Source organism: Melanerpes formicivorus, unplaced genomic scaffold (genome assembly GCF_026170545.1).
Source record: "Melanerpes formicivorus ecotype bairdi unplaced genomic scaffold, bMelFor1.0.p_v2 SCAF_63, whole genome shotgun sequence".
Classification (NCBI taxonomy): Eukaryota; Metazoa; Chordata; class Aves; order Piciformes; family Picidae; genus Melanerpes; species Melanerpes formicivorus.
Genome location: NW_027142415.1, coordinates 2,612,826 through 2,683,674, shown reverse-complemented (window position 1 = coordinate 2,683,674; position 70,849 = coordinate 2,612,826). Strand labels below are relative to the sequence as shown.

The 70,849-nt window shown below is 44.6% G+C and overlaps 2 protein-coding genes and 1 long non-coding RNA gene across 5 annotated transcripts; 1 reads left to right on the top strand and 2 right to left on the bottom strand.

Moving 5' to 3' along the window:
* The first annotated feature begins 19,749 nt into the window (after positions 1-19,749).
* SERINC1 (serine incorporator 1) lies at positions 19,750-34,804 on the top strand. Its single transcript, XM_068162320.1, has 10 exons — positions 19,750-19,898; positions 25,036-25,197; positions 27,489-27,682; positions 28,265-28,344; positions 28,535-28,672; positions 29,584-29,753; positions 29,874-29,964; positions 31,506-31,647; positions 32,325-32,552; positions 33,286-34,804. Exons 1-10 carry the CDS (start codon positions 19,860-19,862, stop codon positions 33,422-33,424), a joined length of 1,383 nt encoding a protein of 460 aa, XP_068018421.1. The 5' UTR covers positions 19,750-19,859; the 3' UTR covers positions 33,425-34,804.
* Positions 34,805-35,751: 947 nt separating this feature from the next.
* On the bottom strand, positions 35,752-51,988 carry HSF2 (heat shock transcription factor 2). Of its 2 annotated transcripts, XM_068162318.1 has the most exons (13): positions 51,803-51,988; positions 48,393-48,501; positions 48,072-48,199; positions 46,698-46,822; positions 46,221-46,296; positions 44,757-44,818; positions 44,574-44,658; positions 43,576-43,742; positions 39,960-40,229; positions 39,131-39,236; positions 37,710-37,763; positions 37,058-37,142; positions 35,752-36,709 (listed from the first exon to the last, which is right to left on the bottom strand). In XM_068162318.1, exons 1-13 carry the CDS (start codon positions 51,938-51,940, stop codon positions 36,420-36,422), a joined length of 1,695 nt encoding a protein of 564 aa, XP_068018419.1. In that variant the 5' UTR covers positions 51,941-51,988; the 3' UTR covers positions 35,752-36,419. The 2 variants fall into 2 exon arrangements, with proteins under 2 accessions (XP_068018419.1, XP_068018420.1); XM_068162319.1 differs by lacking the exon at positions 37,710-37,763.
* Positions 51,989-54,161: 2,173 nt separating this feature from the next.
* Positions 54,162-62,450, bottom strand: LOC137453254 (uncharacterized). 2 transcript variants are annotated; one of them, XR_010990308.1, is made up of 4 exons: positions 62,248-62,450; positions 56,952-57,083; positions 55,940-56,126; positions 54,162-54,875 (listed from the first exon to the last, which is right to left on the bottom strand). It is a non-coding gene; the product is annotated as an uncharacterized lncRNA (long non-coding RNA). The 2 variants fall into 2 exon arrangements; XR_010990309.1 differs by lacking the exon at positions 56,952-57,083.
* Positions 62,451-70,849: the final 8,399 nt, after the last annotated feature.

The following is a 70,849-nucleotide window of genomic DNA, read 5'->3' as shown; positions in this document are numbered from 1 at the left end:
ACATTCATGCCAAACCTTTCTTCAATTCTTTCTATTATAGCCTACATATTGTTGGATTTTTCATAATATGAAGTGAAATCCTGAAGAAGCTTCTAATTAAATCTATTGCTGCTATCACAGGCAGCAGCTCAGTGAGGAATATATATTGTAGATGAGTACTTTTGAACTCCAGTTGAGAAATGTGTAAAGCTGATTATGTTGCATTGGGATGCCTGGAAGCCAGGGAATGAATTCAGTAGCCCAGATCCTTGCTAGTCCTGTGCTCATCTGCCATGTTTCACCTGACATCTAGAATTTTTGAGATAAGCAAGATATAAATAAAGTAAAGATGAAACAAAATGCAGACTTTTAGGGTTATTTTGCTCTCTCTGCAGTGCCCCTGCCACAGTGGGCACTGGAAATGCCAGCCAGGAGAGGAAGGGGACCACACCTGGGGGGCACTGAATTGCTGTAGGACCTTTTCTGTTGGCCATCTCACTGGATGGGCCACCTAGCAAACCTCCTGCCAATTACCAATGACCCTCCCCTGTACTGGGAAAAGACCTGTGCTGAATTTGGTTTTCATAAGATGTGGGCAGCCACTGGCATTGTGTCAGAGGTTCAGGCTGCTTTTTAAGCTGGAGGGGCAGAACCTTGCCTGAGTAAAGGCTTCTGAACTTTCTCCTTTCTTCTAGAGAGCTGGCTTTAGAAAGCTGGCTTTTTGCCCTCCTTAAAAGCATCATCTCAAGAGATCCAGAATAAATGAATATTCCTTGTAAAAAAAAAAAAAAAACCCACAAAAGGGCTCTTAAAGGTCTATAAATAAGATGACAGAGCTAAGAAGAAGAAAAGGCATTATCTGAAGGGAAAAGCTGTTTTTCCAACAGTAGAAGTTGAGTGCAAACGAGGCAGATCATCAACCCAAACAAATCAGGCCTAAAACTATAAGCAAGGATTTTTAAGAACACCTTGCTAAGGGCAATTGTAAAAGTTCCTGATAAAACCTTAAGCTTTGCAGAGCTGAGAGAGGACCAAGGAGTAGAAGGATCACAAAAAACAGGCCACAGAAGAGGTAGGAACTCCTTATTGCAGTGCTCACTACTAAAAAGCTTGCTTTTTCTTTACAGAAATCAGATCTGAAGAATTGCCTCACACTGAAAGGTTGGAGGGAAAAAATAAATAGGTCAGATAAGTAAAATGGATAATAAAATCAGCTGGCCTAAGTCCTGTTCTCCCTGAGGTTGAGAAGTCAGATATTGAACAGCTGTTCCACTAACTGAAGTGTAAACTCATTATTCACCTAGTTTTTTGAAGTCAGCCAAAGAGAAGATACCAAATCTTGAAAAGGGCTCCAGAGAGTATTTTTATTTGAGGAAATCCACTTTAAAATGTTCTAAGGAATAGTATTAGTTGGCACATGGTTGTAGTTTAACCCCAGATGAGAGCTAAGATCCAAGCAGCCACTCATTCACTCCTCCTCCTGCCCTGGTGGGATGGGGAGGAGAAATGAATAAAAGTAAAGCTCATGGGCTGAGGTAAGACCAGTTTTGTAACTGAAAAGAAGTAAAACATAACTACCACGCCAATGATAATAACAATTAAAAGGAAGGTAACAAAATGATAGAGAAATAAACCCCAAGGAAGACAAACGATTCAATCGCTCACCACATACTGACAGATTCCCTGCCCAGTGATCAACCCCTCCCAGCCCACTCTCCCCAGTTTATATACTGGGCATGAGATCCTATGGGATGGAAGATCCCTTTGACTAGTTCAGGTCAGCTGTCCTGGCCATGCTCCCTCCCAGCTCCCTGTGCACCTGCTTGCTGGCAGAGCATGGGAAAACAAAAAAATTCCTGAATGTAGGACAAGTGCTACTTAGCAACAACTAAAACATCAGGGTGTTATCAACATTACTCTCGCACCAAAGCCAAACCACAGCACTGTACCAGCTCCTAGGAAGCAAATTAACTCTATCCCGGCTGCAACCAGGACACACATGAATAACTCTGAACTAATCGGTGAACCTCCCTTTGTGCAAGGAAACCATGCCTCCTCCCTATCTGGTGAAGGCTTCATCAAGCTCCTTCATATGTAAATGATCCAGTCTATGTAGGACTTTTAAATGCCATTGATGCTTCTGTCCAGGTCTTTCAGGCAAGATCTGTGAAGACCTTTATAAAAAAAATCTTAACTCTCTTGAGATGAAAAGGATTAATAACTACATAAAGGCCCATAATGGGATAGTAAAGAAAATGGTCCAGATGTAACTTCTGCCTCACAACACAAGAGGCACTGAATGAAATCCTCAAGCAGTGGGTTTGAAACACACAAAAGGAAGTGCTTGTTCCACGTGGCACACTATTAAAAGACACTTTGCCCACACAAGCAGAGAATGAGGCAGAGACAAAAATCATAAACAAGTAAAAAGGTGCAAGTGATGGAAGAAATATCCATCAGGTGCAACTAAACATAAACATCAACATCCAGATTTCTATTTCTTTATATGAGTGAGGCCTCTAATAAATGACCAAAAGCAACAAGGCTCATAACAGGCTACAGAATTGCATTGGTTAGGGCGCACCTTGAGTACTGTGTCCAGTTCTGGGCCCCTCAGTTTAAGAAGGACGTTGAGACACTTGAACATGTCTAGGGAAGGGCAACAAGGCTGGTGAGAGGCCTTGAACATAAGCCCTATGAGGAGAGGCTGAGGGAGCTGGGATTGTTTAGCCTGGAGAAGAGAAGGCTCAGGGGAGACCTCATTGCCCTCTACAACTACCTGAAAGGTGGTTGTAGCCGGGAGGGGGTTGGTCTCTTCTCCCAGGCAACCAGCACCAGAACAAGGGGACACAGTCTCAAGCTGCACCAGGGGAGGTTTAGACTCGAGGTGAGGAGAAAGTTCTTCACTGAGTGAGTCATTCATCATTGGAGTCACCATCCCTGGAGGCATTCAAGAGGAGATTGGACGTGGCACTTGGTGCCATGGTCTAGTCATGGGGGTCTGTGTTTATAGGTTGGACTCGATGATCCTCGAGGTCTCTTCCAACCTTAGTTATACTGTGAGACTGTGATACTGTGATAGAAACAGAGAGGCAAGTGCCTCATCTGTGTTTTGGCTCCTTGCAGCTTTAATGCCTGCAGATGTGCCTACTCGGGGGAAAGCTCAGACTCTGGAGACATTCAGAAATTGTCTTGGGGAGAAAGACAGCTGGAAAAAGTGTTTCAGCAGGAACATTCCCTTTTTTCTTTACTCATTTACCAGTGTTTTCATTAAAATGCTGCCAGCACGGAGCCCTACCTAGTTTGCATAGCACAATTACTCTTAAGTGACAGCATTAGGTTTGGCAGGTTTATCACAGTTGCACTGGATAACAGGGGGAGGTTAGTCAGTGTGGTGGTTTTAGGCTGTGCCTTTACATTTTTTTTTCACAGATCTTGAACAGAAAGTAGTAAAATGTAAATAATTCACTACTGGGTGTTTAAAAGGAAAATAATGTTAGTTCTAAAGATGGGAAAGATAAGGGACTTAAGCTAGTGATGTAAACAATTTCTCTCCTCGCTTCCTTGGGCTGGGAGACTTGCTTCTCCTTCACCTTGACTGCACTGCTTTTGTTGTGACTGGTATTAACTTGTCTGCTTCTCTCTCTCTTGCCCCTTTTGTACAGGGAGGTAAGGGTGAGGCAAAGAGGGAGAAGCCAGTAGTCTCCCCTGCTCTTTGGTCGGGGGGGGGGGGTCCTTGTGTTGTTTATTCATTGTAAATACCTGTAAATATTGTGTATTTTGTATATAGTCATTGCAGTGCATTGTAGTTTTGCTTGCAAATACAGCTTTCATTTGCTTCCAGCTGAGCTGGTCTGGCAGATTTGATGTTGTGGGGGAAATTTCAACCCACTATAGTCAGCTACCTTATTGACTTGTAACTTTTAGTGACTGTAATGCTTATTGTGTTTGATAGCAGACACACCTGAGAGATGTCTCCATCTACACAGGCGTTGTCATATAGGATGGCAAGGATGAGATGCATAGCTGAGCTTCCAGCAGATCTAATTTCAGTTTACTCTCATTCTCAAAGTGTACACATCCTTGTTATTCATATTCAGGTTAAAATGATGACTTTGTGGTGTTTTTCCTGTTACCACTGTACTCTCATGTTGATCAAAACCAGGAGGGGGGACTCCAGCATACTGGCCTCCAGCAACCAGTCCCTGAATTAATATGAAGAATCAACTCTACAGAAGTTGAAAGCAAGTTTGAAGCCAAAATCAAGCTTCTACAGCATGGGATGACATGATTGCATCCAAATAGAGGCAAACTTCCACATGCAAGTGCCCTGTCATCTGAGATACAGTATCAGGCTTCAAGTCTTGCAGCAGCCTAGAGCAGAACTGACAGCTCTGTATGGGCTTGAATTACAGCACTCTCAGGAGAAGGGAGCAGATTACATTGCCTGGATTCAGAAATGTCTGCCCAGAGGATCTGCAACTGAATTGTGTGTTTGTATCAGAATGACAAAGCCAGGGTCTGAACAGAGATGCTGCTTTTTCAGCCCAGAGTTGGCCCTGACAGGTTGCATGTGAGATGTGCCCTGCAGGTACACAGCTCTTGCCTCCTGCCCTTCCTCATCCCCAGGCTCCCACAGACATTCATAAAAGGATTAGAGCATTTAAATAGCCTGGTTACAAAACTGTATTGAAACATGGATACTGATGCAAATTGTACAGCCTGTTGGCACTGTATGAATCATGCCAGGCCTAGAATGAGTGTACATTAATTCCAAGTGTGCTGTATTTCCATTTCCACACTAGTTCTCTTTTGATATTCATATTGAGAGTTGCCTTCATTTAGATGATTTTCTTTCTTTTTGCAGTTTTCCTTTGCATCTATTACTGCTCTTGCCAAGTCCCTGTATACATAGCTAATTTCCAGAGCTTCCCTCATCCTGCTCTGTATTTGAGCTCCATTTCTTCCAAAGGAATATAAACAATGGCAATCAGAAACTGAGATAAAGCAAGAGGCATCTCTTGAGCTAGCTGTTACAGACAAGTCTGTAATAGAAGCAGAACCAAAAGAATCAGGGAAGGGTCCATTCCCACTGTAAAGTTCAGTTTTGCATCCCAGATACACATCCAATTGACTTGTGTCCTGTCATTTTGGTCATCCTCACTTCTTTCACATGAAAAGCATGCACTACCCTTTGAAGCCTGTTCCTGCTTTCCAAGGGACAGCTAGCTGTTCCTGTGTCACCTCCATGAAGACCAAAGGCACACTTGCAGCCTCACCATGCCATCAACAGCAACTTTCTCTCCACAGAACTGAGAGGAAGGAAAACCACCTTGAGTCCTGTGTCCAGTTCTGGGCCTCTCAGTTTAACAAGGGCATCGAAACACTTGAACGTGTCCAGAGAAGGGCAACAAGGCTGGGGAGAGGCCTTGAGCACAAGCCCTATGAGGAGAGGCTGAGGGAGCTGGGATTGTTTAGCCTGGAGAAGAGGAGGCTCAGGGGTGACCTCATTGCCCTCTACAACTACCTGAAAGGTTGTTGTGGCCGGGAAGGGGTTGGTCTCTTCTCCCAGGCAACCAGCACCAGAACAAGGGGACACAGTCTCAAGCTGTGCCAGGGGAGGTTTAGACTCGAGGTGAGGAGGAAGTTCTTCACCGAGCGAGTCATTCGGCATTGGAATGTGCTGCCCAGGGAGGTGGTGGAGTCATCGTCCCTGGAGGTGTTCAAGGGGAGATTGGACGTGGCACTTGGTGCCATGGTCTAGTTATGGGGTCTGTGTTTATAGGTTGGACTCGATAATCCTCGAGGTCCTTTCCAACCTAAGTTACACTGTAACTCACACTGGTGATACTACCATGGAGGAGACTACTCACTGTGATGCCTGCTGTGATGAATGGCCACATTCAGATGACACATTTGGGAGTGGCTATATGTCACCTGTCATTAGGAGTTGATACTGATCAAAGCATTTGTATCTTTGGTGGATCTGGTACCTGTGGGGATTAACAGGCAAAACACCTGCAAGCCTGCACACTGCAGTGGCTGTTACAGTGTCTCTGCACATTTATTTGATCCTTGCTACCAAAAATTACAAAAGCACTTGTACCAAACACAGTTGTTCATACATCCCTGGCATAGGCTGCTGGGTGAGAAGTTCATTAAAAGTCACATTCCATTAACAAATGACTGTCATTGACAGATGTGTATATCCTGAGGTACAGTTTAATACATGTCAGACACGGCCAAAATGACAGGATAAATGATGATTAATGCTTAGCTGACTCTTTCACAAAGCATCACACTAAGTAAAGGCATACCTCTGAAACAAACACTCCAACCCTCACAACTGAAGCTAGCTGAGGTGAAAATGCAAAATAAGGGAGAAAAGATAAGGTCCAAAAAATAGTACAGAATTGGAATGTGTCCACAGTCATTCCCCAGGTTATCTTTCCATGTTTCACCCAGCTGGGGAGGAACTATCTCCTCTTCAGATCAATAAAAAGACATACTTCCTTGTTTAGAAGTGCTAAAGCACAGCAGCAGAACTCACAGTCAATGCTCAGAAAGACAGCAAAGGCAAGACAGAGTCTCAAATATGACTTGCTAGACTTCTGAAGAGAAGCATCACTGTGCAGGCTCAGAAAACCCTCTGTGGCAGTGCTCACAAGCTTCTCCAGAGCTTTGGGGAATGTCTTCCAGCCCTAAAACATGTAACTGTCATGTTGTAACTGAAATACTGAAGTACAGGCAGCTAGACTGAGTTTTCAGTATGTGAGTGCACTAGCAGCAACATTGAGTTAAAGAGGTCTTCTGCTCCCTACATCTGCTTCACAGATGGTCAGCTTTAGCTTCATGAAATGGTGCATCAGCTCCTCAGGTGTTTTGCACAACTGGCTGTGGGGTCATGCTGTGTAAATTCCCAGGGATTTGGAGCCCTGCTCTTCTCAGAATGCCAGTCCCAGCTACACAAATGCCACCTGAAGGTTTCATAGTTTCATAGTTTCATTCAGGGTTGGAAGGGACCACACGGATCATCTAGTTCCAACCCCCCTGCCATGGGCAGGGACACCCCACACTAGATCAGGCTGGACAGAGCCTCATCCAGCCTGCTCTCAAACACCTCCAGGGACGGGGCCTCGACCACCTTCCTGGACAACCCATTCCAGGGTTTCACCACTCTCATGGTGAAGAACCTCCTCCTCACATCTAGCCTGAATCTCCCCAGCTTAGCTTTGTTACAAAGGTTACCCAGCTTAGCTTTGTTACAAAGGTTACCTTGTTAAAAAGTGAGGCTCTTCCTCATACTTGCTAACTGGGGAGCACTGCATAAAGGAGCTGGAGCTTACAAAAGGCTATGAACCAGGGGCTGCAACAGCTAGAAGAGCAAACAAGCCCTGAGACACATTAATAAGGAATGAAGCACAAATCAGTACAGAGACAAAAGACAAATGAAAATCACAAGGTGAGCAGGGAACTAAAATAATTACAGGCATTCAAGCACCTGACTACCTATTAACTTGGCTCTAGCTGTCATTTTAGTTTGGCATCTGAGTAATCTGGACAAAAAAACTTCCAAATATAGATGCCACTCAATGCAAGTAATTTTGAATTAAAACACACACACACACACATCAGAGAACAGAATGAACTTGACCCTGAGTTAACAATTCAGGTGTGGAGATCTTGACGTCACGGATGATGCAAGCAGTAATGAACTCACACTACGTCTCTCTGAGGGGTACTCGGCTGGCTCAAGAGAAATCTCCAGGGAGAGAGCACATGGATACTGAAAAGGAGGAAAAAAAAACCCAGTTCTGATGAAAGGACATTTTGTCTTAAAAAGAAAAACAACAACAACAGCCACAACAACAAAAAAAGCCAGGAGAAGATGTTTCATGAAAGAGCCTCTCCGAATGAATCAGCTCTTTGGAGGGTGACGAGTTGGCTTTACTAAACAGACTGTTTCTATGTGTTCACCACTCAGTGGAATCAGTGAATTCTTTCCTTGTAGGAAGTTTCTCAAAAGTGCCTCTCTAACATTACTGGAGAATTAATCTTTCTAATTCAGCTGTCAGGCAGTCTGTCTGATCACCTATAGTCTTATTCTTGCTCCCTCATTAAATAGTCTCTGCTTTAAAAAGACTTTGTCCCCTGAAAAAAAAGAAAGACTCCTCACCTAGTCACCAGATGAATCTACAATTTAAGCAGCCTTGAAGATCAAAGTTCTTAACTTTGTGTTTATTAGCCTCAACCAGAATGATATATTTAGAATATTTAGAATATTTAGAATAAACCAGGTTGGAAGAGACCTTCAAGATCACTATGTCCAACCCATCAACCAATCCAACACCACCTAAACAACTAACCCATGGCACCAAGCACCCCACCAGATCTCCTCCTGAACACCTCCAATGACGGCGACTCCACCACCTCCCCAGGCAGCCCATTCCAGTTGGCAATCACTCTCTCTGTATAGAACAACTTCCTAACATCCAACCTAAACCTCCCCTGGTGCAGCCTGAGACTGTGTCCTCTTGTTCTGGTGCTGGCTGCCTGGGAGAAGAGACCAACCTCTGCCTGTCTACAACCTCCCTTCAGGTAGTTGGAGAGAGTGATAAGGGTCACCCCTGAGCCTCCTCTTCTCCAGGCTAAGCAATCCCAGCTCCCTCAGTCTCTCCTTATAGGGCTGTGTTCCAAACCCCTCACCAACTTCATTGCCCTTCTCTGGACTCGGTCCAGCAAGTCAACCTCCTTCCTGAACTGAGGGACCCAGAACTGGACACAGTTCTGGACATATTTAATTGAGAATACCAGGAAAGCAAAAGCTTTGTTCCTCAGAAAGCTTGAGGAGAGAACATAACCAGGGCATCGATGATGGATTCGAAGACACAGGCTTACCCTCCTAAATAACCTTGCAGAAGGCTCTCTGGGCTTCTGCAAAATGGGAATATTAATAATTCAAAAAATCATTATGAGAATGATCACTGTGGATTTGGAACTCCAAAACATTATACCAGGTAATGAGACAGTGGAAGAAGGAATTAAGGATGTTCATATCTGAGAGGTGATCAATTCTGAGGCAGGCAGTTCGAGCAAGCATCTAGCCAACAGAGAGACCATCAGTGCATAGTTAGTTGGGAAGAGAGCTGACCTTTTAGGAAGCAGAACTGAAAGCTTTCTCTCCCAATGGTAATTAAAATGTGGGTGTCCAACCAAAGCTACCAAAACAGGTGCACCAAGAATCACATCTGTGTATGCATGTAGCTCATGAATGTAGTCAGATGATACCAATTAGAAAACCTCTATTCATACAGAAGCAATGAATGGATGTATCTCCAACTTATGCCTACATTATTGGTGTGACACAGCAGCACCTCTGCTTGCAGACTTTCCAGGATTGTGAAAACAGCTGTAGTGATTCATACAAAAGTTCCATGCCTACAAAAAATGGTGCATGGTATCTTTCCATAATTCAAATTCATTGTGAAGTTCCTGCCACAACAATTTAGCAACAGTAAAAAAACCCTTGGGGTTTACCCAAAATTTGCAGATCATCACTACATAGAGTTTTTTTCCCCACTCTCACAGTCCCTGAAGGGTTTCTTTCAGGGACTGAAGGGTTTCCTTCAACTGTCCTCTACAAAACATGGAATCATGGAATCATGGAATCAATAAGGTTGGAAAAGACCTCAGAGACCATCGAGTCCAACCGGTCACCCAACACCTCATGACTAACTAAACCATGGCTCCAAGTGCCACGTCCAATCCCTTTTTGAACATGATTCCCTCTTCAGAGTTCCAGACAAACCAAAGGACAGTTCACAATATGCAGAGCTGGCTGGTCTTCCAACTTCATAACCAAATGATTCGGAGGTTGTCACTGGAGTGCTTGTTTGCTGTGACATTTAGAATCGATGCAATGTTTGCTCACTTGAATGTGTTTTTAATAGAGCTGCTCCTCTAAGTCTAAAACCCAAAGACACAATTGTCCTTGCCCTATGGAAAGTGACAAATATTGACTTACATTGCTCCTGTGCAATGATGCTCTGGCATCCTTACCACAAAGTGACTGCTCCAATGTTATTTGTTACTCCAGTGGAGGAATGATGCAACTCAGATTTAGCACTGAAACCCCAACCTGTCAGGTCAGTGAGGAAAAGTTGGCAGAAAGAGGTTTTTGGTTTTCAGTGTCTTGGTTTTTTTTTTTTTCCCCCTCTTTTGTGGCATCAAAACAGTTTCACCTTAGAGGTGTTTAAGCCCAGGCTGAATGAGGCTCTGGCCAGCCTGATCTAGTGTGGGGTGTCCCTGCCCATGGCAGGGGGGTTGGAACTAGATGATCCTTGTGGCCCCTTCCAACTCTGACAGATACTATGAAATCAGTTGCTCATCACAACAAATAAGCCATAGGTGAAGATTAATTTTGGCTCTAAGCATTCTTTCAAGTTCTGAGTTTGTTGGTTTTTTTTGTGGTTGTTTTCTGTTTGTTTGTGCCTTTTTTGTTGTTTTGGGGTTTTTGTTGTAGTTGTTGAGAGTTTTTTTTGTGTGTGTGTGTTTTTGGGGTTGCTTTTTGGTGAGTTTTTTAGTGTTATTTTTTTTTCTGAAATAGGGACCTAAAATTAGGCTTGATTTGTAGGTGGCCTGAATGGTCCAGAGAGTGTCAGGAAGCTCAGCTGAATTACATGGGACTGTAGAGGGCATAATTGCATATTAATTTAGGCATTCATCCCTGAAAACATTAATTCTTCTTCTATTTAAAAATTGCTTCTGTATGAAGCCAAAAGATTCTGAAAATAAACATTGATTTCCTTCTCTGAATACAGTGCTTAGTGTATCTGTGGTGGTTTTCACTATTACTTGCACACAGGCAGTTTGTTGTGCTCAAAGCCCAGCAGTGAACTGCTCTAGCTCCCCAGGAGATGGTACAGACCTGCTTGGTACTCAGAGAAAGAACAGCTTTGTTTAAGGGAGAGGATTCCTTGCTTCTCCAGCTGAACTAGCATGTATATGGTCACACTGGGAAAGAAGCTGTAGTACATTTACAGAAGTTGACTTGGAATAGTGTTGCTCTCTCTGTGTGAGTTTATACAGATGCAGAGTTGCATGTTGTAGTCTGACCTTTCCTTGTGTTCAGTGCTGGTGGCCATGTGAGCTACTAAAACACATATGTACAAACTCCACATGTGCTTTCCCTGCACAAATCTCAAAGGTCTTTTCTAACCTGGTTAATTCCATTCCATCCCACCCCATCCCATTCCATTCCATCCCATCCCATCCCATCCCATCCCATCCCATCCCATCCCATCCCATCCCATCCCATTCCATTCCATTCCATCCCATTCTTATTCTATTCTAATGCAGCTCTTGGGTCGAAGGCCAGCTCATGTTCCTGTTGGTCTCCCAGGCCTTTACAGAGGAGGTCTCATTGCAGCTTCTCAAGCTGCAAGAACTAAGTTCCTTGCTCCAAAATCTTCTAAAAGCCAAGGGGAAGGACAGAACTATGTCCAGTTCTGGGCCCCTCAGTTTAAGAAGGACATCGAGACACTTGAAGGTGTCCAGAGAAGGGCAACAAGGCTGGGGAGAGGCCTTGAGCACAGCCTGTGAGGAGAGGCTGAGGGAGATGGGATTGTTTAGCCTGGAGAAAAGGAGGCTCAAGGGTGACCTTATTGCTCTCTACAACTACCTGAAATGTGGTTGTAGCCGGGGGGGGGTTAGTCTCTTCTCTCTAGCAACCAGCACCAGAACAAGAGGACACAGTCTCAAGCTGTGCCAGGGGAAGTTTAGGCTGGAGGTGAGGAGAAAGTTCTTCCCAGAGAGTTGTTAGCCATTGGAATGTGCTGCCCAGGGAGGTGGTGGAGTCACCATCCCTGGAGGTGTTCAAGAGGGGATTGGATGTGGCACTTGGTGCCATGGTTTAGTCATGAGGTCTGTGGTGACAGGTTGGACTCGGTGATCTTTGAGGTCTCTTCCAACCTTAGTGATACTGTGGATTCTGCTACACTAGCCTACAGTTATTCAAACAGCTGACAACAAGGGCTGAAACTTTCCTAGTTTGATATCTTCCAGAAAAACAGCTGCTGATGTGGAAACTTGGTCTGTGTTAGAATAAAATTGTTATGTAAGGAAGACACCTTTTATCACAAAAAAAAAGGGGGGGGGGGGGGGGGGGGGAAGAAAAAGAGGAAAAATCTGGATTGTTACATTATGCACTGGGTGATAACTCTTACCTATGAATAGCGTGAATCTGCATTAGATCAGGCTAAAAGTCTTGCTGCCCAGCATTATGCCCCTGACAGCACCCAGCAGTAGATGCCAGAGGACAGAGGTAAGTGAGGGACAAGCAGGTGGTGACAGCTCTGCCATCCTGGTTCCAGCAATTACCGTTTTAAAGATTTCCTGAATAGAGGCTGCAACTGGAGAATTATGCTTAATAGCCCTTGATGGATCTTGCTAGTAGCTATTAATCAAAAAAAAAGGAAGCCTCTTTTGTCATTTCATGACTGATTAGCTGCTTTGAAAGCTCTTAGTAAGGACCTCGCGTAAGGCTTTTTAGAAATCCAGGTACACTGCGGAAGCCAAATCACCTTCATTCAGACCCTGGCTAATTTTCTGCAAGAATGCTACTAGGGTTGTGAAGCTTGAGTTCCCGGGAGGCAGAGCTGCGCGGGTGCCCCAAAGCCTTGGCAAAAACTGGCATCACCTTTGCTGCCCCCTGTCTTCTGGGACAGCTGCCAGCGCCAGTTACACAACAGCTAGCAGCTCAGCAATTGCACGCTTCAATTTGTTTAGAAGAGCCAGCGAACAGCATCTGTTCCCACCAATGGCACTCATTTCTGTGAAATTAGCCACAGTGCCTGACATCGGTTCTGATAGCAAAATGATCCCTAGCTGTTGCTTTCTTCTTGCTGCAACAGGTTAAGTGTTTTCAGGGAGCAAATACAAAATCTCACAGCTTTATCTCCTCAGGATTGTGTTTTATGAAGGTCAGAATGTCAGCACTGCCACTCCTGACTGGTAAACTTTGTTTTGCCAAAACTTGTAACTGGGGGAGATTTGTCCTCACTGTCTTTGACAATGAAAGGATGGTTACTAATCATACAGAGCAGTAACAGCTGGTGTCTGTCAGTGTGGCTCTAAGAACACTCCTTCAGCTAGGAAATAAGTAAACAAAAAACTAATTAAAATATCTTCTGAAAAGTATATTAACTCTCTCTAGGAGTTTTCACAGAATCACTAAGGCTGGAAAAGATCTTTAAGATCACTGAGTCCAACTGTAACCCAACTACCATGACCACTAAACCATGTCCTGAAGAGCCACATCTACGGCTTCTTGCACAGCCCCAGGGATGGTGAGCCCATCACCTCCCTGGGCAGCTTGTTCCAACACATGACCACTCTCTCAGTAAAGGAGTTTTTCCTTATGTCCAATCTAAGCCATTTCCTCATGTCCAATCTAAGCCTTTCCTGGCACAACTTAAGTTCCTATGCAAACTGATCTAGGTGAACCTGCTGGGGCTGGACTAGATGATCTCCAGAGGTCCTTTCCAGCTGCCACCATTCTGCAACCCAGATCTTCTCAAAATCTCACTGCCTGGTGAAAAATAAGGGGGGAGAAAAAAGCTATTCCTTGATGAATTCCACAGGTGTCTTTAGACTTATCCCCAAGATGAAGGTGAGAGGCCTCGAGCACAAGCCCTACGAGGAGAGGCTGCAGGAGCTGGGATTGTTCAGCCTGGAGAAGAGGAGGCTCAGGGGAGACCTTACTGCTGTCTACAACTGCCTAAAGTGTGGTTGTAGCCAGGAGGGGGTTGATCTGAAGGCTCAGGGGTGACCTCATTGCCCTCTACAACTACCTGAAGGGTGGTTGTAGCCAGGAAGGGGTTGGCCTCTTCTCCCAGGCAACCAGCACCAGAACAAGGGGACACAGTCTCAAGCTGTGCCAGGGGAGATTTAGACTCGAGGTGAGGAGGAAGTTCTTCCCAGAGCGAGTCATTCGGCATTGGAACGGGTTGCCCAGGGAGGTGGTGGAGTCATCGACCCTGGAGGCGTTCAAGGGGAGATTGGACGTGGCACTTGGTGCCATGGTCTAGTCATGGGGTCTGTGTTTATAGGTTGGACTCGATGATCCTCGAGGTCCTTTCCAATCTAAGTGATACTGTGATACTGTGATCTCTTCTCCCAGGCAACCAGCACCAGAACAAGAGGACACAGTCTCAAGCTGTGCCAGAGGAAGTTTAGGCTGGAGGTGAGGAGAAAGCTCTTCACTGAGAGAGCTGTTAGCCATTGGAATGTGCTGCCCAGGGAGGTGGTGGAGTCACCATCCCTGGAGGTGTTCAAGAGGGGACTGGACATGGCACTTGGTGCCATGGCTTAGTAGTCATGAGGTCTTGGGTGACAGGTTGGACTTGATGATCTTTGAGGCCTTTTCCAACCTTATTGATTGTATGATTCTATGATTCTATGCATAATACAAACACAAAGCTCCTCACGACTAGACCACTAGAGAAGATGAGGATAGACAGCGAGCTGTCAGTACTGGATTTTAAAGCCATCCATCACACACTGGTACAGTGCTAGGAGCAGTCTCCAAAATGGCAATTATTTAGAAACACTGAACCATGCTATGCTGTACAAATTGAAGGGGGTTGATTTTATTACAAATACTTCTGTCTTTTCCTGTTAAGCACACGGAGCATTATGTGGCGATGTGGAACTGTCTCGTTAATTTACCCTCGGAGAACGTTTTTTTTCCCCCCACACAAACAATCATAGCAACAGAGGTAGGAATTAGTTTTTCTCTCTGGCTTGCAATGACTGTGATGAGGCTTAATAGGAACGTTAATAATGCTCATGACCCAATCTGCATTTAATCTTCTCTTGCCATGAGTGGAGCGACAACAATTTGCACGAGCCAATGAGTTTTTGGTTTTCACTTCGTGACAGGGGCTGCACAAAACAGTTGCAGATTATTCACTCTTTTCTAAAGATTAACATCATGCACCTTTACACACACACAAAAAAACACAAACCCAAGAAAAGAGGCATGCTGTCAATCAGTTTCTAGTCAGCAATGTATTTTGGGGAGGCTGAAAAGACATAATGTTGTAAACACACTTAATGCTTTGCTGTTTTGAATACACTGCATTCTTTGGTTTTGATCGACAGAATAGAATAGAGAACCAACTTGTAAGAGAGAGATAAGCATTTATTCTATAGTCTTATTTATAGTCTTATTTATTCTATAGTCTATTTATTCTATAGTCTTATCTGTTTATTTGAATCAGCATTAGATTTCCATCTAGGTCAGTCCTTAAATATGGCCTCTGAATTTAATTTCATTTCTGGGAGCTCTGAGACTCTGCACAGCCCAGTGGAAACAAGAACTTTAATCTTTTGGGCTCCACTTCACTCACAGTAGAGACAACCTTGGCTATCATAATCTGATATCACAGGTATTATTTCAATATTACTTTTCATTTAGAGGATTAAGAGGGGGAAGAAAGGGGGAGGGGGAAAGGGGGACACTTCTATTTCAATTAAATGTGGCTTAAAGCTAGTGCAATGTAGAGTTGTGCTGCATATACAGATTTATTCCAGAAAATACATCCCTGTAGGCTATTTTTCTCTTAACACTGTTGAGATATAAAACCCACATCTTCAAATTGCCCATCTCCATCTAAACATGCCAGGGATCCATTTCCATTCTTTAAGCTGCACTGCCCTCTGGGGGAGATGATCTTCAGATCTATATCCAGCAAACAAAATGCATCCTGGCTTTTCTCCTTTGAGTTTTGAAGGCTGAACATTTTGCTCCCTCCAAATTTTGTGCCAATGCTTTGTATGGTTTTGACATTGTCATACAGAGATGAGAGAGGTTTAGGTTCAGACTGGGGAAGAGAAGACTCCAGGGTGACTTAAAGCTACATTTCACTATCTGAAGGGGACCTACAGGAAAGCTGAGGAAGGACTGTTTAGAAGGGCTTGTGGTGATAGAAAGAGGAGCAATGGTTTGAAACTGGCATAGGGTAGATTTAGGTTGGACATAAGGCAGCTCTTTACAATGAGGGTGGAACCCAGGGTTGTGGTTGAGACTCCATCCCTGGAGACATTCAAGATCAGATTTCATGTGGCCCTAGGCAGCCTGATCTAGTTGGACCTGACTACAGGTGGGTTGGACAAGATGACCTTTGAGTGTTCCTTCCACCACAATGCATTCTGTGAAACTTAATCTGTGAATTACAGCAACCTTTTATTTGTTCTTTATTCCTTATGCATGTTCTCTCTTTGTGTGTGTGCTTGGAAATCATGTGTGGGAAGGCCTGGAGGTGCTTCTTTTTGGAGGTTTGTGAATGTTAGTCTTTCCATGGTGAAAGGTGTGATGCTGCTGTACTGTAGCGCTGAATGCTTCATGAAGCAATGCCCTAGGTCCCTGAGAGACATGCTCTTGGTTCTACAAAACTGGAGGTGGACAGAAAACATCAGACTCAATGTTTTTCACAACATGTTTTAACTTCTCCTTACACAGTGCACATTCCTAATGCATACATGGGCACTGCCTAACTATATGGAGAACTGCTGGGCTTATGGTCCATGTGCTACATGCAAGGTCACCCTATGTGTACTGGGTGTTTCCTGCAAGCTGTATGGTTTGTGTGCACCATGTAGTACAGCATTTGCATTGTGTTTCCAGCCTCCTACCTGCTTATTCTTTCACAGAACAAATGCAATTAAAGGCAACTCAATTACTGAGGGCAGGAATTTATGGCAAGAAGTGCAGCCTCACTCAGTGTGAGGCAGGCAGGCAACTTGTCCAACCTCCCATCCACACTGATGTTCAGGATTCTCCCTCTCATGCTGTTGACTTGAACCACTAACAGAAAACTATGGGTTTGGAAAAGCCTTGCCTGAAGAATAAGTCTATTCAGTGTATCTTGTTCTGTCTAGTTTGCCCCTACTTTCAGTGGTCTGAGGACACAAACTCAAGAGACAAAATAGTCTCCAGGACTTCTCTGCTGCAGGTTAAAGTGTGTGTAGCAGTGCTCGTGATCCCCCACAATGCAGCTCTGGGCTCACTGCAGACCTGGTGTTCACTGAAGAGGCTGACAGAAGTTGCTTTGCAGAGCATGGAAACAGAGAGGTGGTCTCTAGTCTGGAAAAACCCTTTTCCAATATGCATCTGACAAAAATGTAGTTTTCAGCAAGAGGCTTCCTAAGATGATGGAGAAAAAAAACCCAAACCTAAAATTACTTCAGCTATTTGGGTCCTGTTATTTTCTAAAACAGATTCAAAGAAATAGTCAAATAATGGCCAAGTATGGCTTTCATACTGACACAAACTCAAGAGGCTCACAAGGAAGCAGGAGATCATGCTGGGGAAGCTGAGACAGGTGTCTGAGTATGAAGGAGTCCACCCTCCCTTTAAAGTGAGCAAAACAGAAGCACCACAGTGAAAATGAAGAGACTCAAACCTAGCAACGCTGCAAGAGGCTTTTCCAGTTGCAAACAGATTGACAGCAACTAGTTAAAAGAAACTCCAGTATTAAGGAAAGTATTTACCATCATGATGGAAGGTTAGCAAAGTCAAAAGTGTTTCCTCAGTCAGAATAGACCTCCAGATTCCCCAAGTAATGCAATTGAGATTTCCCAATATGATTTAAAGCTGTCACACATGCTGTATGGCTAGAAAGTGAACTCATTCTCCAGAGGATAAATTCCTGTAGTAGTTTCTCTCTCACCATTTCTTAGATGAGTAATGAAGAAGCAGGAGGGCTTGGTTCAGTGAAGCACACATAATACTTCAGGGTATTTTCACAGCAGATGATCCAAATAAGAAAGCAAAGAGAATGAAAGAATCAGAGAACAATGATATGGTTTAATATTTGGGAAGAAAAGAGCTCAGGTTGGTCTGGACAGCAATAGTCTGCCTTGTCTTTCAGAGGTTTTTGTAAGGGACAAGTGCATTGAGGCAGAAAAAATCAATAAGTAATGAAAAGTCATCTTTGGAAAAGATGTGCTGTGCACTGATGCTGAGCTTGCAGGACCTATTGTGGTGATGCAATACAGAAAATGAACACAGCACACTTTACTGGCTCAAATTAGTGCACAAGGAAAAGTGATCATTAAGGATTACTGTCATGAATCCACTGGCCAACTAAAAGGGGCTCAAACATTATTCCCTACCTCCTGCCTTCCCATTGCCCTTCTAAGGAGACATGGGACACAGGTATCAAATCCTCCTTCACTGTCAGCCCTGGCCTTGTGCTCCTGTGACAGGGAGCAGAAGAGAGCAGCACAGTCTGCCTTCCTCTCCCCATGGCTTTTCTCCTCCTTGCTGCAGCTGCAAATCCACTTTCATTACCCTGCCTAACTTGGAGGAAGGTCCTGTTATGTGACAGTAGGGGAAGATGGCCCAGGCTGAGGTTCAGACTCCATGTCCATGCTCACATCAGAGCTCAGCTGCACTTTGGCTGCTGTCTCTGTGCAGGACCAGGATATGCTTATTGAGAACAGACCAAGGAGTCTGCTGGCCACTGGTAAGCAGATTGTTTAGCCAAGGAGCAGATGCATCCTAACATCAATTCCATCTCCTACTCTCAAGTACTTCCACTTTAGTATCTTTTACTTTTTTAGAGGCTTTCCAAAGCTTTCTTCACCTTTGGTGTTTAGGAAGAGACTGGATGGGATGCTTGGTGCCATGGCTTAGTTGATTAGATAGTGTTGGATGACAGGTTGGACTCAATGATCTCAAAGGTCTTTTCCAACCTGGTTAATTCTATTCTAAAGGTGTTTTTGGTAACAACAGGCATGCAGCATTTCACTTCAGCATTCAGTTTATTACATCTGTGAACTCCCCTTTCAAACCAACAGCTATAACCAGTTTGTTAATTATTCTCATTCTCACTGGACAACAATCAGATCCTTAAACCTTCTGCCTGCAAGAGATCTTTCTTAATCTTTTCATGTCTGATTTTGAAAATAGGATTGCCTTTAAAACAAACTGTAAGTGACAGATTTAGCATAGATAGAGATGTGGTGCTGAGGGACACGCTTTAGCACCAGGCTTAGTAGATAATGGTTGGACTTGATGAATCACAGATTGCATCAGGTTGGATGGGACTGTCAAAAGTCATCTTGCCCAGCCTCCCTGCAGTAAGCAGAGACCTCCAGCTGGATCAGGCTGCCCAGGGCCACATCAATCCACATCAAGGGGTTTAATTAGTCATGAGGTGTTGGGTGACAGGTTGGACTTGATCTTTGAGGTCTTTTCCAACCTCGTTGATTCTAAGCCTGATCTTGAAAGTCTCTACAGATGGGGCATCAACTTCCCCTGTTCCAGTATTTTATCACTCTCACTGTGAAGGGCTTCCTCCTTATGTCTAACCTATCTTAAAGGTCTTTTCCAACCCAAATTATTCTACAGTTCTATGACTTATACCCAGTAATTGCTGAGTTTGCAGTCGGCATTCGTGTTCTTAACGAGGCACGGGTATGCTTCTTTGGAAAGTGAGGCCGTTCATAAGCTAAGAATGCACCGTTTGTGTGATTGACGGAACCGTGACAAAGGAGACTACAGACCGTGCTGTCCTGCTGCGGCATCCGAGAGTCCTTCGAAGAGTTTGCATAGTTAGATGACGATGTCGCGTCCCGCCTTTACACCGATCACAGTCAGTGACCAGAGAGAAGCACCTCACCCCCGCCTGCCCCACAGGGCTCCTACGACACCGCCCGCCTCCCCGCCCCGCTCTGTCCCCCGGAAGTGACGTCCGCTGCCGTCAGAGCAGCCGGAAGCGCAGTGTGCAGCGGTAAACAACTCGCGGAGGGTGCGCGGCGGCCGCGCTTCCATCTTTGAGGAATCGAAGCCTGAGCCCGAGCCGCCGCGGACCATGGGCGGCGTCCTGGGCCTCTGCTCCTTGGCGAGCTGGGTAAGATGGGGGCGGGCGCCGCGGTGTTTCTCTGCTCCTTCTTGCCCAGCGCAGGCCTACAGCCGGCAGTCGGTGGTGGTTTCCGCCCCCCCCCACGCCACCCCGGGCCTCGCCCGTCGCCTTTCCGGACCTTTGTCTCCCGGAGCGGGGGTATCTGTGGCGATGCCTTTCTGCCTTCTCAATTGCGAGGAGGCTGCGGGCCCCCTCCCCGCTCCCATTCAGGCATTCTCCGCCCCGAGCGGCCGCCGCCCCCGCTCCCTGGCAGGGCTTTCTTCCCGCCGGGCTGGAAGAGGCGGGTCCTGGGGCGCGCCCCCGCGGTGCTTCTCCCCGGCTCGGACTGCGGGGATCTCTAAGGGATCCTCTAAAGCCGTCTCGCTGGGATGATGGAGAGCCTCGTATTTATTCGGATAGGCAGGCCTGTAGCACTGCTGGTCGTTGCTTAATCGGCGTTACCGTGTGGGAAGTGTTGCTGTGTCCGCTGAAATTTCTCCTCCCCAAAGCTATTTAAATCATATCAAATTGTTTGAAGTTCGACGTTTCTTTCGGGGAAAAAAAAGAAAGCTCACGTGTTTCCCGGATCTTGATGGTTGCGTTTAATTTCTCTTGCTTAAGGCTTTGTCTTGAGCAGCTCCACCCTTTGTAACATCTTTGTCTTATGGAGCCATCATTTTCTTCCTGCACGGTGTTCTGTGGCGATGTGTCATCACCGTGCTGAGCATTGTCAGGTGATTTATTTTTTTTCTTAATGGGAAACTGCGTTTTGAAATGGTTTTAAAGCCTTGGGCATTATGAAGAAAAGCAGAGAAATTGTAGCGATCCTTTTTTTGTGGCAGTCCTCTTCTCAGCTGAGGCATTGCTGTTGTAGCCTGAAGTGGTTATCTTTTCCAAGTCTGGTCGCTATGCAAATAGACACAATCACATGGACTGTGAATCTCTAAACATTTGCCTTAAAAAATGGCAGTGGGCCTGTGAAAACTTGAATTTTCAGTTCCAAAAGTAGTGTACTTTACTTGGATTAAATGAAATGATGGATATTTAAGGACTTTGTGCACTCAGTTCAGCATAACAAAAGCTCATATTGACTCAAACTCCTGTTTTTTTGTGCTATCAAAATATGCAGTGTAGAGCAATACTTAATTAGGAGCTAAGCATCATCTCTCCATACAGATTCTAGGAAATGATGCTGGAATTGGTAAATTTGTATGAACTAAGCTTCCAGACTGATACACCTGCAAATAAGTGACTAAAACACCAGTGCTATCCTGTTCATGCAGTACCTCAAGTGTTTGTTTTGCTTTAATTAACATTTTAAACACTACTTAATGGCTAAGCCAGTTAGGCTTCAATTACTAGCAGAATCTAGTCAACATTTTGTAATTATTGTTGAATGCCAAGGAGCAGTGTGCCTAGGTTTTATTTCAGATACTTGAGTTTATATATACTGCAGTTTCAAGCCTTTCTGGCAACTGGCTGGTGTTTTGTGGTGCACAAAGAATCACTGTGGGGCTTGAGCCTTTGTTTCTGCCCAGGAAAAGTCAGTGAATGGTCTTTTAGGTAAGCTGATTAATGTGAGCATGCAGTCTTGATGAAGTGAGGTTTAGTGTGGGTGCCTAACCCCCATCCCTTCCTTTAAGGGGCTCAAACAAAGCAGCATAGGTTGTATCCTCATTTTCTGTTTGCTTGTTCAGTGATGGCTTTCAAGTGTTGATTTTTCTTTCCACATTTAAAACCACAGCACTTAAAAGCCTACTGTAAGTTGTTGCAGCAGAAGTCTGTGCTGGTGTCTAAGGATATGTCAGTATAAACACCATTTGGGCTCTGAAAGAAGCAAGCTGTGGGGGTGAGGTAGCAGGGGAACCAGATATGGTGGAATTTTTGCTAGTGCAGGCAGTGCCAGGGCAACTGCTCTTCCTTTGTCTGGGGAGACACTGCTGCCGGCGTTGTTTCAGCTGTGTAGCTATTCTTGTGCCCTGCAGACCTCTGCACCTTGCCTCCTACCTGTATTTCTTCTGGACTTTTGGTGTGGTGTTACTGCTGCCTGTAGCTCAGCCCAGCTGTGTGCTGATTAAGGAGTGTTTCAGTTTGGCATTTTTAAGAGCAAAAATGATGGGGAAGGGGAAGGCTTTAGGAGCACTCAGAAGTCATCTTGAAAGTCTTCTGGGCCTGATGACCTAGGTTGAACAGGCAATGCTATTTTCACTCTGCTGGGCCTTGCCTCTATTGCATTGTTCCCTGAAGTAGCTCAGCTGCTGTTTTGCTCACTTCAGTACTCTCTGGAAAGGCAAAGACTGTGATTGAATGAGTTCCTTTAAACATAGGAGCAGGAGTGATGTATCTCAAACCTGACTAGGCCCAGCGGGGCTGGGGGGAGTGTTTCTGTGGCTGCTTAATTCAGTATGTAGAAATTTGGTCATTACCACAGTAAGAAGATTCTGTTGACCAGTAAAAACTGGTTCTGTGTGCATCAGGGGCAGTACCACTTGACTTTCAGTGGATTTGTGGGACTTTCTCCTCTCTTCTGCAATATTAATCTTGTTATGTGTTCCCCCTGCAATTTCCACTGCTCTAGAGAGTGAAGTGACTGATTTAGCAGGCCTGAATTAACTTGCTGCCTAGCTGGCTGTTCCCAGAATAGGAGTGTGGGCCTTGTTTTCTTATTTTGCCTCGGTGAACATCATGGAGCTGCTTATTTTTCTCAAAACCATGCAGGGATGTGAGTCAGGTGCTAAGTCCAGAAGTATTGGATGGAAGTAGGTTTGTGCAGTGATGACATAGTGACTTGTCCAAGCTTCCCTAAGAAAGCAAGCCCAAAACTAACTGCAAGGTAGCCCTGCATCTCTGACTGAGCTGGGCTTTACCTGGGGAGTTGGCATTATGCTTTGATCTGTGCAGTAGTATCTTGCTGTTTGTGGTGTAGTATATTTTTGTAGGAGGTGTGCTCTGAGTGTAGAAAAAGTGGCACAGAGCATCCTTGTCTCTTTTGCTGATAAGCTCAGTTCCATGGGCCAAATATTCATTGCTCTCTGGTTTTGGAATGTGTTACTTGCTAGAAGTGGTTTTGCCAATAGTAAAACAATCTTAGTTTATTGGAATGGTAAATATTTTATTTTGTCTTGCTGAAAGAAAGAGGGACTTGGGCTGTAACGTGATTCCTTGTAGAAGTGACCGACTTCTATGAATAATACATCAATAGGTTTGCTTGTTCAGGGATGTGCATGAGCACAGCTCATAAAGATGAGCAGTTTGGAGGTTAAAATGTTTTCAGAGTCATAGAACAGCCTCCTAGGATCATCTGGTCCAACCTTTAGTTGGGAAGGGAACTTAGGTGACATGTTTAGGGACCTTGGTCATTCCTGTCTTAAAAACCTCTGGTGTAGGGAGACTGTGCCATGTCCTTGGGGAGGTTGTTGCAGTCACTGTTCTCACTGTCAACTTTTTTTTTCCCCCTTATATCAAGATGAAACCTCTCCTGGAATCAATACCTCTTTGTGCTATAGTGATGCTGAGTGCAGGAAGAGGTAAAAAAGGGCAATGTAGTAGCTTACATACTGAAATAGTTAGAATCTACCTAGTTTCCCTTTTTTTAGCTAGACAAATACAATAGTGAAGCTTGCTAGTTTAGAAATGATTCTGTAGCATAGTGAAGGGAAAATTCCTGGCTCCTTCATTCTGGGAAAGAAACACAAGTACAAAAAGAATACAAGGAGGTTGTTTAAAAGACCAAGTTTGTGGGTTGAGTGTGTGGGTCTGGTTGAACTTGTAAGAAAAGATAATCTGAGCCTTTTCCTGAGGGCTTCTCAGGAGGCTGAGTGCTGTGGGGTTCCGTCTGCTCTTCCCTGTGAGCCCGGGGGTTTGCCCAGTAGCAGCAGAGTGCTGTCATTTTTGTTTGTCATATGACTGAACTTTGAAGAGCTCTTTCTGACACATGCCAGGCATACTGGGTGATAGACATGCACTAGTCATGTGGCTGTGGAACTAGTCATCATCTTGTGTGACTGTGTCTGTGATGTGGTGGTGAACACCTCACTGGTGGAGGTGTCCCTGTGTGTGCGCTGGAGGAGAGGCTGTCTTCTACTGCCTGATAGGGGGTTGGCAGGGCCGGAGTGATCTGTTCTGGACCACCCAGGGCTCAGTGTCACTCACTTCACCTCAGCTCCAAGACTTGATAGCTGCTTTGTGGGATTTCCCATGTCTTCTAGGCAAAATCATTTATTTGTAAATTAAAACCCCAAACCAAACAAACCCAAAACATCTTTACTGTACCTTTTCTCTTTTGGCTCATGTTTACTTGTGGAACTTTGTGCTTATTTCACTTCCCCAACTGGCACTTAGCAAGTGGCAAAAAACTGCAGAGGGATGAAATGTATTCCCTCTCCCCTAATGAAACAGCAATACCTGCTCCCTTTCCTTCTTCCCAGAATTGTCTGTTGAAGGATTAAACTCAGGTACATTTTGTCCTATTTTTTCCCCCAAGTGTTTCAGCAGCAGCCCTCTCCACTCTCAGCACTTAGTAGTGATGATAATAAAGTTTGTACTGTGTGTTTGCTTTGTTCTCATGGTTTGTAACTTGTATGCTGCATGACTTAATTTTGCCAGCTCACAGGATTCTGGGATATGAGTAGCTGCTAAATTTCAGTCCAAGTTTTAGGCTGTTCTGGCTACTGTTTGTGCTCCAGTAATGCTTATGGCCCCAGAGAGGACTGTGGCCCAGTTCTGCCAGGTGAAAGTGCACCAGCAGCTGTGCTCAGATTGCTTTTCTGCCCTGTGTTTAATCTCTGCAGCTGTGGAAGGGAGGATGTAGTTGTTGAGTACAAGCAATCTTTGCATCTCATTTAGCTGAAATGAATAAAATTCAAGAGAACGAGTGAGCCCAAATCCAGTCTTTATTTCCTCTGAATGAACAAATGGTTCCTTTTGAAACACAATTTCACTGTGCAGTGGTGCACTGGGAAGCGCTGCCAAGGTTGTTAGGGGCTCTGTAACGTGTAGCAGCGACTTAGTCTGCACTAGTGATGAGATGCATGGGATGAGTCACATTCTTCATAGCGTCTGGTGATCTACACAGCCTGATTAAATATTGCAATCTAGCAGTGCAAGACTCTTTAAAGATGTTGTTTGTGTTCTGTCTCTCTGTCAGATCCCATGCTTATGTGGAAGTGCTCCATGCCTGCTCTGCCGATGCTGCCCCAGTGGCAACAACTCCACCATAACTCGCCTGGTCTATGCCTTCTTTTTGCTCGTCGGCGTCAGCGTTGCCTGCGTGATGTTAATACCAGGCATGGAGGAGCAGCTGAAGAAGGTCAGGTTACTTCTCTGCTAACGTGTTTGGTAGAACAAATGTCACAGATGATTATAAATGACATCCTGAAAGCATGTGTTTTACTTGAAAGTATAAATTGTGCTGCTACCTCTGCTTCACAGTCACCATTAATGTGATTGTAGATCAAATGAAGAACTCATTTGACAGTCACTGCATACACTAAGAGATTCCATAGAATGGTGTGGGTTGGAAGTGACTTTAAAGATCACCTAGTTCCAACCCCTTTGCATAGGCAGGGACACCTTCTGCTAGACCAGATTTCCTGAGGCCTCACCAACCTAGCCTTGAACACCTCCAGGAAGAGGGCATCCATGACCTCCCTGGGAAACATGTTTCAGTGTCCTACCACTCTTACTGTAAAAAATGGATCATGGAAGATGAAAAGCACTGTTTAGAAACACAGTTGCATCTCTTCTTTAATAGCCCAGAGCAGAAGAATGTGGAGTTTCAAACTACATATTACTGAGATGCTTGTATTTGTGGTACTTGATTGATTTTGACTGCTGTTAAAAAAATATAACCACAACTGAAGATGTCTTCTGGTTTCATTTTGCTGTACTAGTTCAAATTCTATTTTAAAGCCTGCAAATGCATGACAAAAATACTTTTCACTGATGGTGGTAACTTGTTTTTTTCACCAAGGAAGTTAAGACTTGTCTACAGGGTTTTACAGTTTATTAGTTACACGAAGATGCAACACTGCATGCAAAATTACAGCATGATAATTTGAGTTATGGGTGAGCTTATAGCTTCACTGTATCCTGTGCTTTTGTTCTGTTAGTATTTGTTCTGCTGTCTTTATTTTCTAGCAGACAGCAGCTTCCCTTAGGCATGCTTTTGATTTTCTCCCCTCTCCAAATGATTGAATGTTTATTTCCATGTGGTACAGTAACCAGGTTAGAGCTTTGGCAAGAGCCATGTTAATTACCTAGGAAAGAAAATGACAACCTTCTGGAGCATGCTCTGACTGCAAAAAGATGTTACAGTATGGCAGTATCACAGTATCACTAAGGTTGGAAGAGACCTTGAGGATCATTGAGTCCAACCTGTCACCACAGACCTCATGACTAGACCATGGCACCAAGTGCCACGTCCAGTCCCCTCTTGAACACCTCCGGGGATGGTGACTCCACCACCTCCCTGGGCAGCACATTCCAATGACGAATGACTCTCTCCATGAAGAACTTTCTCCTCACCTCCAGCCTAAACTTCCCCTGGCACAGCTTGAGACTGTGTCCCCTTGTTCTGGTGCTGCTTGCCTGGGAGAAGAGACCAACCCCTTCCTGGCTACAACCACCTTTCAGGTAGTTGTAGAGGGCAATGAGGTCACCCCTGAGCCTCCTCTTCTCCAGGCTAAACAACCCCAGCTCCCTCAGCCTCTCCTCATAGGGCTTGTGCTCAAGGCCTCTCCCCAGCCTTGTTGCCCTTCTCTGGACACGTTCAAGTGTTTCAATGTCCTTCTTAAACTGAGGGGCCCAGAACTGGACACAGGACTCAAGGTGTGGCCTAACCAAAGCAGAGTACAGGGCACAATGACCTCCCTGCTCCTGCTGGCCACACTATTCCTAATTCAGGCCAGGATGCCATTGGCCCTCTTGGCCACCTGGGCACACTGTTGGCTCATATTCAGGTGGCTGTCCATCAGCACCCCCAGGTCCCTCTCTGGGAGCTCTCAGCCACTCTGACCTGAGCCTGTAGCTCTGCATGGGGTTGCCGTGGCCAAAGTGCAGCACCCAGCACTTGGACTTGTGTTGCTCCTGTTTTGGTAGTGACAGGAAAATGTCCTCAGAATACTTGTAATTGGTGGTGGTGTTGCTTTTGGGGAGGAGGCTGATTCTGTTTTAAAGAGATGTAAGCAGGCTGCCTTTGTCATCAACCTGACAGTAACTTCCCACTCAGGGTTACCAAATCCCAGATCTATTTGTCTCCTAATTCAGATCAACAAGTGAAAACTGTATGTCTTTGAGAAGTTCTGAGGGTGCTAATAAATAAAAAAACCTCAACCCACTGTTAATATAATTTATTTCTGGCTTTGTTGGCATTTGCCTATGTGTGACTTTTCTTTCCCTTGAGTGTGTTGTCTGTTCTGGTTGGCTGCTAGCTAACAATACAGCTGTTCAGCATCAGATCCAGCAATGTCACCATGTATTCATCAATTGTGTCTCAATAAATTGCTAATACTCACATTTGTTTAGTTATTGATTTTTCTCCCTGTATTGACTCCCAGGAGGCCTTTTCCAGATGACTGAAGTATCTTGTATTTATCACAGATTCCTGGGTTTTGTGATGGAGGGATGGGAACCACTATCCCTGGTGTGCACGGCCACGTGAATTGCGATGTGCTGGTTGGTTACAAAGCTGTGTACCGGGTGTGCTTTGGCATGGCCATGTTCTTCCTTCTCTTCTCCCTGTTGATGATCAAGGTGAAGAGCAGCAATGACCCCAGAGCAGCGGTGCACAATGGGTAAGATCCAGAACTCACAACTGAGATGGGTGCTGCATGCATGTGGGACACATCTGCTGGGGAAACAGGGCCCATGGCTGAGCACCCTGCTCACATTTACTGCTCCACAAAGAGTTTCATAGTAGAGTGTTGTTGCATTCAGTTACTGTCTTAGGGCAGATTAATTTTTGTGAGAGGAAGAGACAGATGGCTGTCACTTTTCAGAGCCTGAACTGTGACTTTGAGTAACTTATCCAGAGGCTTCCCAAGATGAGAGATTCTGCTTTTGCCCAAAGATAACAAAAGTCAGAGGTGAATAATGGTACTAAGTTGCATTCCACTGAGATTTTTTTTCAACAAATAGGAAGATTTAAAAGCCTCATCTGTCCCCTTGGAATTACATTCCTCTTGACTTTGATGTTTGTAAGGGTTTGCTCTTTTCTCAACAGTGTCAGCATCATTTTCTGGAGAACAAAAATGTTAAGCAGATACAATAAGATTTTTATGCTACTTCAATAGAGGAAAGTCTCTGTGAGTTAGAGCAGACTTCAGCAGTTGCCTGACTGGTGTTTTGTTTGTTTATCTGTTTTTTTCCCTCTTCAGATTCTGGTTCTTTAAATTTGCAACAGCACTTGCAATTAGTGTTGGAGCTTTCTTCATACCAGAGGGACCATTTACAACTGGTACGGGAATATTGCCTTCTGTTGTGTCATGGTACAATCATAGCTGGTTTTAAAACAAAACTAAGTGCATGCTGATACCTGAGTTTTAATTGTAGCTGTGTAACTGTAGCACTTCTCAGTGTTTAGGGACATTAAGGTGGTGGTAAATGATCTATGATTCTGAGCTGGGTTTGTTTCATTTCTCTCGTAGTGTGGTTTTATGTGGGCATGGCTGGAGCGTTCTGCTTTATTCTTATTCAGCTGGTCTTGCTTATTGACTTTGCCCACTCCTGGAATGAATCTTGGGTTGAAAAAATGGAAGAAGGAAACTCAAGGTGCTGGTATGCAGGTAAAGGACTACAGTCAAGTTTTAAATTTCATTGTGTGGGGTATTTACTAAGTTACTCGCTGAGCAGCTGCATTTTGCCAGCGTGTAGGAGGCCTGCTTTGTGCACAAGTATGCTCTCAGGTGGTAGAGTTCAGCTCTCTGACATGCAACAGACAGCAAGTCAAAGGTAAATAAGAGGGGGCACAGGGAGAGGGGCAGCAGCCTCTGAGTAACAAGATCTAATCCCTGAGAGCAGAGCATCAGTTTATAATCTCACAGAAGAGTCAATTTTAGCTTTTGGGGTTTTTTCAGCCATGAGTTTTGTTACACTTTTGCACTGGTCACACTAACCTGTTGCTGCCTCATATTGGGCATAAGCATATAAAATAACTCTGCAGGTTGGTCATGGTTCAAAGGAACATGCTGAGTGAAAGGCCAAGGTGTTGAATGAGGCTGCAAGTTGTTTCCCTGGAGAAGCCATGTGTGACTTTTAATAATGTTTTGGATGTGGTAATTCAGGGGTTTGAAAGACAACTCAGCCTGTCTTTAATGGCCACTTCATGCTGTCATATTTTTAATCAGATGCACTTTGGAAATAAGATTTTGGGTTTCCCTCTATTGGAAAAGTAGTTCTTCAGTTTCTTTGTTAGGCTTGTAGCCAAAGTGTGTGTAGTACAACTGCTGTCCTTCATACTTGCTGCTCTTGGCTGCTGTTAGAGCACTGGAGAATCAAGTATGGCTTCAGGCTTCCCACCTAGTGTGTTCTTTCTCTTGAGAAAGAGCAACTTCCTACTGAGAAGCACTTCAGTGCCCAGAACTGCTGTCTAATCATCATGTTATCCCATATGCAAAACTTGATAAGCATGCCCTATTTAAATATCAATACTCTCCATTTTTAACCACTTGAACTCTGTTTTTGTCTCTTTTCACAGCTCTGCTGTCAGCTACAGCTGTCAATTACCTGCTGTCTCTAGTGGCTATTGTCTTGTTTTATGTTTATTACACTCACCCAGAAGGTTGTTCTGAGAACAAGACATTCATCAGTGTCAACATGCTGCTGTGTATTGGAGCCTCTGTAATGTCCATCCTGCCCAAGATTCAGGTGGGAATTCTCTTACCTTTCAGGATTTTTTTGGTGTTACTTGTCCCAGAATCCTATAAGGTAATTGTGCCTTAGACTTCTAATTGCCTAACCCTGCTGTTTCCTGTCTGCTTTGTCTAGGAATCCCAGCCAAGATCTGGCTTGCTGCAGTCTTCTGTGATCACCATTTACACTATGTATTTGACTTGGTCAGCTATGACCAACGAACCAGGTCAGTGTTGGGCTTTTCGGGTAACAGCTCAGTAAATTGTCTTCAGCTTCTTGTGAGGCAGTGTGAGAATGGGGAACTGTCCCCCACAACTTAGAGTCAGGCCTTGTTGGTTTATGTTCTCCCTCCTCACCCCAGCTTTCAATGGTAATAAGTGAAGAAGCAGTTCTTTCAAGGATATGTTTGATTTGCTCTTAATTTATCATCTGGAAGATTTTCTGCCTGTTATTGGCAGGATAGCAATATTCTAAAGCTCAGGTTTTGCAGATGACCTCAGCTCTTCCAAGGTGTCTGGAAAGCTCCTCTCCCTACCAACTGTTAGGTTTTTTTACCTGGTGTCAGAGATGCTACTGTTCAGGTATTTTTAACTGAGGATAACGTTTTTAGTGCTTCTTGTGTCTGGAAACAGCTGAGCACCTCCAGAAAAACAAAAACAACTTGTAAATATAAATCAATTAAAAAATTCTGGTGGCTAAAGAAGCAGCCAGATAGTGATTTTTGAAGGTTGTAATTGCCTCTCTGGCCCTTTTATCTTAGTTATGGCCAATCTGTGCCTCTGTAACAGCATACAGTATCACTAAGGTTGGAAGAGACCTCGAGGATCATCGAGTCCAACCTATCAACACAGACCTCCTGACTAGGCCATGGCACCAAGTGCCACATCCAATCTCCCCTTGAACACCTCCAGGGACAGTGACTCACACATGAGAGTCATATCCACTTCTTGCTGGAATTATGGGGAAATGAATTGTCTGCTGCCTTCAGCTGTGGATAAGGTCTCAGGGGAGACCTTATTGCTGTCTACAACTACCTGAAGGGAGGTTGTAGCCAGGTGGGGGTTGGTCTCTTCTCCCAGGCAAGCAGCACCAGAACAAGAGGACACAGTCTCAAGCTGTGCCAGGGGAGGTTTAGGCTGGATGTTAGGAAGAAGTTCTTCATAGAAAGAGAGGTTGGCCATTGGAGTGGGCTGCCCAGGGAGGTGGTGGAGTCCCCATCACTGGAGGTGTTTAGGAAGAGACTGGATGGGGTGCTTGGTGCCATGGTTTAGTTGATTAGATGGTGTTGGGTGATAGGTTGGACTCGATGATGTTGAAGGTCTCTTCCAACCTGGTTTATTCTGTTCTATTTCTGTTATCTGTGGATGCTGTGGTTTGGGAACTGCTGATAATAGGAAATGGATTTCTGAGGTGCCTCTGTGTGTCAAACTTGTTTACTAGTGGTAAAATTTCTAAGGCTTCCTATGCAGAGCACTTTAATTTTGTTGAGATGGAACAGTAAAGCAGTTGATGCATTTCTCATATAAGTTTAGAATCCTTTTATGTGCTCAAGGAGATGTTTTTTTGTGCCACATGCTGCAATTTGCCTGCTTTAGAGAGAGAAACCCAGCAGGCTAAAATTAGATTCAGAGCTATTTTTACTTCAAGACTGTCACAGTCACAAAAGTTCCTTTCTGTCTCCATGCTTTCAGTGGGGAAATGAAATGTACTGTTTAGTATTTGTTCTGTTCTTGTTTGATGACATATCTGATGGTATTTCCCCCACAGACAGGCGCTGTAACCCGAGTTTGCTGAGCATCATTGGTTACAACAGCACCACCATCCCAACCCAAGGCCAGGTGGTGCAGTGGTGGGATGCACAAGGAATTGTAGGACTGGTTTTGTTTTTGCTGTGTGTTCTCTACTCAAGGTAAGGTTCCTCTCTCTGGCAGTTTAGGCTGGGTGCCTCCTCTTGCTGCCTCACAAGATATACCTCCTTTGTCCCAAGGGTTCAGCCCAGTGGGTGGACACAGGAAATAGCCTATTTTATACCCATAATGTCCTGCTCCCTATAAATCCATCTGCAAAGCCTCTCACTTCCTCTTTCTTCCCTTGCTGCTGCTGTTGGAGATGCTCTCTGTCTGGTAATGGAAGGGGAGTTATCTCAAGGCCTCTTAGGCCTGGCTAGGCCTAATGGCAGGAGGAGAAAAGGGAGGGGCAGTCTCAGACCTGGCCAGCCTGAGACTAGCCTAGCAGTGGGGGTGGGGGGAAGAAAGAGCCCTGGGGGTTTTGGCTATACCCTCAGAATGGGAGAAAGGGAAATGATGGGAGGCTTCTGGGTATGCTGTAAGGGACTCTGTATGCTTTGGGTTTGTCACTGTGCTTGTAGCTTCTGTAAAACACTTTACTGCTTTTCCATTTAAATTTCCCATCACTTCTGCAATCCATTTGTGTGAGTCTCATTTTTCTGTCCCAGTGGGAGGCAAGGGAGGATCTGCCTGGCCTCAAACTGGGACACTCTCAAAGCATTCCTGTTGGCTTGCATTGTCAGTTGGTAAGTGGTGTTTATTTGGGTAACTGCACCCTGCCCTCTCCTGTCCCCTGCAGCATCCGGACATCCAACAACAGCCAAGTGAACAAGCTGATGCTGACCAGCGATGAATCCACGCTGATCGAGGACGGAATGCCCAGGAGCGATGGCTCCCTTGATGATGATGATGTTCACCGAGCCATAGATAACGAGAGGGATGGAGTTACTTACAGCTACTCCTTCTTCCATTTCATGCTTTTCCTGGCATCTCTCTATATCATGATGACGCTCACCAACTGGTACAGGTATTTACGTTGATAATACATTGTGCTAGTGAATGCTCAAGACACTGGCTTCTGCTGGAGGAGGAGGCAGAAGCTGTGTGCTGTGAGGAGTCTAGGTCTTGAATGGGACTATTTAAGGGAAGTATTCCATTTGATCTCAGTTAAATGAGTGGTATTTGAAAATTGGAGTGGCTGACCTTGTTCACAAAGTGCCTGTCATGTCTTCCAGGATAGTTCTCCTGATTCCCTGGGCTACTCAAATATGTCCTGCAGAAGTAAGCAGGATAGTCTCCAATTCTGTAACCACTAAAAATCAGTAAACACCAGCCCCCTGATACAGAGAACTGGAAAAATGAGAAACAGGACATTTTATATCAGCAGGTTGAGGGACACATGATCCTTCCCATCTACTCAGCACTGGTGCCAGCACCTGGAGTGCATTCTCTGTAGCTATAAATGCTGTCCGCTTCCTGCCCTTCCACAAGCTTGCTTACAAGTTTCTTCTAACAATTTCTGCTTCTTGACAGCTTTTCTTACTAAATATTTTTAGGGCTGCTGGGGATTTGCACCTTCCTGTGACACCAACTCGTGGGACAGATTGTTGTGAGAAAGGGTAGAGATTTCCTTTGAGGTGTGGAGCTGTGAAGTGAAAATGATTGACTGTGGAAAGAGTGTTGAGTGGCTTAGTGCCCAAGTATGTCATCTGGAAAGGAAAATTGCTAATCATATTTTTTATCTTCTCCCTTTCCCACAGTCCGGATTCTTCTTACGAGACAATGACCAGCAAGTGGCCATCTGTCTGGGTGAAGATCTCTTCCAGCTGGATCGGCATCGTGCTCTACGTCTGGACGCTGGTTGCTCCGCTGGTTCTCACAAACCGTGACTTTGACTGAGTTGTGCTGGCTTCCCTCTGCCCGGCAGACAAGCAGTATTCCAGACAGTAGAGCCAGTTGTAAATACCTGTGTGTGCTGTCCATGTAATGTGCCCTGCATGATGACCCTGAACCATGTCTTCTGTCATTTCACTAGATGACTTTCTAGCTGAGCTCAGTGACAATTGTTACAATGATGGTTTCCATAGCATTACTCATAGAGCGAGTGCTTCAGCAGCATTAGATGCAAGATGAAGACCTTTTGAAAGTAGGTTTTGTTCCCCTTCAGATGCATTAGTGTCAGGGAAAATCATGCAAGTGTTAGATCAGGCCCTGCCAGGAAAGGAGGGGCTGCCTTTGATCATCCCTGTTGCCTTGATTACAAAGTCAGTCTTGAGTGAGCATTGTCACATTCAAAACTGCATGTTGGAGTTGACACTGTGCAGCATCTTGGCACTAACAGCCCCACCTTTCCTTGTGCTGAGGGTGTTGAAGGGGGAAACCTGCACCTAAAGCTGCAGAGGAGCTGATGTCCTGTGCTGCTGCTGGGGCCCACTGCAGACAGGACAGACCCCCTGGGGAAAAGGAGCCTGGTATCAGATGCTCAGAAGCATGTTTTTAAGACACCCATTTATAATGTGCATCTCTATTATTACTCTTAATTTTTAAAGTAGTTTCAGTGGGGTAGCTGTGCTGTAACTTATTGCTGTTGCCTGTGCCACTTTATCTCTTGGCTAAGCTACAATCACAGTTGGCAGGGAGCCAAGGGGGAGAGCTGTGCAAGCCCTTGAGAGGAATTTTTGGAGTTAAAAAAAAAGTGGAGGAAAAGGAGCAGGAAAATTGCAGTAACTAAAGGAGGTGTGCTTTAACTGAGGCTTCCACACAAGTGTTTTGTAGTCTATTTGGGGCTCTTCACTTTGAAATCTTGGATTCAGTATTTTATTTCTTGTCCATGGCCAGAGATGGACTTGAGCCTGGGAAATCTCAGCCTAGGTGTGAGGCTAAGACATTTGTCTGATGAAAATACTGTAGACTTCCTGTGCAGTGATGAAACTTCAAATGCTTTAGTGCTTGCTGCTTCGCAGTTGAAGTCTGTGAGCTGCAGTATTGATCTGTTATTTGCTACAATGTGAGAGTAGAGCAGCCTGACTAGGAGTGACCCTGGAGCCCTCAGCAGATGTCATGCAGATCTGTTACTGTAGTGTCTATGCTGTTAATTCCTGTTGCTAATGATTCTCCAAGTTCTTATTTTAATTCTGCACCTAAACACAGACATTTACTACAGAAGCCTGACACATCAATCAAACCTGAGATGGTCATGTAATGATTAGTAAAGGCTTGTCAGAATTTGGAATATGTTGTTCCCTTATTAATAAATAAAGTTGGATGATGTCCAATGAATTTTGATGTCTCTTCCTACCTCCAGCTGTGGATAGCAGAGGGTTTTGTGTTCTCAGCTGCTGTTCTTAAGATACCCGGGAAGGCAGTGTCCTGGTGCTGTGGGGGATCACCTAAGGCCCCGTTGGACATCTTCTGACAATTCCTATCTCTGCCCTTTGCACCCATCTGAGAACACACAACACGCTTCAGACTGCAGCACCTGCTCCTGTCTTCTATGAGTCAGGGTAGAAGAGCTGAACAGCAGCTGTAAGGCAGCAGAAGTTCCTGAGTGCAATGAACAGGCAGCTGGCTCTGGATTCAGCTCCTTGGACAAGGGGCTAGATTAGTCCTTTAAAAAAAAAGTAACTTTGAATGCACTGCCAAGAGTTTTTCCTTACATGTAGAAAGTTACTACCAGCCACTTTAGTCCTTTCACTGCAATATCTTAGGGGAGCTTTTCCCACTTCCTATCGACACCTGCAAGGGCAGAGAGAACCTTTTTAGGTAGTTTAACTTGCTGTTTTGTATTTGATCAGGAGCTTGGGTTGAGAGGATTTAGTTAAAGGTGTGGCAATTGCACTTTCACACAGTGTGGCAATAACCTCTGGCATTCAGCTGTGCAATACTACAGCTAAGCCATTTAACAGGGAGCTTAAGTGAAAGCACCAGGGAAACACCTTTTGAGGAGGGGTAGAGTGCTCTCCCCCTGGAAGGAAAGCTACAGGTCTCTACTGTGGGTTTCAGTAAAAAAAACAACAAAGGAGAACACAACCATTTGTGAAACCACAGTGCTGCATTAGCCACTTGTTTTGGAGGCTCATAAAATAAACCTTGAGGGTTAGACAAGGCAATTCCTGCCCAATAAACATGCGTGCACACCTCATTGCACAGCTGCTGCAGCATGAAAACCACAGGCTGCTAATATCCACACCTACCTGGCCCAGGGAATGAAGGACAACTCTGGCAAGTATCACACTTAACATTTATTTTGGCAGAGTAGGTGGTCCAAAGTACTCATGCAGCTGAGGAGCCTGGTGGCTGTCAAGAACTTTTTCCCCGGTTTGTGCTATGTGTGAGCACTTCCACTGAAGTGAAAGTAAGGCAGAACCAAGATTTAGCAAGGTACAGGCACTTTGTTCCCAGTTGAAGCCGGGAAAAAAAAAGCCTACATCAGGTCCTGGTCCCCCCACCCCAAAAAAAAAAAACCAAGGAAGAACCAAAAAGCTTCATGATTGTTAAACAAAATGTAAAAAATAGGAACAAACCCAAACCACCCCAAGATACAGAAAGTCAGTGCTCCCTAGCCATACACTAGTAGTTTACATCATCATATGTAAGATCAGAACTAGAAGAAACCATCAATCAAACCCCTGTTGTAAGCCACAAGGGTTAGGTTACCTGGATATTTGGTGATATGTGTAAGAGCAAGGGTCTGAGAGCAGTGCAGCCTGGTGTTGCCAGCTTGGCTGTCTGACCAGGAGGTGAAACAACTGCTTGCAGGAAGTAATATAGGAAAGGTTCTTGAGATTCCACATCATCTGGTTACATAAAACAGTGATTTACAAAAACTCAGATACCAAACAATATCCTAAATAAATAGTTCATCTTCATGACTATGTACAGAGTCCCCATGGCATTAGTTATCCAGGAAGGACATGTCTGTGTCCATGGGTGCCGGGGCAAGTTCACACAGGTAGAACAGTGTGGCTTCGCTCGCTTCAGCCTCCGTCAGTGGCTCCAGCCGCACCAGTTTGCTCTGGGTGGGCTCAGGGTCCAGGCTGCTCTCCAGGAGCTCATCCATTTCTGGGGCTTTGCCAGCAGAGGAAGGGGTTCCACCTGCAGAGCTCCCGCTCTCCCCGTCAGAGCCTGGGTTCCCATCAAAGAAGGCGAGGAGTGGAAAGGCTGTGTACTGGATCAGCTGCTTATCTGCAGGGAAAGCAATCCCCAAACCTTATCAGCTCACACACTTTTCTAGGTGCAGAAGGGAAACACAAAGGCCAATACACAGAATTTAAACAAAAGCCATGCTAGGTGGGTGCTTGAAAAGCATGATTCAAGAACTGTTACATTCCTGCATCACAGAATGCGTGCAGATTGTCCTGCAAACACATCAATTTCTGGTGGAATGCCAAACCCCTACAAAGCAAGTAGAATAAGTGTTTTTGTTTTGGCTCTCTGCTCATCAGCATGGCTCCAAACCAGACAAGGAGCAAACTGAGGTGATTCTTCAAAACAAAGCTTGTTAAACTGTTTCAATGAAACACCGAAACTAACCTGATTTGGGCTTGGAAAGTTGCGTTTCCTGTGAGGCCTCTGGACCAGCGTTATTCTTTGTAGTTTCTATTCCCTTTGTCTCCATCTGGAAACAAAAGCAGAATCTTAAAGCCTTTTCCAGCGCCACTAGAACACAGCTGACCAATTACTGGCAAAGCATAAACGTTTAGTTTGCAAAGGCATGCAGTGGTGTCAGTTACACTAACAGACCTTGGCTGAGGACATGTGAAATGGAAACGGAGGCTTGCTCAAGCAGGAGAGACCAGCAATGCTCATAAATGAACAAGACATATTCGAAGAGCTACAGGTTTGCTCTGCTTGCTTATCCTTGTGTTTCTTTTCCCACAAGACCATCCTGATGAAGTATGTGCAAGGTCTGCAAACAGTAAAATCTTGGAGGATACAGAAGTGAAGTGGCTGGCACAATCACAGCCACAAGGTAACAGGAGTTCTAAAGGACATCATCAGTTAGTGTGCTTGTCCCTTTTCTGCTTAAAGCCCAACAGAAGGGATGAATTCAGCCACAGCCTTCCTACTCTCGTGGAAGCCTTCAAAGCCAGAGCATGAAAACAGTGCTGTCATAGCAGTAGAGTGAAGGATTAACACAGAGTTTAGATCTGTCACTACTGTGCACACTGAGCAATGGACTTACTTTGGTATTAGCAATATGATCTGTGGGATTCACCTGCACGGAGCTTGTAAATAGCTGAACAAGACAAAACACATCAAGGTTTAGAGATCTGGATGCTGCTGTTAAGAACACAAGAACATCCTATCTGCACAGGTGAGAATAGTCCCTGTACTTGATGGTTTTATTCTATCAGGACCAGTTTATTTACAGGTGTGAAAAAAATCAGGTTTGGAGAAGGTTCATGAATCTCACTAACAAGGGAAACAACTCTTTTATGTCCCATGATTCAAGTTTCCAAGTGACACTGAACTGGAAAGAGCCACCAATTAGGGGGAGAGCAGAGCTGCTGTGAAGAGAGGTCTCAGCACAACAGGAGAGGCCAACAGGCACTCACTCCATTAGCTTAACAGCCAGAGGCACTTAGGACACAATGACCTCGTGCACTGGCCCAGGACAGGGAGCAGCTCCTTGGGAGAGGTTAACACCACCCTACTACCATGAGCCAGCAGTGGGCCTGCTCCAGGGAGGTTTGCTCAGCTCCAGGCATGGCACAGCCAGGAAGTCACTGCAAGCACTCCTTTCACTCTGCACAGTGCCTGAGGCCACTCAGTGTCCAGTTTTAGGCCTCCCAGGACAAGAGTTTTGAAAGTGGAGTGAGTCTGGAGGGCAACAGATGTTTGGGGGCTTATGACATACAGGAGACTCAGGGACCTTGTGTGACCCTGTCTGGAAGGTGAGGGCAAGCACTCTTCCACTGCTTTTAAAGAGCAGTCATAGAGAAGACAAACACCACAGAGGTGGATAAAACACAAGAGGCAAGAGCTACAAGCTGCAGCATGGAAACCTGTGACCAGTGAGAGGAAATTCTTTACAAAGGGTGAAGCACTGGAACAGGCACCTGAGAGGCTGTGGAATATCCCACCTTTGGAGACTTCAGAGTTTGACTTAACATCCTGAGCAACATGAGCTAACCCTCACAGCATCCCTGCATGGGTCCCTTCCAGACCTGTCCAGACCATTTTACTTGACATACATCTGAAAGGAAATTGAGATCATATATATCCTCCTAAGAACTAACCTGAGATGGCAGAGAAACTTGTCAAGTAAGTACCAAGAGCATTTTTAACCCCATTTCACTGAGAAGACCACAGATAATGTGCTGGGCTCTTTTCAAAGCATAAGTATTAAACTAATTGGTGTCTGAGTCTATGAGTTCATTAAGACAGCTACTCTTCAGCAAAACATTTAAGCATTCACTTAAAGCAGTGGTGTGGCACTGAGAATTACACCAGTGCCCAGAAACACACAGTCACAAGGATTTATAAATACTTTCTCTTTTAAAGAGAAGAAAGGCAAGACAAAAATATCCAAGGTGTTTAAAGCAACCAAAGTAACCAGGACTGCCTGCAGTGTTACCAAAATACTTAAACAGGGAAAATTACATCGACCAGGAGATCTGGATCTATGCTGAACTGCCGTCCTGATAACATAGCTTGGAAGTCCTCTAAGCTGCAGTCAATGCTGTCAAGATAATCCAGAAGTTCAACCCTAGAAGACAAATAATACTTTAGTGCCATGTATCTTAAAAGAGGAAAGGAGAAATCCACAGTTCAGCTTTACACAGCTTTATTACATGCATCTAAAAAGAGATCTTCACCAGAACCAGAATGAAGTCCTTCATTAGAAGCCACCTCTGGAAAAACAACAACAGACAACTGTGGGCTGCTTTACTGGGGTTCTCTAAAGATGCCAAGTGCTCCAAAACAGTTACTACATCCATGTAATGCTATGGCATGAGACTAACTGCCACAGATTGGCTGCCCAAATGGGTTTTCCCTTTCTTTGCCAACCATTCTTCTTCCAGTTCTTTAGCCAACCCCATAGAGCACTGGCTACCATCCATGAGTCGGTGTAGAGATAAAGCTTTGGCCATCTCTCATGTTCAGCCACGTCACACTAACAGAGGTGTGATTCTTGCACCCAGGTAGCACTAATGAGCCCCATCAACCTACAAGAGGTAGCAGATAAATCCTGACAGTTGGGACAGTGAAATTCAGCACATCACACTGCCAGATAATGGACTCATCTCACTTCATCAGGCAAGTCAGAGGTCTCCTCTTAAAATACTTAAAATGGAAGGATCTTCAGAAGCTGACTAGAATAAGAGTGACCTATCAATTTACAGTTCTCAGCAGAAACTGCTGTTCAGCTCTTTCTACTTCAGTCAATCAGTTCTAATACTTAAAAGCCCCCAAAGGCCAGGCTACTCACTTTCCAAGGAGATTTATATTCTGTGAAATGACTCCATTCTCATTGAGTATGGAATCCATCATCGACACTGGATCTTCTGCAGTTAAAGTTGACTGGTTATTCAGCTGCACAGCACTTGACATGAGTGGGCTTGTGCTGTCACTGGCAGGGCTGAGGGGATCATGAGCTGGCACAGCAATGGATTCAGTGCTTCTATCCCCCTGGATTACAGGGGCATCCTCTTCTTCATTATCATCTTCCACAATTACAATATCAGGAGAACGACTACAGCTGTAATGAGACAAACAAAGCACTTCATGCACTCACTGAAATAGGCACTAGTCCACAGGTTTAGTTACTTCTGATATTAGTCAAGCTCAAAGAGTAAGGAAATATACAGACTGCCTTAAAGCAGTAGGAAAGTGGATCTATTTCCATTGATACAGTGCTGCAGTGCTCCATTCATTTGTCATTGGAATGTGCTGCCCAGGGAGGTGGTGGAGTCACCATCCCTGGAGGTGTTCAAGAGGAGACTGGATGTTGCACTTGGTGCCATGGTCTAGTCATGAGGTCTGTGCTGACAGGTTGGACTCGATCTTTGAGGTCTCTTCCAACCTTTGTGATACTGTGTGATAAATGAAAGCAGCTCAGCTGGCAGACACTTGTGCTAGTAGCTAACAGCTACAAAAAGAAGCTATAGAAACACTGCTCTTCCTTGCACTACAACTGTAAGCTCACCCATGAATGGAAAGTATATATCAAGTGAGCCAGAGTGTATGAGGCCATAAAACTAAATCACCAATATATATTTAGTATATTGCCAGTCGAACAGAATTGGCTCTGGAGCATCTGCAACATAAAAGATCTCAGTGGATAGGGCTGTAGTTAATTTACTTTGTTATGCTTAGCAGGAAGGCAGCCCAAAAACCAGTGAGTCTCAGATAATTTAGAATCATAGAATTGTTTTTGTTGGAAAAGAACTCAAAGATCATCCAGTCCAACCATTCTCGAACTCTACCAAGGCTGGAGCTAAACCACATCCCTCAGCACCACATCTCTGCCTCTCTGAAACACCTCCAGGGATGGGGATTCAGCCACCAACCTGGGGAGCCTAATCCAGTCTTTAAGAACCCTTTCAGCGATGCTGCTTCTAATATCCAACCTAAACCTCCCCTGGTGAAACTTGAGGCCATTTCCTCTAGTCCTATCACTTGTTACTAGTGAGAAGACTCTGACATTCACCTGGCTTCAACTTTCTTTCAAGTAGTTGTAGAGAGCAAGGTCTGCCCTCAGCCTCTTTTTCTCCAGACTAAACAACCTCTCTCCCTCAGCCACTCCTCGTAGGACCTGTTCTCCAGAGTTTGCTTTCATTCATATTCTGATTTCCTTAACCCTTAAATAGCTTTGGTGTTGCTTCACTCTCACAGCCTTATATTTGAGATGCTTTTTTAACAGAGAATACATTCCTAGACATCAGCTGAACCAAAGCAATGGTACTGGCTGATGTGTAAGTAGAAATATGTATTTGTTCCAGGCACAATACAGTGCCTACCAATACACTGCATTGCAGAAGAGCTGCATCTCAGTCCCCAGACCAAGTTTGAATTGCTCACAGCTGAAAGATGAACTACTTCTATAGTACAGGAACATACCACACTTGGGACTAAAAAAAACCCCTGAAACTAAGTGGTTAATGAAGTTCTAAGACCACACCAACACATGCAGATTATCCTCTCTGAACACCTGTAAAAAGAAGGCAAGTCCTTGTCTGCATTTGTGGCATTTGCTCCAACATAGGCCAAAACTTTTCAAGTTGCTGAAAGGAGAAACTCAGAGCCCCAGTCTGGACTGAGGAGTATGTGAGTGTACACCTGGGCAGAGAGACAGGAAAGGCAAGGCCCTGCACTTGACAGACAAGGCTCTCAGCCAGTGAAAGGTTTCTAGGCCACTGACTATGTATGATCACAGATCTGACTAAGGTATAATCAGGGCCCTCTTGGAGAGCAAGTAGAACCAGTCCTCTTCCCAGCAGCAGGACCTTGAGGACTCTCCCCTAGAAAAGCAACTCCTCAAGGCTGAGCGCCCTTGATTTATTAGGTGAGTGATTGTACATTGTGGGTCACCACCCCTAAAGCTTTTTCAGTTGGCTGCATGGGGTTAGCTCCTTTGACAAACACACAAACTGGTAGCTTAGTCTGTGGGATTTCCCTGGTTGCAATTGCTAGAGGGGAAAAGTGGGAAGGCAGAAGGGGTGGTCATAGTTTGGGGTCCAGGCACCCACTTCCCCTGGTTCCTGCCACTGGCCCATTGACAAGGAATCTTAAATACTTATTCCTGTGGGTGTGAGGTGATTAGTTTAGAATTCTTAATTGATACCAGAGCCCAAATTAGTCTTCTAAAGACAGCAAGCTGATGAGTTAGGAATCACTGTTTACAATCTGCACTGGATTTGCTGTTATTGAAGGAGAAAGATGTATGTGGAGTCTTTCACCTGGTGATAAGCTAATGCTGTAACCATGTTCCAAAGGTGTCAGTGCTACTTCAGGATTAGATCAAGAAAATAATGAAAGTAGCAAGGGACTCTGAAGCTGCACTAGGAACTTGTTGGTTGGGGCAAGTTTTGATGGGTCTGGGTTTTCTCTGCCCAAATGACCAGTTAGCATCCTCCAGTCTTTACTAATAGTTATAGCCACGATTGCTTTGGTTTGTGTTGTCATAAGCTGTATTAAGAGTGCAACAGCAATCAGATATCCCAATGTAAGCAGAATAATTAAGGAATTATGATCTACAGTGAGCATCAAAACTCACCAAGGCTGCTAAGGTAGGTGGCTCTACCACCACTCCAAGGAGATTGGTCATGTGGCTATGAGCATGGAGCGGTCTGTGTGGCTGCTGCACCTGCCTCAATGATGGAAACTTCCCATCCACTGAAAGGAAAATGTTAAAACTAGAAGCAGTCTGAGGGGAAAGTCACCCAGCTGACTGAGGGACAGGAAAGGCAAGGCCCTTTGGTTGGCAGACAAGGCTCTCAGCCAAGGAACATTTCTAGACCATTGACCATGTGTGACCACAGACCAGCTGGAGCCCTGCTGGAGGGCAAATGAAACCACTCCTCCTGGGAGCAGAGATGTGCAGCTGGGGACTCTCCCCTTGCATCAGGACACAGCCCAAAGTAGCTCCTTGAAACTGAGAGCCCTTGCCTTTATGGGAGAGTGACTAAGTGTGCATTTTGGGTCATCATCCCTAAAACTTAAGGTGGTTGTATGGTGTTAGTTCTATTGGACAGACATCCCAATCTGATCACGCTCCATGACACTACTTACATCCAAAACTAAGATGGCACCAGTCACACTCTCTTTAAACAGAGTATATTTAACAAGAGTGCCATAACACTGATTGTTTCTCACTAGTTCTATCCTCAACATCAAAACTCCACAGACAATTGACTATTGGGAACAAATCCAGAAGTCTATAAATCAGAATTCACATATAAAGCATGAATTCACAGATGAAGTTTTTGTCTGTGAAGGAGCATTGAATTGTTCTGACAAGAACCAAACATCTAAAACACCTGCGCTGCTGTATTTTATACAGCACTGAAAGCCAGTTATCTCTATATATTCTAGTGACTTCTTACTTGGAAGAATCTGAAGTATCTTCACTTGCTTCTGGTGTGACAGGAAGACTTTCTTCATCGCCCATGGGGTTTTCTTCATTACCCACGTCCTCAGTGACATCATAAATAATGATGTCATCTGAAATCTGTTCCCTTTGCTTTAAGCCCTCATTTCTGTTGAGAGGTACCTGAGAATCATTGTAAAGAGTCAGGGGACAGCATGACAAAGAGCTAGAACTGCAGGAATGCTGAAGGTCAACCTTAATGTTTCAGTTCTAGAGGTGTGAACTCAGATTGCATTTAATAGAAAAGCCATACAAGTAAGTGAACAAGCTGGAAAATAACAGCCACAGAAGAAAAGTATTTGGCAAATACTACAGGCATAGAAATAAAAATATACTAGCATAGTCAGCAAAAGCAACAAAACCACCATGACTACAGGAATACACAAGAACTAAAAATATTGTAGCAGTGACTGCCACTTAAATAGTACTTTGTAACAAAGCCATTAATTCTACTGCCAAGCTACAGCACTCCATCTAACAATCTCCACACCAACCATTATTTGGGCAGCAGAAAATAACTCAATGGCATGACATGTTCAATGGCACAGGAACTTGATGTGATTTTCCTGGGTTGGATGCTGCCCTGTAGAGCAACACACTGGATTCTTGTCCCTGTGTGGGGCCAGGAGTGCCTAACTCCCAGAGATAACATAATATACATACCCTATTTCTAGCAGCACTATCATTCAAAGCAAGTTGCTTTCAGTAGGATCACACCAGGCTGTATTTAATACACAAGTTAACTGCCTTACATATGCTGTATTATAAAGTGAGCGGTGAATATAAACACACTTATCTTCCAAAGGAAATACAACATAACATTATCACTTAAAAATTTGATAGCTCTCAGTACACAGCTGGTTTTATTGCTCATATGACAAGCTACCTGATCTGCCTGCCCCCCTCCACTCCTTTATTCACCATAACAAAGAGCATGCATGAAGCCCAACTTACATGGTGATTGTTGTCAGCTGGTTCTTTCACAATTTTCTGAAATACATTCGACTTTGTAGGTCCATTAGTGTTCAGCAGGAGAGGCCTAAATCACAAAGAGCAAAGGAAGAAACCCATCTCAAACCTGATTCTTTGGTTTTAGCCAGCAACACTTGTTAGCACACTGACTGGCTGCATATTTACCTCTTGCGTTTCAGGCTCACTAGCTGGTTGTTGCGCACCAAGGTGACAATGAATTGTACGATCTGCAAGAAAAAGAACAGTATTGATAGCTGCTCTGCAGAACATCTCAATCATAACATCTACACATGAACAGCAGAACACATTTCTGTGCAGTAACTCTCACAACAGAGCTGGAGAGAAAAGTTAAAAATGGTGGTAGAATACAACACCCTGCTGGTAATGTTAAGAACAGAGCTGCTCAGGTGTCTACAAAAGGCTTTGTACATAGCAGGGGATAAAAGTAGATCTCAACACTACATCATACAGCACAAAAAAAAACCATTCAGTAACTGGAACTGTCAGAAGATTTCCAATAAGCAATGACAGAATGCACACAGGGATGTCAGCTGTGTATGTAAGCAGTAAATACTGGTTCTGGTGAAAGGCATATCTGACAGACTCAGGGAACAATTACATGTACCACTTATCAGTAATAATCAGCTGCCTTCCCTTCTGAAATGTTAAGCTCTCTTCCTTTATGTTTTAAACTAAAGGATTAAGTGTATGAATCTGGCTTGAACAAACTGAGAAAACACCAAACACCAGCAAGTCTCTGCTACAAGGCTGCTTTCAGTGTTGCTAATTCTGATATGTTAAAAACAAATACATAAAAGCTCTGCATCAAGTTTTGTAGATCAGAAATCCTAAGGTAAGCTAACATTTTATTAATGGGCTCCACTCAATCTATTCTAATAATTTCAGAAATATACCATTAGCAGTACAATAGAATTAACCAGGTTGGAAAAGAACTTTGAGATCATCGAGTCAAACCTATCATCCAACACTAATCAACTAAACCATGGCACCAAGCACCCCATTCACTCTCTTCCTAAACACCTCCAGTGATGGGGACTCCACCACCTCCCTGGGCAGCCCATTCCAATGGCCAATCACTCTTTCTATGAAGAACTTCTTCCTGACACTCAGCCTAAACCTCTGCTGACACAGCTTGAGACTGTGTCCTCTTGTTCTGGTGCTGGTTGCCTGGGAGAAGAGACCAACCCCCACCTGGCTACAACCTCCCTTCAGGGAGTTGCAGACAGTAGTGGGACAGCAGCGAATTTCCAATATAGAACTTTGTAATTCCTGCAGTGAGATGTTTCTCCCGAGATCATCCAACACAGAATATTAGTAATCTGATTCCATAAGTACTTAAAAAGGATGGAAAAAGGGTATCTTAAGGAATGATTTATGATATTGTTGAATTTTTCTTTTAAAAGCTTTTCAAGAGTTGGCCTTCTGCTTGTGCAGTGAAAGACCCTGGATAGTTGTTTCACAAGGATTTATTCACCATACACCACCCTGTCAGGGTTGGTTTTGTTCTGAAAAAACATTTCACACTGAAAAAAATGTGAGGGCAAAGCAAGGCAAGTATTCCTAGTCCACAGACACTCCTTTATCTACAACACTTGAACGAAGCCTTACCTTCCGAATAACCTGCTGTTGTTGCAAGTGTTTTGCTCTCAGTTCTGCCACTTCCCTCCAAAGAGATTCATTTTCCCTGTTTGAAAAGGATGAATTAAAAGTCAAATTAAAACTAAGTGTTAAAACCTCTACACTAATCATTTGTGTTGAAGATCAACTGGCTTCGTTAAGGCTCTTTGAAATGTGTTTTCACACCGAGGGAAGGGGGAGGGGGAAGTCAGAGGTGACAGCCTTGGCAGGTAATCACAGGATGGAGATCCACTACTGGACAGTTCCTCAAACACCAGCATCATTTGTTACATTTAGCCATGAGAATATTCAATTTGTGAGGCAATTCTCTTACTGAAATATGTTTTCCTACAGCAGTATGTAAAGGTAGGCAAAAAGCAATCCAGAGACACCTGGAAGTAGGTCTTTGTCCAATATCTTATCAGAATTACTCAATTTTAGGTATCAGCTGCTGAGGGAGCAACTTACCTCTTCAAAGCAGACAAGTGAGATTCAAAAGTCTCTTGTTTAATCTGCACCTTTTGAGCACTACTTATTATTTTGGAGAGGTCTTCCTGACGTATCTTGTTCTCTTCAGGTTTTGAAGAAGAAACCTTAAAAAGAATAGAATCCAGAAAGAACATTTACCTTTACTCATTAGAAGCTATTATTTTCTGTTGCTGATCAAGTGTATTTTCTCCTGGTGTTGATAAACTCTGCATTAAAGTTAATAATAAACCAAGCATTAAATAACAGACACAGGGAAAAGTCTTCCTGCTGCTGTCACCACGTTTAGCTTTAGTTCTGACAAACATTTGTGCCCATTTAGATTCTTCAGGCACTCTAAGTGTTCTACTTCATCCTAACAGCTTCACAGTGTTGAGTACATCCCTGTGACCCGTTTAAGTTACTGTATTTCTACTTGGTATCTATATTCACCTAACTCACAGGAGCAGCAGAGCACATTTCAGAATCATTTAGCAGCCTAACAACCATTTCTAGGGTTGCCCCTTCGATAGAAAATGTAATGCTTGCAGTAAGTTTGTTCTGAAACAAGCTACACACAAAAAAGCAGACTGTCCTATAACTGATGAAGTCAAAGCATGCTCTGCACTTCTAATACCATTTGCAAAACATCCTATTTGCATAACTCATTTATTTCTGCATCTATGAACCCTCACAATGACAACAGGGCAGGTGCCTAGTCAAATCCCCTAAGGTATCTTTAAACAAGTGAAGGTATGTCAAGTTCTGGGCCCCACAGTTTAGGAAGGATGTTGACTTGCTGGAGCATGTCCAGAGAAGGGCAACAAAGTTGGTGAGGGGCTTGGAACACCAGCCCTATGAGAAGAGGCTGAGGGAGCTGGGGCCGCTTAGCCTGGAGAAGAGGAGACTCAGGGGTGACCTTATTGCTCTCTACAACTACCTGAAGGGAGGTTGTAGACAGACAGAGGTTGGTCTCTTCTCCCAGGCAGCCAGCACCAGAACAAGAGGACACAGTCTCAGGCTGCACCAGGGGAGGTTTAGGCTGGAGGTCAGGAGGAAGTTTTACAAAGAGAGAGTGATTGCCCATTGGAATGGGCTGCCCGGGGAGGTGGTGGAGTTGCCATCGCTGGAGGTGCTCAGGAGGAGACTTGACAGGGTGCTTGGTTGCATGGGTTAGCTGGTTGGGTGGTGTTGGATGATAGGTTGGATGCGATGGTCTTGAAGGTCTCTTCCAACCTGGTTAATTCTATTCTATATGTGAGAGCAGCACAGTTTGCTTCCTCAAACTCTGAACTTACAACCCTACAATACAACCTGACATGAACTTTGCTATTAATTCCAACTGACACAAGCTTTCCAGACAGAATTTTCACTGACCTTCCTTTTAATGTGTTCCAACAGGTCCTCCCGGCCTTGCTTAAAATAAGGGTGCTGAAATTCGACTGGACCATCTCGTTCCAGTTTGACGATTGTAGAATCAACATGGACAACTTTACGGAAGCCATCTAAAAAAAGGAGACAAACAACTCTTGACCTCTCAGAAGCCACAGTAAGAAATTCAAACTATGCTGCTCCAACTATCTCTCTCAGCTTTGAGGGTAAGACAGTATCCTAATTGCAGGGAACACAGGGCCACAGTTCAAAGGAAAGTGTAAAGGACCTCGACCTATACTAGAAAACAAACCCCCCCAAACTTACACATATTTAGCTGTCTGACAAAGCTTGCCATGTTGTTGTGCTTGAAGTACTTGGGAAGAATTTCTTTTGCAAATGTCTGTTCATCCAGCACCAAGAAACTCCGGCCATTCTAAAAGGAAAGAGACACATTTAAGGTACTTAACGACCACTGGAGAAAACATGCTGGGCTTTTAGAATTAATCACCAGATTGGAATGTTTCCTTTGTGCATGCAGTAGTAACCGATCCCCTTGCCTACTATTTTCCACAACAAAACCTGTGCAAACCCTGCTGTCGCAAAGCAACAGCGTACTATCAATTTACATTGCTATCCATATCTGAAGGGGAACACCTAAGTCATTGCTTCCTCAAGAAATTAATTAACTGGTTGCCAACAACTACCACTGCTTCACTACAGGCCAATGTAGCTTCAAAACCTAAGGAAGGAATCTAAAACAGACTGTGAAAGGGAGAAAAACCCCAACAACCAGCTGAGAGTCCCTTCTGCTTTCCAGTATTAAAGCTTTTTAGTGGGATAAGACCTGTAGAGTGGATACAGTTGTCCAATAGCTGAGGGTATCCACCAGGTTTTGGAGCTACCAAAACAGTAAACACCCAAGATATTATCTCCCACCTCCCATGATACCAATTGTGAGGGATGACTGATCTTTCATGTTGTCCACAGGCTCTGACTAAACCAGAAGGCTCAGCTCTTTGCTCTTCAGCGACTCTGCTTTATTAACTACAGGACAAAAAATTGCCAGACTCTAAATTAGATACTTCAAAATGCTTTAGGTTTTGTCTGCACATCCACAGTACTCTCACCCCATATTTAAGAAGCAGCCTATCATTTTTGCAAATGCCAACAGTGATACTGCAGCTCCTTAGCCCTTTAGTTTCAACAAGTCACGTGTGTTTCTTCCTCCAAATGCCAGCAGCTCTATGATGCCAAGAGGTTTGAAGAACCAGCTGTAAGAACATGGGGAGATCCCTGCCCAAGAGCTTGTTTCTAACAAACTAGCAAGGACTGTCAGAAACAGGATTCATAAATGGCTTCCCTTGGGATGAGTTAGGACCTTAAGACTGAGAGGAAGGATAGATGATGAAAACTTCCCAGTAATGCCCGCTTAACTCCACCGATGAGCCACCAGGGAAAGGAAATGCAAAGGGCAGTAATAGCCTATTTTAGCCAATGCGTTAATGAAGCTCATCAGCTGAAGGTACTTAAACAAGCGGCACTATAGTGACCTGTGATGCTAACAGACAGCTTTCAGGCAGCACTTCATTTACTGTCACTTTGATGTTGTTCAGGCCTAGCACAGAAATATCTGTGAAACATACCTGCTAGTTCTTGTTGTCCTAATGCTCAGTTACAGCAAAGCTGTACCGCCCCTTCAGACCTGACCTGAACTCAGTGACGCATTACTACAGAGCTAAATACCTTTTTCAAGCCCTAGAGTTACTGACTGCAGCATGCAGTGCTCTTCCAAGTACTTCACCTAGTCCTCTTTGTCTGGGTTTCCATGGATGACACAGACAGAACTTGGCTGTTCAGTTTCAGATGGTGTTTACCCTTACAGCATAAGAACAGGAGAAAAGTGAAATTCTACAGTAACTGTACTCTTTGTTCCCTGTCATGTTTGGTACACTTTCTGTGCCCATGTTGACACAGCACACTTAAAAAAGGTGGCATCACTTGTCCACCAAGAGATCCCAAACCCTTCCTCCCCCACAAGCTGCTGGATGCCAACAACATCAGCTGTGATTTGTGGATCTTCCTCCCCCAAAAGGCCTTGCAGAAGAAGCTGAAACAATTCATCTTTATTTTTAATTAAGTAAATACAAGGACACTTAAGCCTTGGTGTGCTTACTAGAGGTAAACATAAGCAATGAATTTGGAAAGTTTCCATTAGAGTGCCAGGTGGCCCTTCTGAAGCTAGACAACATGTAGCCATTCATCTTCATGTAGCCATTAGTATGGCTCTTCCAGAAACAAAACAACAAGAGGATGAGAAGCTGCTGTTATCTACCGAGTCTACCTGTTTACTTCTTCTGGCTGAAGCTCCTGGCAACTCATTATCAGCAAAACGTTTAACAGGACATTTTATCACTGCTTGAGCATTTAAAATACTCAGCGGTGAGCTGCCATCTCAACACCCCTTGAAGACGATGGTACAGCTTAGGAACAGCACTTTTAATACATGTTATTTGAAAATCTTCCAGGATACAGAGTTAAAAAGGAAGTTATTAATAAATCTGCTTGGCATTCATCTCAAAGGTTAAGGATGCTGCAGCCAACTTGCCAACACTTCATTACGTTGCAAGAAGATGGTTACCTCCTGCCTTCCAATGCTTTAAGATGCTTACAAACTCTGTGGTCTGAAAACGAAGATTCATCACTACAACAGCCTGCATCTGGACAGAACTCCAGATGAAAGGCCAGCCGACACAGCTTTTCCATCTTGTTAAAAAAAAAAAGGCAGCATAAATGTCTATCAATATGGCCACTAGGCACGCTGAAGCCGCAGCTCTCAGGACAGGGCCTTCAATTACTGAGGTGTGTCGTCGTGCCCTGTCACTGCTGCCAGGTGCCCAGCTGTACTTTCTCCAGGGGTGCCCGTAACCCACCCCCTTCACACCGCCCCCGCGTAAACCCGGGATGGCGGTGGGTGCTCGGGGGGAGAGCCGCCCCGGCAGGTGGACACGACACGACACAGGGATGACGCCACCCGAGCGCGACACTTGTCGGTCCCACGTGCCCGGGGCTCCCGCCAGCACGGGCCTCGCCGCCCCCGCGGGCAGCCCCAGGCGCCCGGCCCGGCCCACGGTGAGCGCCGCTAGGCCTAGATCGGTGCCACACGGGGAAAGGGCGGTGCGGTTTGTTCGGCGACCAGGAGACGCCAGACACCCTAATTTCTCCATCGTCTTTCAGCCCAGAGCAGGACGCTGTCACGCTGCCCCCGGTTCCCCCCGCCCCGTCCGCGAACTCGCCAACCTGCGGTGGCAAACCCCGCCGCGGCTCCACGCTGCCCGTAGGAATAACCGCGTGTCAGCGCACCCAAACCCCCGACCGCTCCTGCATCCCAGCCCTTTCCTCAGAGCTCGGGGAGACCCCGCCCCCCCGGGGAAGCCCCCAGCCTGGCCATTCGGGACAGGCAAACGGCTGCCCCCAACCCCAGCTGCTCGACAGTGGCAGGCGACGCTTCTCGGGGCCGGCTGAGGGGAGCCTGACCAAGCCAAGCGGCCGTGCGCGGGATTTCCGTCCTCCCCAGCCGCCTTCACCTCCTGCAGACCCCGAGGAAGGCCCGGCGGCCTGCCCTCCCCTAACAGGCCCAGGGTTCTCTACAGGCGCGGCAGAGGCTGCCTGGTGCCGCCAATGGAAGTGCAAAGCGGGTGGGAAACGGAACATTTTCCACCGCCCTACGGACGCACCTGGCTCCAGGTGATGAGCCGGTTGTTCGGTGCCTCGCTCACCAGCGCCCACAACTTGCTGAGGAAGGCCGGGACCCCCGCGCTGGCGGAGGGCGGCGGCTGGGGCTGGGGGGTCTGCGGTTGCTGTTGCTGCTTCATTGTCGCTCAGGAGCCTCCGCCGTCTGGCCGGGGGTGGGGCGCAAGGGGGAGGAGAACCAAGCCCGGCCTTTCCCCCGCCCCTCCTGAACGCGCCTGCGCAGTGCCCGCACAGAGCCTGCGCGCCACCCTAATGCGCATGCGTGTGTACTCGGCCTGCCCCTTTCCCCTGCGCCTTACGTAACGGCCCCACGTGCACCGCCCTCACGTGTCACAACAGCGCGCGCCCGTGGCGAGGGAAGTGGCAGCGGGCGCGCCCTGCTCGTGCGGGGGAGGCCGGAGCCAATGAGGATGCGGCTCTGCCCTGGGGGCGGGGGCATATCCGGGCCCCGGCCCCGCCCCTAGCCACCCTCTGAGGGCGGAGGGGAGGTTGGTGGTACGGGGGCAGGTCGGTGGTGAGAGCGTTTTGTGGCTGTGGAGTCCAGCAGTCGAATTAACACCGCCGGGTCCACTAAACCCTGTTCCGAAGTGCTATGCCTACACGGTTTTTTTTAACACCTCCGGGGGTGATGACTTCACTGGTGACTCCCTGGGCAGCCTGTTGCAATGCCTGACTGCTCTTTCAGTAAAGAAATTTTCTTCCGTTACCCGATCTAAACCTCCCCTGGTGTAACTTGAGGCCATGTTGTCTCTCATCCTATCACTTGATACCAGGGAGAAGAGGCTTAACATCTACCTCACGATGACATTCATTGAGTGAGAAGGTGGCCCCTTGCCTTCTCCAGACTGAAGGATCCCAATTCCCTCAGCTGCACCTCCCCAGCGCTGTTCTCTGCACCCTTCACCAGCTTCACTGCTCTTCTCTGGACTTTTCTCCACCACCTCAATGTCTTGTAGTGAGGGCCCCAAAACCAGCTGCAGTACTCAGGTGCTGTGGCCGCGCCAGTGCTGAGCATAAGGGGACAATCGCTAATCACTTCCCTGGTCCTGCTGGTCACTATTCCTGATACAGGCCCGGATGCTGGTAGCCTTCTTGGCCACCTGGGCACTCTGCTCATCTATCCTGCCTCCATCAATCCTCCCTCTGTGCCCCAGTGCTACACTTAGGACAGGACTGACTCCTATTAACAACATGCAGCTTTTAATATCAGCTGTATAAAGAGTTAAGCACAGTACCACTTGTTGGTGAGTTCCTCAGCTGAAGAAAGATTATGTAAGTGATCCTTTCAGAAAGTATCAAACATGGAGTGGAGATGGAGACTACATCTAGAGATACTGGCTTGATGGCCGTACCCAGAGAGTGGCTGTCAATGGCTCCATGTCCCAGTGGAGGCCAGTGACAAGCGGAGTCCCTTAGGGATCAGTCCTGGGACCTGTCTTGTTCAACATCTTTGTGGGTGACATGGACAGTGGCATTGAGTGCACCCTCAGCAAGTTTGCTGATGACACCAAGCTGTGTGGTGCAGCAGACAGGCTGGAGGGAAGGGAGGCCATCCAGAGGGACCTTGACAGGCTGGAGAGGTGGGCACAGGCCAACCTCATGAAGTTCAATAAGAGCAAGTGCAGGGTCCTGCATCTGGGTTGAGGCAATCCCAGGCACAAATACAGGCTGGGCAGTGACTGGCTGGAAAGCAGCCCTGAGGAGAGAGACTTGGGGGTGCTGGTGGACAAAATGCTCAACATGAGCTCTCAATGTGCACTTGCAGCCCGCAAAGCCAATCAGATCCTGGGCTGCATCAGGAGAAGTGTGGCTAGCAGGTCGAGGGAGGTGATCCTCCCCCTCTACTCAGCCCTGGTGAGACCCCACCTGGAGTACTGTGTCCAGTTCTGGAGCCCCTATTACAAGAGGGATGTGGAGGTGCTGGAACGTGTCCAGAGAAGGGCCACAAGGATGAGCAGAGGGCTGGAGCACCTCTCCTATGAGGACAGACTGAAGGAGTTGGGGCTGTTCTGTCTGGAGAAGAGAAGGCTCCCAGGTGACCTCATTGTGGCCTTCCAGTATCTGAAGGGGGCCTACAGGAAGGCTGGGGAGGGACTGCTCAGGATCTCAGGTAGTGATAGGACTAGGGGGAATGGAATGAAGCTGGAGGTGGGGAGATTCAGGCTAGATGTGAGGAGGAGGTTCTTCCCCATGAGAGTGGTGAAACCCTGGAATGGGTTGTCCAGGGAGGTGGTCAAGGCCCCGTCCTTGGGGGTGTTTAAGAGCAGGCTGGATGAGGCTCTGTCCAGCCTGATCTAGTGTGGGGTGTCCCTGTCCATGGCAGGGGGGTTGGAACTAGATGATCCTTGTGGTGCCTTCCAACCCTGAATGAAACTATGAAACTGAAACTATAAAGCACCACCAACAAAAAGCTTCAGCACCATCCCCTTCAACCTACTGCTTGCCTTCTATTTTGGCAAGTTACTTGCCAATGAAGGCATAATTTGAGATGCTTATTTATCATCCTCAAGCCTTTTGTGGTAGTAATAATTGAAATAAATTTGAAACCCCTCTGACTTCCAAATTTTTGAGTTCCTCTCTGATGACATTTTCAAGGAAAATAAGTGCGAATTTGCTCAGGTTCCTCACAGCTAATTGAAATAGTCACTTCTGCTGCCAGTTCTCTCTGAGCAGTCCACTCTCCTCTATGACTGGGATCTAGGGAGGGCAGCAGAACAGGCTGGCAAGATGGCAGCAGAACAGGCTGGCAAGATTTCAGCAGCAGCTCATAGGTGCAGAGAATGTGCCTTTTAAAAGGCTACCCAGTCCTATGGTTTCAGAAAGATTGAGTAGAAAAGTTAAGAAATAGCTAATCAGCTATTTTTCAATGTGGGCACACACACACACACATGAGAAATACATTATACACATGATCTAAGAAAAAGGCAATATCCTGATATGTACAGATGCACAACAGAAAGATGCAAGCTGCTTCTCCAGAATAAAAGCCAGGCCTCAGGAGATCTCTCTTCAAGGCAAGTTGTGTTTAGACTTCAGATCTGGGAGCTCCAAGAGACTCTGAAAAGAAACTGATTTAAATCAGGTTTATAGCCTAATGAATGGTGAAATGCAATAAAATGAATTCCCACATTCTACTGAGTTCTTTGGAACTGAAACTAGCATTTTCACAACAAATCCTCACCAACTGACAGTGTTACTGATGTTTTATTTTCTTTAAACTTCTCAAAAAAAGGTCTCAAGTAGTCAAGGTCAGCTGAATGTGCTTCAGTTTTCAGTGATAATAAAGCACAGTAGCACAGGAAAAAACAGTTAAGAAGCTTTAGCCTCATTGTCTGGAGGGAAATGAAATATTTTCATTTCAAGCTGCACATCACACAGCTCCTCTTTTCTCATAGCACTGATAGGCTGCCACAGCCTGTAACAAACTTCTTGACTGGTATTCACTAGATTATTCCCGAAAGGCAAAGTCACAGTTACTAAGTTTCTGGCTTAGCTTGTCAAGGTCAGTGTATGGAATGATAAGAGTTAAAAGAATGCCTTTTAAACTTAGGCAGGAGTTTACAGTAATTGTCCACATAATTTTGTCTCTTGATGTATGTGCAGTGAGGTCCTCCTGGGTTTCATTTATCTAGCTACAAATGCTAGATAAGCAGAGAGAATATGGCTGTGATTTAATCTGGACACAGCATTCTTCACCGTCTCACAGGTTTAGTTTTCAATGTGCATTTGGAAGCAGGAGTTGATTTGCAGAATTGCTGACAGTATTTCAAACTGTGCTTGGAAATGTTGAATTATTTCCAAAGGTAAAATGCTGTATTTGCTATCTGATGCTCAGACAAAAGTGGAACCGTGCACTTGTGGGGTTTTGCATTTCGCTGGGAGATTGAACATCATCTTGGTGAGAAAGACTGTTGCATGACTGCCTTTCCAACATCTTACAGCTGAGGGAAGTCTTTTAACCTTCTTGCTAAAGCTCAGTTTAGAAAAATAAATAATAAAAAAATTCTGAAGCTTTTAGGCTTATGAACTGGAAGTTATTAATTTAAAATGTTAGTGAGGCAAAACTCAAGTAACCCCTCAATTAGCTTATTATCTTGCAAGGTCTGAGCACAAATAATTACCTGCCCATCTTCATAAAGCTTCACAAGAGGTTATTCTTCAAGTCAGCAATTGCAGAACTCACCAGTCTTTAACCTGGGGCTATTTGACATCCCAGTATCTTCATGAGCAGTGCTGTGAATCATTTTCTTGCACTCTGCAATAACAGTTTCCTCTGTTCAGCTTGCAGAAGTCTGGCAATTACCAGTTCTGAGACAGGTCAAGAATAGAATAGAGTAGAATAGAATAAACCAGGTTGGAAGAGACCTTCGAGATCATCGTGTCCAACCTATCACCCAACACCATCTAATCAACTAAACCATGGCACCAAGCACCCTATCAAGTCACCTCCTAAACACCTCCAGTGATGGCATCTCCACCACCTCCCCAGGCAGCCCATTTCAATGGTCAATCACTCTCTCTATGAAGAATTTCTTCCTAACATCCAGTCTAAACCTCCCCTGGCTTAGGCTGGAGCTATTTAAATCTTTCATGGTACAATTCTCAGTCTTCCCTCACCAGGAAAACATAAAACATTGTAAAACTTTTTGGGTATTGTGAAATGTTTGGAATTCATAAAGAACAGATCTCTTCCATATCCCTCAACTCATCCCTTGTGCTCCAGGAGATGCTGTTCTTCCACAGCCTTCTTCCCCCTCCCTAGGAACCATAGCTCCCCTACTGTGCAGGAGTTCCAACTGAGACCTGGAGCTTGGGGTCTAAGGGATCACTGCCAACAGGGAACTCTTTCTTAAAGCTTTTCCAGAGAGGCTGTATAGGTAGCAACAGCACAGACCTGGGCATGAAGCCAAGGGAGCAAAACTAGATATGCTCATATCACTACATATTTATTTTCACATCACATATGCTTAGAATCACAACCACCTCTTCATCTCATACTAGAGCAGCAGGCAAGCCCCATAGCAGTCCCATAAACTCTTAAAGGAGTTTTGGCCACTGATAGTCCATCTTTGCTGTGGTTTAGTAAAAATAATTAGTTTGGAATGTGGATTCTTTTTTCTACAACATACTTACAAATACATGTAACAACACTTTTCTCTTATGAGCTCCATTGGTCTTCTCTCATTCCTATTTTCATCCACCATAGTGGAACATACAGCAAGTGTAAACAGGCAAGCTCTCTTTACAGGCTGTTGCTATGGCTCTCTGTAAGTATGAAATGCAGTTTGTGAGAATTCCTGGTGCATCAGACCTTGAGTAAAGCCTGAGCCAGCTTCCCAAGGGATACCAGTTTATGGATGTCCCCTCAGATAGACTAGATGATGCAAAACAAGCAAGTGAAAATGACAAGGAGCTAAAGGCAGGATGACATTTCAAAGTGATACTCTCCTCTTTGTGATTACCATTTGTGCTGACTGAAATGCATGACATTTTTAAGGCATGCATTACAATGTATGACACAGACAAATCTTTATTGATTTGTCTATATTGATCCCTGTAAAAGCAAAAGGCAAATCAGTCGCTGAGGTTGCACACATCTCCCTTGGAACAAGCAAAGAAGACCACAAGTAAACCATGCTGAAATGTCTGTGATACAAAATACTGTGCACAGCACCTTCAAAGACAAATTCAATGCAAGCCTTCCACCTTAAGAAAAAAAAGTATTATGCCATTTAAGTAGCTAAAAGTGCACCTAGGAGTCCCAGCTCTGCACATATAAGGGTCTCCTTGAATTAAAAGTGGCCCTTAGAGGCCTAGCTTTAAATTAGTCCTTGAACCTGGGACAGTGTTAATGATGAAACTAGCTAGAGTAGGCAAGGTGGATGACACTTGAGAGAGCTGCTGGAAAGATTATTCTTTCAAAGCCAATATCCTTTCAGTTAGCTTTATGCTGTGCTTGTGCATCCAATTCAAGTACTGGTCTTTTTTTCCCCCCTTCTCTTCTCCACATGCAGACAGCCAAATCAGCACAGCAGATATCTAATGGCCACATGGCAGTAAGTTTTAAAATGAATTTATGGTAACTGTTTCCCACAGAATGTTTCAAATTGAGCTCCGATAACAAGTAAAAAACACCAGTGTTCTTAATAAGTTTTAAAATAAAGTTTATTTTCAAGCATGAACTCTTTTAGGTTACTCTGCTCTTCGAGGCCATTCAGAGCTCTGATTTGAATGGGCAAAAAGCACCTGCTCTGTAGTCGAGGGGTCTGTCATGTCCTATTGCTCATCATGCTAATGGCTGTTTAACAGCTCTCTTCAGCCTGTTCAAGCTGGAACACCCTCAAACTGGAAGTAGAGCAAACCAATCTGGTTAAGCTCAGTCTAATTTACCTGAACCTGAGCAGCTGGAACTGTAATCTTCCAAGTTTGCCTAATCTGGTATTGTCCGTTGCTTGTTGACATTCCTGTGAGTTTTTATGAAACAAAAAAAAATTCTTAATTGCTTGATTTCTAAAAGTATGACCCAAATGACAGGTTCTCCTGTACCGTGAGAGATACTGAAGAAAGTAATGACTTGCTGTAGTTTTCACAGGATTCTGGTGTTTCCCTCCCAGTTTGGTTAGAACTGCTGCTGGAGCAGGCTTGCATCACAGTTCAGTGGCCAGCTGGTGACTGAAATGCTATCTATGCTGCAACTGCAATTGCAGCTGTCAGCACCTTGGTGTAGTTTGTGAAATGTAATCAGGCTATTTTTTATTTTATATCAGTGGTTTTGTCCAGTTCTGGGCCCCTCAATTTAAGAAGGATATTGAGACTATTGAACATGTCCAGAGAAGGGCAACGAGGCTGGGGAGAGGCCTTGAGCACAAGCCCTACCAGGAGAGGCAGAGGGAACTGGGATTGTTTAGCCTGGAGAAGAGGAGGCTTAGGGGAGACCTTATTGCTGTCTACTACTACCTGAAGGGTGGTTGTAGCCAGGAGGAAGTTGGTCTCGTCTCCCAGGCAACATAACAAGAGAACACAGTCTCAAGCTGCACCAGGGGAAGTTTAGGCTCGAGGTGAAGAGAAAGTTCTTCCCAGAGAGAGTTGTTAGCCATTGGAATGGGCTGCCCAGGGAGGTGGTGGAGTCACTGTCCCTGGAGGTGTTCAAGAGGGGATTGGATGTGGCACTTGGTGCCATGGTTTAGTAGTCATGAGGTCTGTGGTGACAGGCTGGACTTGATGATCTTTGAGGTCTCTTCCAACCTTATTGATTCTATGATTGTCTAGTCTGCTTATTCTTCCCCACATATGTTGGCCATTGGGGGCATATGCAAAGGAAAAAACCCAAACCACAATACAAAAAAAAGACAAAGCTGCAACTGGTAGTTTTCTGTATCTTGCAGATGTAAGAACTACACACAAAGCATCCAGACTTCACAGTTTTGGAAGATTCTGTTTGAGGTTTGCACACATTTGGTGCCTTATCCTGAAACTTTAATGTAGGCTCAGCAGTATATATCACTTCCTCCTCTCCCTTTCTCTAGATCCTGAACTCAACTCTACAAATTAGTACTTCTTTTGTTTCCTTATTTAGCATTAAGGTCTGTCACTGAGTGTTGAGGAAGGCTATGGTGCTCCTTTGTTAATGACAAGAATTGTGAACCAGAATTTGTACTGTAAAGCTGTGTGCTAAACTCTTTTACCAAGCCAGTCACTAGGATATTCCACTTACAAATTTAGTTATACTACTAAACAAACTCCATAAACATAAAACACTTTTCTCCTTGTGAAGAAACAAAGCTTCCCCCTCATGTTACCATTCAGAAACTGCTATCTTCTAGTTCTCTTCAGCTGGGTGCTGCTCATTCATCTAGTTCCATAAACTGTCTCCTCATCAAGCTTGTACACTTAGAGATTTTCTGCCCTTCTTTTAGCTTTGCAGTTTCTCTAACTCTTCAATTTCTCTAACTTTTCCAAATCTTTGTTTCTCAAGATACTGTTTCCTAGTTAGTGAACATTTTTATTGCAGTTTATTTTATTCTGACCCTGACTAAAGCAGATCTCAGTCTTAGTAACTGCATCACACAGGCTAGTTTCTTCCTTTTCATGACTGTTCATCAGACCATTCCAAATCCAGCTGGCTTAAAACCACTAAATCTTCAAAAAAGGGGTTGTTAATGTTATGATTATTGCTGTAAAAGCTGTATTTTTAAGAGGATAATTAAAATGGAATGATAAAGTTAGGACTAAATCTGGTTTGTGTAGAAGCCTGCTCCTGCAGGTATTGTGGAAGCAAAATGAAAGGTTTGTTTGTGCAACAATTTTAACACTATGCTAGAAGCAAAGCCAAAATGCAAATGCACTCAAGCATGCAGCTAGGGTAACCATCAACAAATTACAGAACAAAAACCCAATGTTTCTCTATTTCATAGGCATAAGATTTCTGTTAAAATTGACAGTAATGTGATGTTAGGACTGTAGTTTCTGTGGACAAAGGAGAAAAAAAAAAAACCCAACACAAAATGAGTATAACCTGATGGTAGCAGTTTGTGACTAAGGCTAAACCAAGATCATGTCACTTGAAAAGAGAAAACTCGCTCTTGCATTGTGTACACAGTTGCCAGGTGACCACAAAGCACAGAGATCTCCTGTTGAAGGCTCAAGGGTGGGGAAGGCGACAGATCTCACATGCAGGCCCTAACCAGTTACGCAGGATGATTTCTATGAAGTCTTTTTTTATCCTTGTTGGGAGGTGATGAGGCTCTACTTAACATCCTTAGGTTAGCGCTACCAAAACCAGCATTAAGCATGTGGTCAGTACCCCCTGCTCCTTCCCCTAGTAATATGGTTAGCATAACCAACACCATAAGGCAAGCAGCTGTTTTCTGTGACCAGCCAGGTCATGTATGCATTCCTTTTCCCTTATTATCAGGCCCTGAAGGTCCTGTGAATCAAGCAGACAAACCAAACAGATTTCTTCTTCTCCTCTCTATCAGCCCCAAGGTTACTGGGCGCCAGCTGATGACTCCCTTTCTTACTAGCCTTGAAGGTGCCAGGCACATAGCCAGCCTTGTGTTGATGACCCTGAGAGAAGCAGCATAAACATCACACACAGCACTGCCTGTAAAATCCAGCAGTTACAAATCTTAAGTGGGGGACTTAGACCAGAACTGCTGCTGGACAACAAGGCCCAGGACTTGCTGGTGACCCTGGACACCTCCACTGTTGTCTGCCTCCTCCTAGGACTGCAGGAAGAACTCACATTCCTTTAGATGATTTTTGAGTCTAGCTTATGATAGTTGTGCCAATACAGCAAATCATGTGTTAAGATTTGGCCTGAGCTGCAGTGGGTCCAGCTGATTAGAAGCTATAACTGAAGTTGTTCTGTAAGTGCTGCATTATGCTACTTAAAAATAGTGTTGCATTGATCCTGCTTGTAGAACCCTGTGCCATACTATTTATCCTGATATGCAAGTAAATAAAGTTTTAATTGTGACTACAGCATTCTGCCCAGAGTCTCTAAAAGAACATCTCTTACTTTTAGTTTTGGATGCATCAGGACTGCACGCATAAACCCAGTTAGTACCAACTCCTTGTGTCTCTGTACTACACAGCAGGGATGCCAAGGCTTAATGGAGGCCTTTCTGACTGGACTCAATCACCCACTTTCTTTCAAGCTCAGGGGACTGCAGACCAGTCACCTCCTGTATCATGCACGTGATGCAAGTTCAGCACCTTCCCCCAAATACCAGACTTGATGTATCTCGTAGAAGGTGAACAAGTGTTCACCATGCAAGCAACCTGTGAAGATGCCATAATCAGTTTCTGTTATCAGCCCTCAGTCAGCTCAGTTCTCCTGGAAAATGCTGTTTTCACTGTCAGTGTAAAATAAAACAAAGGAGCAGGAGACTTTACTCCTCTCTCTGCAAGGTGTGGCAGCAATGGAAAAGGCTGGTGTCATCCACATCCTGCCCCAAGCTGCCAAATCTGTTATGCTAACAGTTGAGCCTTCCAGATTTAGTGAGCGTAAGACTCCAGCTTCTGACTCTTCCTGAGTGACAGGACAGCTGGAGAAGTTAAAGACATCTGACAAAGGCATTTTGAGTCACCCTACTACCTAAAGCATAGAATCAGTGGGATTTTAATCAGAGTCTAGCACTTTAAATACCCGCTTGAGATAACTCATGTAAGCTAGATGCTGCCATGCTTACTCACTAGCACAGGGGGCTGCAGAAAAGGATGCAACATAGAGGAAGTTAATATAAAGGGGGGGTAGGCAGACATGCTTTTACAAAAGAGTTGGGTTAAGACACCAGATTTTGGCTACTGACATGCTAGAAGTGGCATGCTATGCCCAGATCTTTAAGACCCAGTTTCCCAAGCATTCTGCCAGAGATCTAAACTTGGATGCAATGCTCATCTGTGTATTGAAGGGTTCCAACAGTACCTGCCTTGCAGATCCAGACGAAGCAGCACTCTGCTGATCCACATGAAGCAGTTCTCATTCTTCTTTCTTGATGTAATCTATGCTTGCTGTGGTTTCTGCTCATCCCTGAGCAGCTATTGATGAGAACAAGGCGACCATTTGCCAGTACAAAGCTGTCTACACCAACTCAAACACGGTGCACAACTCTCACCTCAAAACCATTTTTGTCCCGGTGAAAAATGAACTGTGCTAGAAAATGCTGCTATTAAATACTGAAGTATTACTACATGTGAGACAGTGGGTGTATGCTGCTCTACTAGTTAGATACTGATCTGGGACTGGTTAAGAGCACAGAGATATTGCTGTGAATCAACTGTTTACTCAACACTTGTTTTAAGCTTATACATAGGCGTTGATAGACAATGTTAATTTACCTTCAGTGTGACTGGGGGGAGCACACCAGGCACTCACAACAGAAGAGTTTCATTATTTTAATTATAATTATTTTTTAAGCAAAGAATAAAATTGTTGCAGTGTAAATAAGTAAAGGACCAACCCTTAAACCCAAGGATTTACAGTGCAGATGGCCGGAGTCAGAGGCTGGCAGGCGCTGTGTATGCCTGACCAGTTCTGTGTACTGTTGTATCTATTTTCTAAAGAGAAAGCTTCTAGGGCAAGCTGTCAGAGCAGTGGTAAAAATGAAAAGAAACATTCTATCTAGCCCTGCCACCTGTTTACCCTTTGTTTTTTCACTAGGAAATCACAAGATCTGGGACTCTTGTTTAATACCACTTTGAGTTCAAGGCTCTGTCAGAGCAAGAATTACTCCTGAAGTAAGCTCAATAGTCCTGAGGAGCCCACTGGGGGAAAAAAAAAGCAACTTGTCAGCTCTAGGCAACTCTGTAAGTTTGATAGTTCAATAGTTATGGAGGTAAAGCAAGAAGAGGTGGCAACCTCTGCTGTTTTGCAAATAGGCAGTGTTTTATACCACAACATCACAGAAGTACAGTTTTGTTTTGCATGAGCATTATCTAATGAAAATCCCTCACCTCTCAGAAAATACAACTTACTGGCTGGATTGTGTCTAACAGGCACTCAGCCTTTCTTGGGTGCCTTCGTTTCACAGTGACTGGGAAAAAACACTCAGCTTCTCCCCAAGTCTGAGAGCACTTGCTTTACACTGCCTGCCTTAATCACACCAAAACTCCCTTCTACCCAAAACACAAGGAGAATATATCAGGTTTACTCCCAATGCTGAGTTTAAATGACAAACCTCCAAATAAGAGTTGAAAACCAGAGCCTGCTTGATTTTGGGGCAGTAGTGGAATGTGTGCTGGCCAAATACACCACAACATTTGCTGTTTGATTTTTTTATTGTTAATGACTTAACACATCAGTATCTTAGCATCATCATTCGATGCACTCTGAGAAACATTTATAGGCAGATGGACTGCAAGGAATGTGCACAAGGAAAGCCAGCTCATGCTGGAGGGAGGAACACATAGTTCTGGCCTACTAAAAATAAAGAGAAAGCATTAACACACCATATGCTGCTGTGCAACAGCAAATAGTGTTATTTAGAGTGTTCCAATGAAAGCTAATGATGGCAAAAATTTAGACCTACTAAATAAAGCCAACGAAGGTGACTAAAGTCGGCCACGTGCTTCACTGCATCAAATAAAAGTGAGTTTTATCCAACAATTCAGTACCTTTCAGCTTACACAAGCCTTAGAACAGCACATACCCAGTGAAAGAGTTTTCCTTGTTGGCAGATTTACTAACCATGCCAGACAGGAGCTGAAATGCAAATGGTGAAGCAAATTTTGCTTTGTACACAGCTCCTGACTATTTTTACTTAAATGACTGACTCGTGTTGCACGTCACTTGTAGTGTTTATGGAGCAGATCCTGGTTTAGCCTCTGTGTTACAGAATTACAGAATCATTTCAGTTGGACAAGACCTTTATGGTCATAAAGTCCAATTGTTCTCTAACTCTACCAAGGCTGGTGCTAAACCATGTCCCTCAGCACCGCATCATTGCAGCTTTTAAACACCTCCATGGATGAGGATTCAACCAGCTTCCCTGGGCAGCCTGTTGCAGTCTTTGAGAATCTTTCCAGTGAAGAATTTTCTTCCAGTATCCAACCTAAATATCCCCTGGTGCAACCTGAGGCTGTCTCCTCTCATCCTACCATTTGTTACTAGTGAGAAGAGGCCAACAGCCACCTCCCTCCCTCCATTCAGGTAGTTGGAGAGAGTGATGTCTTCCCTCATCCTCTTTTTCTCAGACTAGACAACAGGAGTTCCCTCAGCTGCTCCTCACCATCCCTGTTCTTCAGACCCTTCACCAGCTTTATTAACCCTTCTCTGGACATGTTCCAGCATCTCAATGTCTTTCTTGTAGTGAAGGCCCCAAAACTGACTCCAGTGCTCAAGGTGTGGCCTTACCAGTGCTGAGTACAAGGGGACAATCACTCCCCTGGTCTTGCTTGCCACACTATTCCTGATATGGGCCAGAATGCTGTTTGCCTTCTTGGCCAGTGCTACTGTGAAGATGCACATTCTCTCTCAAGCTGTATGAGCAAAGCACATCATTTACCCATGTAATTTCAACTCAAGTAGTGTTCATTTTCACCACAGGCAACAAGGATGAGAGAACATGGATGAGAGAACACGGGCACCTCTGTGTGCATGTGAACAAACCAACAAGCATTTTTCCCCCCCCCCATAACTTTAAACTGAAGATAACAATTAACATATGGCATTAATTACATTGAATTTCTCTTTCCCAAGATTAAGGGTGCTATAACTTCCTAAAAAAGAAATGAAGTTGTGAAGGAAGAGTCAGAGTACTGATAGCCAGTGAAGGTAAGGATAACCTACGGACAGCTGATCAAAATTAATGTATCAAGAGGCATAATAAAAGCCTGTATTATTTGGAGAAGGCTACAGCTAGGGGGATATCAAATACTTCCTCATTCTTCTATTAACTACTAAAGCACCATAATGTCACTAACATGGAAAGCACACTGAAATCTGCCTTCTTCAGATATTAATTAGGAGACTTTGGGCGTGTTTGCATGTTTTTCTAGGAAAGTAAATGCACACAGTTTCTGTCCTGTGGCCACATTTCCTGCTCTAAATCAAAGAAAAAAGACTTTTCTCGATATACCCATGATTAAATTGCAGTTAAAACCTCCCCACCATCATCAGCTCACACACTGGAAAGCCATGAGCCAATCAAGACTTTTGATTACTAATGGAACAGATGCACTACAGGGATTGCTGACAGTAGAAAACCCATGATGGCAAACACCCATGGCAAAGGAGCCTGGCTAGCTCCATCCTCTTGATCATTGTAGCTGCCAGACAGATATGTCATCTTGATACTATTTATATATACATGCTCTCATTTATGAGAAAGACATTAAATATTCCACCTGAAATAGCTCAGAGAAACCAGGTTTAAAGTAAGGAATTCCAGAGAGTAGTAATGTAAATCACTAACAGATATTCGTAGCTATTTAAACCAAAATATGTCTTAGAAGTCCATCCAGCTGGCAATTACAGGTGGATACCAGAATACTCCTCAGGGTCAAGGGTACATAAGTAAGGGTGAGGAGAAACTGGGATTTTGTTAATAACACTAAACTCCTCAAAACAATCACCAAATGCTTCCTTTACCATGAAGTAAAACTTGTTTGCATCTTGAATACTGTGTCCAGATCTGGGCCCCTCAATTTAAGAAGGATATTGAGACTCTTGAACGTGTCCAGAGAAGGGCAACGAGGCTGGGGAGAGGCCTCGAACACAGCCCTATGAGGAGAGGCTGAGGGAGCTGGGGTTGTTTAGCCTGGAGAAGAGGAGGCTCAGGGGAGACCTTATTGCTCTCTACAACTACCTGCAGGGAGGTTGAAGCCAGGAGGGGGTTGGTCTCTTCTCCCAGGCAACCAGCACCAGAACAAGAGGACACAGTCTCAAGCTGTGCCAGGGGAAGATTAGGCTGGAGGTGAGGAGAAAGTTCTTCACAGACAGAGTCGTTCGCCATTGGAACGTGTTGCCCAGGGAGGTGGTGGAGTCCCTGTCCCTGGAGGTGTTCAAAAAGGGATTGGATGTGGCACTTGAAGCCATGGACTAGTAGTCATAAGGTGTTGGGTGACAGGTTGGGCTTGATGATCGTTGAGGTCTTTTCCAACCTCATTGATTCTATGATTCTATGAAAGCCAGGGAGAACTCTGGAGATAGGGCAAGTGAAGAGATCATTACTGGCACATCTGAACACCTTATTAGTTAAACTGCTTTTCAGTTTAGTTATTATCTCAGTCAGGAAATACAGCCTGCCTAAAGCAGGCATCAGAAACAAGTTTCTAGTATCCTTCACTTTGTAACTGAACTGCAACAATAAATGTCATCCATTGCTCGGGAACACTAAAGAAGTTTTAAAGCAAACCTGAATGTTCCCAGGCTTATAAATTCAGCTTTCATTTACTGAAAACATGCAGTGAGATGTTCCTGAGAGATGCTAGAGGCACTGCAAAGTGAAGTTAGCCATTTTGATTTAGACAAACTAAAATTTGTGTCAAAATAATAAAGAGTAACTCTTCACATCTTGAATACTGAAAAGCGAATAAGAGAGGAGGGGACTGGAAGTAGCACACAGAGGAGCAGCTTTAGTAATGGTTGCCATGCTGTTGCACCATTGGATGGTGAAGGCTGCAAGTCAAGCAGTGTTTCTAAGGAGAGGTAATACCTTTTATTAGACTAACTAATATAGCTGGAAAAAGACCTGATGTGCATCTAGGCACATAAGCCCTCTGAGGTCACTGTGTGACCAAAAGCTTGCATGACAGGCTGCCCCATTATAAGCCAGTCTAATAAAAGATAATTACCTCCCTCCAGAAGCTTCATCTGATATATTTTATTATAGGCCATGCAGGCTCTGCAAAGATACAGTAATGAAAACACAGGATGCTGGTTAGTGAGAGTTGTGTACCTTCACAATACATAATTTCAAGACTTAGCACTTCAAAATGTCACTTTGCCAAGCAAGCAAACAGCCCTCACATACAGGAAGATAGTACATTCAGGAAACTCCCTAGATTGAGGCAACAGCACCTCACTTGTTTATTTTAAGCTTGCAGTGCAATGCTGTGGAAAAAGGCAGCAGGAGGAAATCCAATCCCTGGGAACAGGGAAGAACTTCATTATCACAGTGGTATTTATTAAAAGGACTTCCTTTTTTAGAGGCTTCTTTGTTGTGGTTTTTTTCCCCCTAAGAGAAACAGCTGAACATGGGCAGGAAAGTTAGCCAACAGTCCATCCTGGACAGATGAAAAGAGATGATACTTCACCTAGAGAAGCAGAGGCACATACATCCAAGCTACTCACATTGATGGACACCTGAATTAGCTTTGAAGGTCAACTCTTTAAGAAAGTATTCAAAAGCCTAGAAAAGGTCTCAGCGAGGCGCCAGGCTTCAGCTGGTTCCTTGGCTTTCAGCACCAGGAGTTTACACAGAAAAGTTGTGCAAGAAAACTGTAGGCAATTGAAGCCTCCCAGATTTCTTTTACAGTAGAGAAATGTGTTCTCATAATACATATGCACATGAAATATAACCAAGTAACTCTGCAACAAGCATAAGGCACTCCAGGCATAGTACAGAAACCTTTGGGCATCTCATCTAAGCATAAGGCACTCCAGGCATAGTACAGAAACCTTTGGGCATCTCATCTAAGCATAAGGCACTCCAGGCATAGTACAGAAACCTTTGGGCATCTCATCTAAGCATAAGGCACTCCAGGCATAGTACAGAAACCTTTGGGCATCTCATCTAAGCAAATTACTCCAGATTCAGGAATCCATGCCCATCCCAAAGGTAATTTATCCCATACTAGAAGAAGGTGAGTTAAGAGATCTAATTTTCAAACTGGAGTTCCTTAGCTTTGCAGGTAGATTCTTCAATTGTTACCCTGCTAGATACATAAACACAAAGAAAACAATAATTTGGGGAGTACTGGGATCCTAAAGACATTACTTGGGAATGTGGTTCAACGTTGCTCAAAGAGTGGCAGTGCTTTATATCATACAGACACCCTGGCCCAAGCTCATGAAATGCAGTACGTTTCCAGGCTGCTGGCCACCACATTTCATTATCAAATCAGTCCAACCCCATAAAGCAGGCCTCTGTAGAAACTGACAGATATACAGTTTCATAATGGAATAGTTTTCCACCATCAAGAGAAAAACTGGAATGCCTGTCTACCAGCAAAGAAGAATTTTGTCTGTTGAGGATGGTAGTACAGAAATGAGAGCAAAATACTCCTACCCACAAACCAAGATTGAACCCCCACTCTCAGAGTCTTGATACACACCGGTTTTAGAAGAGCTTGACATACTGTTTTAATTATCAAAGTGTGAAATGCATTACCTCATGGTTTCATTGAACCTGATGAACAACTGCCAGCACCTTGTTGATCTCTCCTGGGTCATACTTACTGATGGAAATCAATGGAAATACAAGGTAAAGGTCCCTAAAACAACCACCATAGAACAGTGAATAAAAGCAGGGAGAAAAAGACTAAATGACTACTTAAGAAGAGGATTTCCTTAGCATCTCCCTCACATTATCAAAAGGTTCATGAAAAGGAAAGAAGCCTGTACATGTGACCTGACCTCTGCTCCTGACCACTGGTAACATAGTTAGCATAACTCATTTTCTAAGGCAAGCAGCTGTTCTCTGTGACCAGCCAGGTCATGTATGCATTCCCTCTCCCTCATTATCAGGCCCTGAAGGTCCTGTGAATCAAGCAGACAAACCAAACAGATTTCTTCTTCTCCTCCCTAATGGCCTTGAGATTCCTGGGCACCAGGCACGCACCCTCCCTTGCCAGCCATGAAGGTGCCAGGCACATGGCCAACCTGGTGCTGTTGGTGACCCTGAGGGAAGAAGCATAAACATTACACACAGCACTGCCTGTAAAATCCAGCAGTTACAAATCTTAAGTGGGGGACTTAGACCAGAACTGCTGCTGGACAGCAAGGCCCAGGACTTGCTGGTGACCCTGGACACCTCCACTGTTGTCTGCCTCCTCCTAGGACTGCAGGAAGAACTCACATTCCTTTAGATGATTTTTGAGTCTAGCTTATGATTGTTGTGCCAATACAGCAAACCATGTGTTAAGATTTGGCCTGAGCTGCAGTGGGTCCAGCTGATTAGAAGCCATAACTGAAGTTGTTCTGCTACTTATAAATTGTGTTACATTAATCCTGCTTGTAGAAACCATGTACCATTTAGTGCTATACTAATCATACTAATCTGTTAAGAAAATAAAGTTTGAATTGTAACTACAGCTTAGTGCATCCCCACTCTGCCCAGAATCTCTGTGTGTGTCCCCTTAGTGTTGGGTGACCGAGTAAGGGAACTGAAATGAGGTTGAAGCAGCAGAACAAGGAAGCTTGTGCTCTTCTAACATTCACATTAACTGAAATGAGATATTTACATTCCAAAATGAGAGTGCTGTTTATAGAGCTTTTCAGGCACAGATGTTAGATCTGTAAGAACTGCCAGCATTTCAGCATCATACACAATTGTGCCTTCTGAGGCAGTACAGTTTGTGCCTTTGAGTCCTCTGACATTTTGTAACGGAAGAGAATGTATTGGGTTGCTCACTATGAAAAGTTTTCCTGTGCCACGGTGTAAATACTGAGGGCTACAGAAGCTCTGGTCACACCACAGTTATTAAGGATGTTAAGTTGTTATTTAGTTATTCTGCAACCAGAATAACTTAATCATAGCAATACTAACTGATGCTGTCCAGCAACATTTGATAAAGGCTTCTCATACCTTGCAAGGTGAATATGACTAACCAAAGGTCCATCTCTATCTGTGAGATATCATAGAATCATAGAATCAATAAGGTTGGAAAAGACCTCAAGGATCCTCAAGTCCAACCTGTCACCCAAGACCTCATGACTACTAAACCATGACATCAATTGCCACGTCCAATCCCCTCTTGAACACCTCCAGGGTTACATATTTAAATTGATTAACAGTCTCAGGATATTATTACCTAGAAACAGGAAAGAATAGAATAGAATAGAATAGAATAGAATAGAATAGAATAGAATAGAATAGAATGGAATGGAATGGAATGGAATGGAATGGAATGGAATGGAATGGAATGGAATAGAATAGATGAAGCTGTTTACTTTCCTTTTTATTTTTCACAGCAACTTTTGTTGTCCTTTTGTTTGGAAGAAAGGGATGTTGTTGCTTGCCAGAGCCATAATGGCCTTGCCTGGCAAAGCCCAACTCCTGTTGCATAACTTTACAAAAGCCATATAAAATGAAAAACAAAATTTGGGCTAAGTGGCATCTCTGTGTCCAAATAAAAAGGCAAACCAAACCTGTTAAGACTTGCATTAGCAAGGATAACAGCATGGGCAGCTGCCAAAGCTGGACATGGATGTGGCCAAAGTTCTTATGACCTTCTGTGAAAAAAAGAAAAGAAATCAGGCAGACTGAAATTTGTTCCTTAAATCTGGACTGGGAGTTGGGGAGAGGGGAGGTTCAGGGAGAAGAGGTTTGGTTTGGTTTGGTTTGGTTTGGTTTGGTTTGGTTTGG

Excerpts from the sequence above, each read along its gene's own strand:
- SERINC1 (XM_068162320.1), top strand. The coding sequence starts at position 19,860 with ATGGGCGGCGTCCTGGGCCTCTGCTCCTTGGCGAGCTGG. Across the intron at positions 25,198-27,488 it reads TGGAGGAGCAGCTGAAGAAG|ATTCCTGGGTTTTGTGATGG; the intron begins GTCAGGTTACTT and ends TATTTATCACAG. Across the intron at positions 28,345-28,534 it reads AGAGGGACCATTTACAACTG|TGTGGTTTTATGTGGGCATG; the intron begins GTACGGGAATAT and ends TTTCTCTCGTAG.
- HSF2 (XM_068162318.1), bottom strand. The coding sequence starts at position 51,940 with ATGAAGCAGCAACAGCAACCGCAGACCCCCCAGCCCCAGCCGCCGCCC. Across the intron at positions 46,823-48,071 it reads TGGAACACATTAAAAGGAAG|GTTTCTTCTTCAAAACCTGA; the intron begins GTCAGTGAAAAT and ends ATTCTTTTTAAG. Across the intron at positions 46,297-46,697 it reads CACTTGTCTGCTTTGAAGAG|GGAAAATGAATCTCTTTGGA; the intron begins GTAAGTTGCTCC and ends CTTTTCAAACAG.